General features: G+C 49.2%; 1 protein-coding gene across 4 annotated transcripts; it reads right to left on the bottom strand.

Annotated features, from left to right (window-relative positions):
- Positions 1 to 4,188: 4,188 nt before the first annotated feature.
- PROSER2 (proline and serine rich 2) lies at positions 4,189 to 40,388 on the bottom strand. Of its 4 annotated transcripts, none has more exons than XM_029616178.1 (4): positions 40,296 to 40,388; positions 35,239 to 35,452; positions 6,789 to 7,032; positions 4,189 to 6,011 (listed from the first exon to the last, which is right to left on the bottom strand). In XM_029616178.1, the coding sequence occupies exons 2-4, from the start codon at positions 35,356 to 35,358 to the stop codon at positions 4,645 to 4,647; spliced, it is 1,731 nt and encodes a 576-aa protein (XP_029472038.1). In that variant the 5' UTR covers positions 35,359 to 35,452; positions 40,296 to 40,388; the 3' UTR covers positions 4,189 to 4,644. The 4 variants fall into 4 exon arrangements, with proteins under 4 accessions (XP_029472038.1, XP_029472040.1, XP_029472039.1 ...); XM_029616180.1 differs by lacking the exon at positions 40,296 to 40,388 and adding an exon at positions 38,743 to 38,881; XM_029616179.1 differs by lacking the exon at positions 40,296 to 40,388 and adding an exon at positions 38,474 to 38,570.
- Positions 40,389 to 63,559: the final 23,171 nt, after the last annotated feature.

Here is a 63,559-nt window from a genome sequence, read left to right on the forward strand (position 1 = left end):
ACCAGCTCCATGAATGAATCGTTTAGAGGAAGCTGATGCATTGGCGTATTGCAGCAATATATTAACTAAACTTCGCGAGAGTTTTCAGCAGCTCCCTAGCATTGCCATAACCCCCCGGGGGCCATAGGCAAGCTCTGCTCTTAGCATCCTCTTTTATAATAGGAGTAGCTCAGAGCCAGCGCCCCCTGGTGGGCATGGTGGTCACTCATCCAAGCTCGCCCATTAAACCTGTCGGAACGTGGTCCTGGGGCACAACACAAAGGCTAACCACATTGCTCCTGGCCACATCAAAGGGATGGATGGCAGCGCAGGCTACTGTGGGGTGACAGTTGTAGGACTGATACTGATGAAAGATTTTCAAATCAAGCCTCTAGCCAGACCCTCACTACAGATTCCCTGCACGAGAGCAGCCAGTGCAACTTGAAAAGGGATGCGAGATATTGACAAAGCTGGAAAGTGAACGGCCTGCGCTACAGCCAAATAAAGAAAGCCACATGAATTTCCAGCAGAAAATTTATTAAGTCAATCATACAGGAGATCCCTTCTTAAATACAGTAGATAGAGCTTAAGGAGACAGACAGACAGACAAAAGCACAGATTGCAATACAAGTGTAAACAGCTTGAAGAGCATTTTTCCTTCAAACGAGCATAAAAGGGACACATTTCCATCTCTCTGTACAGAACAGAAGGTAATGCAGAGGAAAATAAATAAATGCAGTCCTTAGCCAGCACTGGCCAGAGCTTTAAGCCTTATTACATGCACGGATTTGCTCAGTCAGACTTTACAAATAGTTAAAAACAAAAAAATCACCTCTACAAACAAATGGAGGTTACCATCACCCATACAGAAAAAAAAAAGAACACCCAACCTTGCAATCAATGAAAACTATTGCTGAGCCTCATTGATCACTGACCAGAGCTGAAACCGAGGAAGAGTCGCTACGTCACTGTTCTTCATGGCACTGCAGACTGGAGGGGATAGGCAGCCTGGGAAACAGGAGGGCACTGGCACCCGAGAGGCTCTGGGCAATGGCTTAGCAGGAACTGTGGCTTTTTTCTTTTTAATCTGTGGCCTGCTCTAAGCAGCTTGACAAAACCAGGAGCTTCTCCCATGACCCAATGAAGTTGGTTCATTTCAGAGAGGGTGGTCACTCAATCACAACCCTTTCACATTTTGGTAATTATCCTTTAGAGTTTAATACAAAGGCACAAAAAGGACTTACTTGGGTTGGCCATTGAGACAAGAAACCCAAACACCAGAGATGCCCAATCCCCCCCCCCCAAAAAAGTACAACTGAGGCTTAAGGTGATAACAATAAAGATGCGAAACTGGTGCTTTTACTTGGCCAGTAGAGAATGGGTTTGGGATCCCAAGATGGCTTTCACCTATTTCAAGCTATAGTGCGACACTAAAGGGCATAAGATTTAGTGCTTGCAGTATCACCAGCTGCAGGCCCCACGCCTCACGTCAACGCTCGGCAGCTCCACCACCAACAGGTAGATTCAGTTTAGATAAAAAGCAGGATTTGTTTGTGTCTCAGGGCTATTTTACTAGAGGTGCACTACAGGCAGAAAAACGTCACCCTCCGATGAGGTTGCCTTAGACTAAACAGATTTTTTTTTCTACACTTTTTCCACAAACCTCATGGGAACTTATTTGTAGTAACTGGGCAGAGCCGGACATGAACAAAAGGCTTTTGGCTGATGACGATCAACATCTGCCAACTCTGAATGCTCGCAGATTCTAGGGACTTTAATTGGAGATAAACGTGCGGATATTAGGAGAAGATCAGCCCGAGCTTTGAGAGCTGCAGCAGGCAGACAGCGTGACAAGGAGGCAGGACCATCCTGGCATCTGCCTGGGACACAGCTAAAGGTAGAGAAGCCTTACTGAAGAGGAGGAGGGAGAAACGAGGCCTTCCAGCACAGAGACGTTAGAGACGGGTGGCACGGAGGCCAGCATCAACCCCTGGCCAGTTTTCAGTTTAGTCCTGACCGGGGACCCTGAGTATCCATAACAGTGTCAACTCCTGCTAGAAGAAGAAACCTGAAACAACATTGGCGGTTTTACACAATCAGAAGAAAGCAAACATGCTCTAAACTTCAATATTTAATTTACATGAATACACAGACAGGTTTATTAGCAGCTATTGGACTGACTTCAAATACAGAATATATCATTTATGGCTTCACAGGCACCAGAGAGAGATACATTACCCTGTACCATAAAACATTTTAGCAACAGAGGATATTCTGAATTAAAAGAAATAGTTCCATGGAAATATATAACACCATGGTTTTATTTTAAAAAAAAAAAAAAAAAAGGTATATCCTACCCTTTCACGTTAAAGAACAGAAAATTATAATGCTTGGCGCTAACACGATTACAAAACATTAAAGGTAAATCAATCATTATGCATCAGATATGAGGAATATTCTATTGCATTTGGTGTTTTGGTTATCGTCCCTGGTTACAATAGCGATGGGGGGGGGGCGGGGGATGTACATTAAAATTTATATGTAATGTGATCATTTTATATTTTGAGATTACTATGGTGCATGGAGAACTGTTCAATAAAAATCTTAATAAAAAAAAAAAAAAGTGGAATGAAATAAAAGCAAAGCCATTCGCTCCCAAAGCACGGGGGCAGTTCTGTGGTCTCTTCTCGTAGGCCACAACCTGCTCCAGAGAGTCTTCAGCACCCACCTTCGATAAAAATCCTGAAATCCTCAGATTAACGGGGGGGGAGGCGGCTTGGAGCTTTTATCTGCGACACGGGTTCGCCCTTTGGTGTCTGAGTTTGGAAACTTGGTCATTTTCACTCTGCTCTTTTCTTAAAGGTGACCTGCAGGCCCGGTCAGCACCTACAGCAGGTAAAGGCAGGTTTCTGACCTCTAAATACGTCTGTAATTACGCAGAGGCCATTGGAAAGAAGAGCAGACGTGTTCAGACCTGTTCCTTTTTACAAGGACGGCTTCAAACACCGCGTCCCCTTTACAAGCAATGCCACATTAGAGGCTTCGGCCTGCTCCAGCCGAGAATGAATGGGCACAAAGGGTTCAGAGGGCGAGATGCCCGTTCTGGATGCAGGCTTCCCGAGGCACGTGGCAGGAAGCTGGGAAAAGCTGCCCTTCGCGCTGTTTTAGCGTGCAAACGTTTTGCACCTAACCTTCTGTTTCAAAGACAGAAATTCTTCTCCCGTCATGCGAACGCACGACAGGGGCTGCACCTCATGCTGGAAAGTGACAGAGAAAAATCTTACAGGGCTTCCGAGAAGAAAAGCCAACTAAACCGCCCCACGCCCAGAACCCATTTTTAGACAAACACGCAAGGTTGTTTCTCTGCATTTCCTGACGAGGTACGGCTGGCCCGGCCCAGCCTGGATGGAATCTAAAACATGCTCGGGGACGGGAACGGAGAGGAGAGGCGGGGTTAAGGGAGGGAGGGGGAACTGGTGTTGGTTTCAGGATGGGGATTTATCTCTTTATCTGATGCTGTAGGCCATTTCCTCGATTCCTTCATCACTCTGCCACCACATTATGAGGCAGGTTATAATGAGGGGACAGCACCGTGCACTTTGACCCACAGCTGCACGCCCGTCCTTTGTACATAAAAACCTCACCGAGGCAGCAAGGAGTTCGCAGCCTTGCAGGGCACTTCCATGCTGATGAAGGCGTTCACTGTTACCCACCCCTGCCCCATGCACACAGAGAGAGGGGGCTGGCTTACCTCCTTGTTTCCTACTGCTGGAAATTTAACTCCTAGTGCAAGGTGGAGTAAAAGGTCCCAGCGCAGGTGCCGGTCCACGGGAAGAGGCTGGGCGTCCGGTGCCAGGACTCGTACTTGACATTTCGTGTGTACAAAAAGGCCTGTTTTCCACACCTAAAATCTGATGCATGCCACACCACGGGCCTGCGTCGTGGAGCGCGACACCGAAACGTGCTTGTGCGTCGGGAAGGCGCGCCCTGGACCTCAGCGCCCAGCTTTAACGCTCGGCTTTCTCCTTCGGCCTGCGCAGCAGCAGGGGTCGGAGCAGGGAGTGGCGACAGGCCAGGGACCTTTCCTCCCGTGCACCCAGAGGAATTCGGTCGTCTGTCACTGCTGAGAGAGAATATCAGGGGACGGGGGGCTGGAGGTGAGGCAGGGAGGGAAAGCGAAGCGGAGTTTACAATTCTGGGCTTGGATGCTGAGTATTGGGCAATACATTGTTGTTTTTTTTTTCTTGGCTACGGTACAAAACGCACACAGCCATATTCTCCCCCTCGTTTTAGAATAAAAGCAAATAGGAGGAAGCAGCAGCCTGATTTGACAACTACAGATAAAAAAAAAAACCAAACAGAACATAAACAGACAAAATAAAGGGTACAGCGCACTTCATTAATCCAACCGGTCTTCACCAAAGCAAAGGCCACCCCCAAAATGTTTTGCTACAGTCTGCTTCTCTAGTTGCAACCTACCAAAAGTGCAGTCCCGTCCTCGTGTCGGAGAATCGAGGACGACGTCAGTTCTGCTGGTACCTGAGGTCCGAGTGTTCAGGGCCAGGCGGCACAGCTCAGTCACCCTGGACTCCTCCCGAAGGTCCTACCCTACACCCATAACAAAAAAAGTCTGCTCCTCTGCCACCCCTGCGCGTGGGGCTTTTATCAGGCCGTCTCCTTCAGCAGCCCCAGTTTGCGTAGTGCGTCCTTCCTGGACTCCTCGGAGGAGTCGCGTCCCGAGAACTGCACGGTGATGCTTTGCGGTCTGAACCCCGAAGGCCTGGGCATGGACGACGTCCTCCTCACGTCGTGCGTGAAGCTTGGCAGCCTGGGCTCGTACACGCCCTGGGACGCGCTCGGCTGCGCGGGCTTCACAGCCGCAGGCACTGGGTCCGCTTTGAAGGTTATTGTTTTGCTCAGAGGAACAAAAGGGCTAGCACCACTTTTTAAGATAGAGTTGATGTTATCGTACCCATTGCAATATCTTTCATGAGATTCTGCCATCGTGTGCTGCAGTTTGTAACCATCCACAGCATGTGGGGTAGGCAATGCAGCCACGTGGGCAGGGGCAGGCACTGCCACGTGGGCAGGCAATGCAGCCAGGGCAGGGGTGGGCACGGCCACGTGGGCAGGGGAGGGCACAGCCACGTGCGCAGGCAATGCAGCCAGGGCAGGGGAGGGCACGGCCACGTGGGCAGGCAATGCAGCAGGGGCGGGCACGGCCACGTGGGCAGGCAGGGCAGCCAAGGCAGGGGCGGGCATGGCCACGTGGGCAGGCAGAGCAGGGGTGGGCGTGGCCACGTGGGCAGGGGAGGGTGTGGCCACGTGGGCAGGCAGAGCAGGGGCGGGCGTGGCCATGTGGGCAGGGGTGGGCGTGGCCACGTGGGCAGGCAATGCAGCTGGGTCAGGTACAGCAAAAGACGTTTCAACTTGAACCGGTGTTTCTTTCAGCAGGCCCAGTTTTGTCAGGGCCTCATATCTTGCTTGCGCAGAAGCTAAATCTCTACTGGAGGAACCTCTCCCATGACTCAGGAGCTCGCTCCGATGGCCCGGCTCTTCTAGCTCTTCAGCGAGCGAAGCTGCTCCGTTTAAATTAGCCAGCACCTGCGCCTTGCGCTCCTGCACGTTGACGGCTGCTTTGGAGATGGTCTTGTTATACTCCTTGCCTCCCTTGTTGATGTTGATGTTGCTTGGAAATCGCGTCAGCTTGCTGGAGGCCAGGGGCGGGTAACTGAAGACGTCCTCGCCATCTTGCATCGGGGAAGTTGCGGCGTTCCTTTTGCTTTCAAGGACCCTGCCTTCCTGTGGAGAGGTGGGGGAAAGGCTTGCGTTCTCCGCTTGCTTCTCGCAGATCTTTTGGGCAACGATCACCGGTGTGGGGACAGCTCCATGAAGCTTGGGGCGCTCTGCTGCGAAATCTGGAGGAGGCAACCTGCTGCTGTCTGCCGAGGTCATGGGAAGGGCTACAGGAATGCAATCAGGAACTGCACTTTCCATTGGCTCGGGCTTAGGGTCAGTAATTTTCCAAGGTGCTAAAGAGACAAAAGAGGAAAAAACAAGCAATAGTAAGATTTTTATTCCTGGATGGTGAAGCCTTTAAGGCAGCGGTCAGTTGCCCTTTACTGAGCACCCAGCGTGCCCTGAACTGAAACCTATAAAAAGCACCACCAGGTTTGCAGCCCAGTGGCAGGCTCACTAGTGGCAGGCTCACTAGTGGCAGGCTCAATAGTGGCAGGCTCAATAGTGGCAGGCTCAATAGTGGCAGGCGATAGCAAGAGACGAGGCCTCAGCAGGAGAGCTCAGCAAGTTTCTTTTCTTCCATCTTGGCAAGGCTCGCTGCGCCTCGGCGATTGGGTGTTCTGCAAACCTTTCCTTCTAATTCAATCCGAGGGCTGCCAGGCTCCTGAGCCCCTGGGAAGTCTCAGACCTGCACACACGGGGCTTGTTTAGCTGACCCGGACATGGCATTGCTATGAGGCTCTCCCTAAAACAAACCAGCTGGCAGAAGACCTGAAGCCCATACATCCCAAAACCTTACAGCATTTGGAGCATTTTGGTAAATGGCAACCCTGTACCCGGTATCTGGTACTACCCTTTTAATCAGTTTTACACAGAAAAAAAACAGTTTTTTGTTGTTAATATCAGAATCATGTTTAATATAAAAAAATATAAAACATGCCAATGAGTTCATGGCAATGCTTCGCTGTAATTAACCCTTAAAAATGATTCTGCATTCGGTTGCTTGGCGTGCCTCCCCCAGTAGCAGATGAACCCCGCCATGCTGACACAGGAGCCGCTCTCCTCCCTACCTGGCACGTCCTGCTCCTCGGCTTCTCCAGTCTCGGGTTCTGCCTGCACCAGGTCGATGATCTCCTCGGGCTCCGAGTGGCTGGAAGGGCTCTCCTGCATCAGCCTCGGGGAACCGGAGTCGCAGCTGGCATCGGAGACATCTTCTGGCTCATCCAAGTCATCGCGCAGAGAGTCGATGGTTTCCTCAAAAAAGCGGAGAGCGTTTTTTTCCTCCCGGGTTAGGTATCTGAGGGTCTCATCATTCTACAAAGAAAAGGAAAATGAGACACAAAAAAAAAGAGTGTTACAGCAAAAGGCAGAAGAGGAAACGAAAGCAGAAACAGCAGCGCGCCAGTGCACATTCCTCGACCCACACCTGGCAGAGGTCTAACATGGCCGGGAGCCCTAGGAGCCTCTCCTGCTTGCTGATCTCGCTCTCTCTCGGCTGGGAGAAGTTAAATCTGTTTGACAGCGCAGGGAGAGGCTGCACAATTCCAACGGTGGGTGGGGAAGTCTTACACAAGAGGATTCCAGCAAAGTACGCGCTTTGCCACTCACCTGAACTAGGATAACAAATACGAGCACGCTTACGAGGGGGCATGCATGTGCTTTTGGGGTATTCGGATGCAAAGGGAAAATCTGCTCAGTTACAAGATGCTGAAGGGGGAAAAAAAAAAAAAGTCTTCCATCGTATGAAACTTGCTTTCATTTTCATTCCCTCTAAAGTGCCCAAACAGAGGGAAATAATTGTAGCTTTATGCAGTAAGTTGTGTGTTTGATTCACACTGCCACACTGGGTGTGAGCGGCTTGCACAAATCGGTTACAACATAAGAGGTGTCATGCGAGGTCAGATGGCAAGAAGATTTCATTCCTGAATTATTTAGTCAGAGATATGTTTAGGGACTGAGAGACTGCGGCGAGAGGAGGCAGCTTTCCCGGCTTCCCAACCTCCGTCTCACACATACAACATGCGTACTGATCACATCTCTTCTGGAATAAGTCACAAATACTTCTCAAAGACTTAATGTGAGCTGAAAGAGGCCATTAAAGCCAAAAGGACATCTTTCAAAAAATGGATGAGCCCTGAAAAGCAGTTGAGCAGGCTAAGGGAGAATCGGAAAAGAAGTTTGCCATAGAGGTAAAAAAATCAAAGAAATAAGAACCTGAGAGAGACAGTCAGATGGCCCACTAAATGACTAAGGGATATCAGGGGTGGTCAGGGAGGACTAGGAAATAGCAGAAAATCTAAATGAATTATTTACCTCTGGACTTTACTGAGGAGGATGTCAGAGTCCTCTCACAGCAGAAACATTTTTTGTCAGTGATGACTCTGAGAAGCTACGTGGAATCGCCGTGAAACTGGAGGACGTAGTAACTCAGATTGACTGACTAAAGAACAACAAATCACTGGTGCCAGATGGCATTCAGCCCACAGTTCTGAAGGAACTAAACAATGACACTGCAGACCTGCTTCTGGTAATCTGCAATCTCTCTGCAGACACATACGTTTGATCTCTACAAGATGGCCCTAGGTCCCTACCTTGGATAACAGCTAGGAGGAACATAGCATTGCCCAAGACGCCCCCCCTTGAGGTTTGCCTAGGTGGTAGATTCCTTTTCTGGTAAGGGAGGGTGAGAGCCTGGAAGGAGTCAGGGCGGGGTGTTTTTGATTTCAGTGAGGGAGGAGAGGTTTTCGTGTGCTCTCAACATTAGGCCCCGATTTAGCACAGCAAAGAGACACAGCCCTGCCAGGGCTTTCCACTAAAGGCTGGAAGGAAGGAGGAGCAGAGAGAAGGGTTTCATATGTTTTGCTACGTAGATATTCTTGGGACCGCTCAGACCTGCGTTTTCTGGAAATCAGAAATCCCCTCTCGGAAGTGCAGGAGGAATCTGCCTACCTCTCCCACCCAGCTAAGAGGGGTTTGCAGAGACCACCACCAGAGTCCTGTTTTGATTTAACTTGTACCCTGCCTTGCCCAGGACTGGAAGATAAGATCTGCTCCCAGAGTTGACCTTTCCCCCAGAAAGGTCCCACGATAATTGAATTTGGCAGAAGATGCAGGATCACAGACCGGCTGGAATTGGGGACATGCGAGGTGGGCACCAGCTAGGCCACCCCCGGCCACGTTGGGGGTACTCTTCCAAGATGGAGAGAACCCATATCCCAATCCCTTACACAGGAGAAGAACTGAAATGTCCCTGTGCAAGATAGATCTTGTTTTCTCTCTCAGCACTGTTATTGCATTATATGCTTTATGGTTGTAGGGTATGGTATTGTAAAGTTAAATTAGATACTTCAAAATATTATTTATATGTTAAATACTAATTGATGGTCCATGGTCTGTACAGCCTTTGTTCTGTCAATCCTGTTAATTGTAATTTTTGCTAATTAATTACTACTAAGAATGTCAATTGTAAAGCCTGTTGCTAAGTTACTGTTAAATGTAAACCGCGGTGATGTATTTCTTTACGTACTGCGGTATATAAAAATCCTTAAATAAATAAATAAACCTCCTGTACCATGATGTTTCTACCAAACCTTACTTTTTCTTTGAATCGTGATTGCATTATTACAATTCCCAGTAAAACACTATTTGAACCCCCAGCCTGGGAGTCACAATGGGTCTGTTCAGGTGCCTGCACCCAAGAGCTATGGTAACACAAATACTAACACACTAACACACACAACGAAGGATAGCCTGCACCCCCACAGAAAGCACCCATCCCCTGGGATCAGAAGAGCTGGGGGAAAGGCAGAGCAGCAAGCCGTGTTGTATAAATTCTCTGATGTGCCCTGGGAAACGGTGACATGCCTGGAAAATGGGCGGAGTATCCTTTAAAACAGCCAGAGGTCCAGAAGATTGTAGGGTGGCCAATGTTACATCTTTTAAAAAAGGCTCCAGGGGCAAATCGGAAAACTATAGACCAGTAAGCCTGACATCTGTACTGGGCAAAATGGATGAAGGTATTCTTAAAAGCAAAATTACTGAGCACACACATAGACCTGATTTATGGGGGAGAGTCAACATGGTTTTGAAAGGGAAGTCTGCATTCAGCAGTTTACTAGATTTTTTTTTAGGGTGTAAATAAACATGCGGATAAAGGTGAACCGGTAGATGCAGTGCATTTGGATTTTCAGAAGGCGTTTGACAAAGTCCCTCATGAGAGGCTCCTCAGAACTCCGCACAATAAAGCTCTGGAATTTGTTGCCAGAGGATGTGGTTAGTGCAGTTAGTGTAGCTGGGTTCAAAAAAGGTTTGGATAAGTTCTTGGAGGAGAAGTCCATTAACCTATATTAATTAAGTTTACTTAGGGAATAGCCACTGCTATTAATTGCATCAGTAGCATGGGATCTTCTTAGTGTTTGGGTCCTTGCCAGGTTCTTATGGCCTGGATTGGCCACTGTTGGAAACAGGATGCTGGGCTTGATGGACCCTTGGTCTGAACCAGCATGGCAATTTCTTATGTTCTTATGAAGGTTAGGGGGTTGGAGGCAGTGTCCTATTGTGGACCTGTAACTGAATAAGACTGGAAACAGAGGCTAGGACTCAATGGTCAGTTTTCTGAATGGGAAGAGGTCATTAGTGCAGTGCTCCAGGGGTCTGCACTGGGACCTGTGCTATTTAGCATATTCATAAATGATCTGGAGAAAGGAATGACGAGTGAGGTGACCAGATTTGCAGATGGTACAGCATTGTTTTGGACTCCCTGGAGATCGCGTGATGCAGTGAAGGGTGAGGATGCCTCGTCCCCCTTCTCCGTTCCCCACCTCCCGCCGGAGCCCATACATCGCTAACTAAGGGATTCCCTTATTAGATTTTCTCATCTCTAAGTCCCCTGACTCGCTGATAGGCGCAGACGGCCTGAAATCTCGGCATGGCTGCGCGGCTGATGAAGCAAGAGAAGGAAAAAAAAGACATAGGGCAAGGCCTCCGGAGCCACCGTCGGAAGAAGACCCGGGCCCCTCTGACTCCCCCCCGCCTGCTGCGGCCCTCGCGGATATCAAGGCCAGACCTGCAAATCATCTCCACAAAAACATACAGAACCGTCCGCCTCCATGGCAGGGCTCGAGGCGCGTGTTGAGGAGGTGGAGCGGCGGGTTTCGGAGGTACAAGATGGCCACCGCGATCACGAGGCTGAGCTTAAGGCTCTTAAAGTAACCCTGGCCAAACGTGCCCACCAAATAGATGACCTGGAAATCGGGCCACGCCGCGCTAACCTCCGTTTCGTCGGTTTGCCGGAGACACTGGGAGAAAGAGATTTGGCGACATTTTTGGAGACCTGGCTCACCCGCGAACTAGAACTGCCTGCAGTGCATGGCCCACGGAGGGTTGAGCACACGCACCGTTTCGGGCCTAGAAGAGAGGATTCAACCCGGCCCAGAGTGGCGATAGCCAAACCTTAGAACTTTATGCATAAAAGCGATATTCTGCGGGCAGGTAAGTCCCTTCTTTATGAGAATCAAAAGGGCCTTATTTTTCAGGACTTCTCGGCCTGCCTCAGTGCCCAACGTAAGAGCATGGGGCCCCCTTTTGTGCGCAGCTGCGTGCCCTGGGTTTGAAAGCCCTGATCATCCACCCGGCTCGCCTACGTGTCACCACGCAGCAAGGTAGCCGCTGGCTTGCCACGCCGGATGAAGCAAAAAAAATCCTTGAGTTTGGAGGAAGCACAGCATGGAGCCCGGAGCAGAAAGAATATTTCTTGAGCATTTGGGGCCCGAGCGACGCGCTCAGCAATGCTCCGGCGGCCTGGGGCAGCCTTGTTCGATTTCTTTCTTGGCCAAACCGTTGATTAAAACTCCTTGAGTCTGAAAGTATCCGGTTGCTGAGACCCCGGGATTTAGTGGGAACTTTGCGTTCTGAATTGAGGTCATTAACAGTTGACGTTTCGGCTTTATTTTTATGACGAGTTACATGCATATGAGTTGCATACTTGGAGTTAACTTTTCTGTTTTGTACTGTTTGCTTTTCCTGGGGATGGGAATGCAATCCCTCATTGTGGGTTTCATTGTGGGTTCGGATGGGAGAAGGGGGTGGGAATGGAATGCACACTGGTGATCTCCATCTTTTGAGGGGTTAGACACACTGATGGGCATTGGGATAGCGGGGCAGTGGGGAGGGGACTGGGATGTTCAGAGGGGAAGGCACCTGATCTCATGCTTTGACTCGACTACTTGTTCTGGCTGTGGGGTAAAAAGTTGGATGTGGGGGGGTCTTAGCTGGGGAGACTCCCATTATGCAAAATATTCTACTTTTTTTTCATAGAAAATGTATGTGGTGTTAACTCTCCTATCAAAAGCTCTAAAATGTTAACGACTCTGCGGAGAAAATCGGCGGATTTAGTCTTTTTACAAGAAACTCACTTAAGTGATTTGGAACATACCAAATTGCGTAGAGGCTGGGTGGGTGCGGTACACTTCGCCTCTGCCACTACCAGATCGGCAGGGGTAGTGATCTTAATAGTGAAACATATTCCTCTTAAGATTCAAACTGAAATTAAGGACCTCCGACGCAGATACCTAATTTTAGTAACTGAATTCCACCATTGCACGTATGTTTTTTGTAATCTATATGCTCCCAACAACCCCGGTTTGGAAATCCATAATCACCTACTTCCTTATGTGGACCATGCGATTGTCGTGGGAGGGGATCATGCCCCGTTGTGGATCTCACTAACTGGTCCTCACTCTCTACCGCAGGCATTCATTTGGAAATTCCCATATTATCTGGTTGATGATATCTCTGTGGAAAATGGAAGGAGTATCTGCACCTTAATAAGGAGCATTTGATTGACCCTATTCTTTTCTGGTACACAGCGAAGGCAGTTTTGAGAGAGGACATTATTGCCTACACGGTGCGTCGAAGGAAAATGTTAGACAAACAACTATTGTCCCCGAGTGCTCAATTACAATTGGCAAAGGGCGCTTTGTCGAAAGCCCATACCCGCTTTAACAAAGATCGTTTTCTCACTTTGCAAAGTTCTATTAACACCCTGTTACATCAACCGGCGAAAAAAAAGTTTAATTTATTATCAATGTAAGCTATTTCAATTTGGCAATAAATCCGGCAGCCTGATGTCTAATTTAATACAAACACAACGGGGCTCAAGTTACACACCCACTATGCGAAACCCTTCTGGACGAGTGGCATTTGATACCCCTACCATCCTGAAAATATTTCGCAACTATTATGCAGACCTTTATCGGTCTGAATCTTGGGATCCCATGGCCTGTACCCAATTCCTCTCGTCACTTAATTTGCCTCACTTAACCCCTACGCAGCTACACTGCTTAAACCAACCCATTTTGGAGGACAAAGTTAGGCAAACCATTCGGCAGGCAAAGAGCTTTAAGACCCCAGGCCCTGATGGATACACAGCAGAATGTTATAAGCCACTGACGGATTTATTAGTTTCTCCCCTCACTCACACCTTTCATGCCCTCCTCTGCATTGGTTCCTATCCTCCTCATACTAATATGGCGCACATCACTCTCATACCCAAACCCGGGAAAGACCACTGTCTCCCACGGCCTATTGACCCATTTCCTTATTAAATCAAGATAAAAAATTCTTGGCTACGATCCTAGCGGATCGATTGGCGTCCATACTCCCCTCCTTAATCGACCCCTGTCTGGTAGGCTTTGTGAGGAAAAGATATGGCCTTACTAACATTAGGAAGGTACGGACGGCCATAGCACTTTCTACACAAGCAAGGGAGCCGTACCTAGTAGTAAGATTTGATGCTGAAAAAGCGTTTGATAGAGACGAGTGGGGCTATCTCTTCCATATTCTCCATCATATGGGGTGTGAGGGGCTATTTATGGCTGCTGTTCGGTTATTATATCAATCTCCGACTGCTGTGATTATAGCCAATGGGTCACGGTCTGAGAATTTCCCCGTTAGTAAGGGTACTAGACAGGCTGCCCACTGTCTCCCCTAATGTTTCTTCTTAAGCTTGAACCTCTTTTGCGTATGATCCAGCAGGCTCCAGCGGTGCGGGGAGTCCGTTTTGCTTCAGAAACATTTAAGTACGCTGCATTCGCTGATGATATACTGGTGTTTCTAACCCACCCCATGGCTTCCCTCCCAGCTCTCTTACATATATTCATCGACTTTGGATTCTTTTCTGGCCTTAAACTCAACACAGATAAGTCAGAGGCCTTGGCATTCCCTCACACAGTACGGGACAACTGGGAGGGTCCCTTTCCTCTCCTGTGGGGCGCAGGGGAAGTTAAGATATTTGGGGGTCTGGCTTTCAACCCGACTGTCTCAACTTTATTCCTTAATCATAATTCGATTGCTTACTGATACCCAAGAACGACTGAAGACCTGGCAATCCCTCCCCTTGTACTTAGGAGGTAGAATTAACCTGTTTAAAATGCTGCTTCTCCCTCGGTGGCTTTATCTATTTCAGAACGTACCTTTGATTTTAAAGCGCAGAGATCTGTCGCTACGGGCTTTTATTTGGCACAGTGAGAGAGCTTGGATCTCTTTTAGCCACTTGAAGGTACAGTGGAAGAGGGGGGGCCTGGGGATCCCAGACATGGGGCTTTATAATTTGGCCAGTAATTTAAGACTGGTCCGTGATTGGGTGTTAGGGGGACACCGCTTACGTGAACTCCTGCTGCCCCTCTGGATTTGCGCTACGTGATTCAGGCTACCAGAAGGGAACTGCCTTTTTCAGACCCACTGACTGCCTTATTAGCTCCAGTTCGACACGCCTGGCTGATGCTAACCGCGCCTTCGCTGGTAATGCAGAGGAGGAGTTTATGCCGGGGTTACAATCGGCAGCTTTCCAAAGATGGGGGTAGTCAGGGTATTGTACAACTGGGCCACGTATTGGATGGTGCTGGCATGAATTACAGGCGATGGCCTACAGGCTTTTCCATACCTACAGATTCGCCATTATGTGACTTCCTCACCCCGACCTCCTCTGCAACCCGCTGCGTTTCAAGTATTGGAAAATTTCTTATTGCTAAATAAACGACAAAACCCCCTTGCTCTCCTGTTACTATAAAGAGCTGCGGCTTCAGGGAAGGGAGGACCCCAGTCCGATGCTAAACGCTGGAACGCTGACGGAGTATTTACAGTGTCAGCCACCAGGATACCTTCCAGTTTTCACTTATTACCCACAGGGTCGCCCAATATGTATTTTCGTGAAATGCAATACAAAACTTCTTATGGTGGGCGTTCATTTCCACCTCGCTAGCCTTCTGCTTTCATTTGGTCTCCGCGTCGATGTGCGGGCAGTGTGGGCACGCGGAGGGCTCGCTCTCTCATTTGTTTTGGGCCTGCAGTTATATTGAACAGTTCTGGCGCAAGATCGTGCGATATCTGCCGGCCCTCCCAGATATTAACATGACACCCACACCTCAACTGCGGTTATTTGACAGTATCCTGTTTTCATTAGTACGAGGGATGGGTTTGCGCATCGTTGTTAGGAAAGCGCGTTCTTGCTGCACTGGAGGGACTCGGCTCCGCCCACCTTCTGGGCTTGGTGCCACCATCTTCATAGGATGATGCAGCTGGACTGTTTGGCATCCAAAACCTCCCCTGCTCAGCGCCGGACGTTTACACAGATCTGGGACCCTTACGTTCAGTCCTTGCCACATAGATCCAGGAGTTTGATTCATTGATGGGCTGCATCAGGATTCTTTCCTAAGTCACCGAGCGCCTCTCTACGCTACTGTTTTGATTAAGGTGGCTTTCATCTCTGTCTTCTAAATGGGGGGTGGGGAGACGCCCTGAAGGGGGAATAAATGGCTTGGCTAAGTAGTTAATCAAAATTAATAAATGTTTTGAGTTGTTAAAACAGCAGTGGATTGCGAGGAACTGCAGAAGGAATTTGTGAGATTAGGAGACCGGACTTCTAAATGGCAGATGCGGTTTAATGTGGACAAGCACAGAGTAACACAGGGAGGGAACAAGAATCCCAATTACAGGTGCACAATGCAGGGCTCCATGTCAGGAGCCCCCACCCAGGAAAAGGACCTCCGAGTCCTTGTGGGTAATACCTTGAAAGAAAGGCAAATACAATGTCAGGAATTATTTGGGAAGGAACAGAGGACAAACTGAGAATCCCATAGTGCCCGTGTCTAGATCCATGGTGTGACCTCACCTGGAGCATTGTGTGCAGTTCTGGTCACCCCAGCGGACATGGAAAAGGTACAGAGAAGGGTGACAAACATGATGAAGGGGATGGACAAGCTCCTTATGGAGAAAGGAGGAACAGATTAGGGCTCTTTACCTTGGAAAAGAGATGATTGAGATTTATAAAACCATGAGTGGGCTGGAACAGGTAAATAGGGAACGGTAATTTACCCTCTCAAGCAACACTAGGACTAGGGGACACCTCATGAAACCAGCACCGGCAGATTTAAAACAAATCAGAGGAAGTATTTTGTCACTCGGCGCCCAATCAAGCTATGGAATCTGCTGCCGGAGGACGTGGTCGAGGCGAGTGACACAGTGGGGTACAAAAGGGGGATGGGCAGGGTCCTGAAGGAAAAGTCCATAACCAGTTATCAGCCAGGTGGACCTGGAGAAACCCAGTGCTTATCCCCTGAGAGTGAGATACAAGAAACGGATCAACTATTGGGGAGTTGCCGGGCACTCGTGACCCGGGCAGGAGGCTGGGCTCACTGGACCATGGTCTGAAGCAGCAGCGCATTTCTTATGTTTAAAATAAGATGACACTTTACTTTCGCCATCAGAGTCGTTATTTCCATAGGGCACAAGGTGCTAATTAGGCTTCTGTTACAGCTTTAAGGCCTATGACATTAAAAAAAACAGACACTAGGATTTAGAAAAAGCAGAACGATTGGGCATGAAATTCATTACGAGGATGCAGGGCCTATCTTGTGAGATGACTCTGACTGAGTTTATCTCCTAAGACGGATCGAATCCACCTGCATTACAAAGGCCTCCACAGGAAAGCTGCAGGATGTCTTCCCGGAGGACAACACAACAGGTTAATCAGAGAAACGCGTAGACAGCTTTTTGAAAAATCCTTATCTTCTCTTAAGCTTTTCAGCTCATTTTGGGCAATATTTTTACCTTAGAAAGTTGTGCTATGGAAACAAAAAGCAGGAGCACCTGAGTTATAAAGAGCCTGAGACTTCCTGATGCACTGAAGGTAATCACTGAGCTTGGAGCTGGAGCTGAAGGAAGCAGAGAGGAACATCAGACCCAGAGAGAAAGAGCCCATAAGTATCACAGCTGATGGAAAAAGGACAAATGGGTAATCTGAACAGCCAGCAGGCAGGCAGGCCACAGATCGGTCACTCCCAGAGAAAGGGTAAAAAGGTCAGGGTGACTGGATCCCAGTCCTGACTCCAGCTGAGCAGGAGGAAACTGCTGGGTCAAAATGTAACATAAGATACTCCATACTGGGTCAGACCAGGGGTCCATCAAGCCCAGCATCCTGTTTCCAACAGTGGCCAATCCAAGTCACAAGTACCTGGCAATTACCCAAACACTAAGATCATCCCATGCTACTGATGCCAGCAACAAACAGTGGCTATGCCCTATTGATTAATTACAGCTTATGGACTTCTCCAGGAACTTATCCAAACCTTTTTTAAACCCAGCTACACTAACTGCTCTAACCACATCCTCTGGCAACAAATTCCAGAGCTTTATTGTGCGTTGAGTGAAAACTCATTTTCTTTGAGGTAATCCTTATCCCTGTATTCATAGACAGGCCGATACAGTACAGTGCGCGCCGCAATTGGATGTGCGTTTGACGTACAGATGCATATTGATGGCCCTATTAGGTATTCCCGCGTGATTCAGAAAGGAAAATGTGCAGCCAAACCGCACATTTTACCTTCAGAAATTAGCGCCTACCCAAAAGGTAGGCTCTAATTTCTCCAGGCAGCGGGAAAGTGCACAGAAAAGCAGTAAAAACTGCTTTTCTGTGCACCCTCCGACTTAATATCATGGCGATAGTAAGTCGGAGGTCTCGAAAGTTAGAAAAAGTTAAAAAAAATAAATTTGAAGTTGGCCCGCGGGTCGGAAGACGGACGCTCAATTTTGCTGGCGTCTGGTTTCCGAACCCGTGGCTGTCAGCGGGCTCGAGAACAGACGCCGGCAAAATTGAGCATCGGCTGTCAAACCCGCTGACAGCCGCCGCTCCTGTCCAAAAAGAGGCGCTAGTGTCCCTAGCGCCTCTTTTCATCGCCGACCCTAATTTGAATACTGAATCATGCGCACAGGAGAGCGGGCATTTTCCCGCTCTCCCGCGACTTTTACTGTATCGGCCCGAGAGTAAGGACAAACACATATTCTTGATTCAGAACATGGAGTAGGTTCTGACACAAAGCAACACCAAAATATCGCATTTTCTGCTTTCAGAAGAATAAAATAAACTTTTCAACAAAGCTGTTTCCTCCAGAACATTTGCGCTCTCCCTAGAAGTCAAACTAGGAATCCAGTGAGGCTGGAAACGCTGTCTCCTCCCTTACTCGGAGAGGCCAAAGAGAAAACTGATAGAGCCCAATGCACAGACCTCGTGCCACAGAGATCAGGGTTTCCGAGAGAAGTCTTGGTCTCACTTTTTGGTGCATTTATCGACACCGGATCAAAGATGCGGTACACGGACCTCTGGAACCACTCAGTCCCATTTTCTGAAAAGCTCATGCACGTTTCCCCGATTGCTGTTCTGTTGATCCAATAAAAAAAGAAGGTGTTGCTGCTACTACTTATTTTATATCACTACTGAATGTACGTAGCTCTGAACAGTGATGGTTAAGCATTCAGTATGACAAGTCCCTGCCCAAAGAGCTTACAATCTAAGTGGACACCTGTGGCAATGAGAGATAAAGTGACTCACCCAAGGTCACAAAGAGTGTCAGCAGGGGGGGGGTGGGATTTGAACCCTGGCTTCCCTGGTCCTCATACCACTGCTCTAACCATTAGGGCCACTCTTCCTCCTACAAAGAATTCAATGGTCTCCAGGACCAAGATGGTTACGAGAAAGCTCTCGCCACCCATAGCAGGAAGCGAATAAATCAAAAAATGCACACAACACCACAAAGGGAATGGATGCACCAGCACAATCTTTAAACGGCAGGTTTTCAAAACAGCACTAGGACCAGGGGACACTCCATGAAATTAGCAACCGGCAGATTCAAAACAAGCCTAGGAAGTACTTTTTCCATTCAGAGCACCATCAAGCTGCGGATTCTGCAGGTCGTGCAACTGACATGGCAGGGGTCAAAAGAGGACTGGACGAGTTCCGGAAAGAAAAGTCCATAAACAGTGATTGGCCAGGTAGATCTGGGAAAGCCAGTGCCTATCCCTGGAAGGGAGATACCAGAAATGGATCAATTATCGGAGATCTCACCCGGTGGTATTGGTGACCCGGACTGGTCACTGCTGGAGGCAGGATCTTAACATTCCAGAAGAATTTTATGATATGGCGCGCGCGCCAATTCTAAGGAACCTGAGCCATAAATAACATGCATTAGAAAAAAAAAGAATCACTGTGCAGTTCTTCCTTGCCCTGGAGAAGGCAAGTATTTACAGTCCACGGCTATTTGGAATGGCAGAATGCCAGGCCAGCTCCGTCAAGTTGTGTGCTGGCAGGAGATGAGCCGCACCGAATGAGATGACCTCATTACGTACATAACAGAGGTGGCATTCCTGCCTAGAAACCACTGGAGGCAAACCTGGCCAGCGAAATGGGAACGGAGACAACAGACGGCTCAATGCCAAATCAACGTGCACAGAGCACGCCAGGGAAAAGCAAAAGGTAGAGCGAGGACACGTGTCCTCCACAAATGCTGATGCGTTACTCACCCAGAAAGGAGCTCGCTTTCTATTCAGAACATCTGCCACCCCCAGTAAGAGCACTTAACCTTGCTGTCAGGGTCGTGGAGGAAGGGGATAAGCAGCGGCACTACCGTCCTTCCAAACGGCTCCAAGACGGTCACACGAGGATGATGCCGCATGTCCGAGACTAGCTTCAACTCTTACCCCCCTACCTCAGCGTGGACAACTGCTCAGCAATGAGCTCCAGCGCGATAAGCAGCTTCACAAGCAAGAAACCAGACCTGGCAAATACTGGTCCCTGACAAACTGAAGGTGCTATTAGCGAATGGCATAGAATATAACACAGGAAATAGCAGATAATATAAATCCGCTTAAAACTAAAGTCGTGAAAGAGACAAAAAAATCCAAAATCCTTGGTATAATAACGAGCAGAGGCAAATTAAAACTGCTCCGAGGAAAAAAGAAAGATTATGGCAAAAAGCCCATTCACCGTTAGCCCTAAGCAATCATCGTGTCTAGTTAGTCTACTATAGAAAAAAAAATTAATAACCCAAAAAAACAATATTATGATTCAAAACTCCAGAGATTTTCCAACAATCCCAAAGTAACTAAACTCACTAGTGATCCTTGGAAGACTGAAGTGATGAAACACCTCATCATTCTCCAAATGCTCACTTAACTGTTTGTTAACCACTTTCTCAATCAATTTAGCTAACAATGGTAAATTTGAAATTGGTCTGTAATTTTTTTTAATTTGTTGGGTCTAAGTCTGGCTGTTTGAGAATTGGCTTTACTATTGCATTTTTTTTTTTTTTTTACATCAATGGCATGTTTCCTTCGTTAAGGGAATAATTAAAAGTATCTACCAAAAAGGGATCGATTATCTCAGCACATTGCTTAAGGGTAATTGTATTAATCGTGTCTGGCGGATGACTAGCCGGATTTAATTTCTGTATCAGACTTTCGATTTCCATCTTCGTGGCATTGTCGAATATCTCGTTTGGGCATATTAACTGACTGTTTAGGAATGTGATCTAGCGTCTCATTGAGATTATCTACTTTATTTTTGAAAAATAATGCTATTATATTCTTCCCTACATGGCTTTCGCAAATTATATAGTACTGAAACTTGCTGCTATCCCTGTCAGATACGGTCCTTAGGGGGTTTGACAGAGGTCAAAGTTTCATCCTAGTATTGTTAGACCTTTCAGCCGCTTTTGATACGGTGGATCACAATATCCTTCTTAATAGATTGCAAGATACTGGATTAACCGACATTACACTAAAATGGTTTAAATCATTTTTAGAGAATAGAACATTTACTGTGAAGATCAAAGATAGAATCTCTGAAAAGATAAAATTATCAACAGGAGTCCCACAGGGTTCAGCCTTATCGGTTACCCTTTTTAATATTTATTTACTCCCGTTGTGCCATTTGCTCTCTGGTTTGGAGTTTAACGTATTTTATTTACGCTGATGATATTCAGCTTTTATTTCCAATCAAAAGCAATATAGAAGTTACCTTCAAGTGAATAGATATGTACTTAAAAATCATTGGTCAGCTACTTGCACAGATGAAACTGATTTTAAACATAGATAAGTCGGTTTTTATGATTTTAGATAGGAAAAATGTTAATTCAGAGAAGAATGTGATCACCATTGATAATAAAACTTGTTATAAGCAGTGGATGGTGCAAGAAACTTAGGCCTTTTTTTAGATCATGAACTAAATTTTAAAGCACATATATCAAAAAAAGTAAAAGAAGGATTTTGTAAATTAAGGATGCTTAAACGCTTGAAAGCCTTACTTTCATTTGACAACTTTAGACATGTCCTTCAAGTTATGTTATTCACTGGACTTGATTATTGCAACTCTACTATGCTAGGCCTCCCAAAAACCTCATTACGCCCCTTGCAAGTACTTCAAAACGTTGCAGTCCGGATCTTATCCAGTACGAGAAAGAAGGAGCATATCACTCCGGTTTTGAAGAACCTCCATTGGCTACCAGTCGAATATCGAATAAATTACAACCTATTGTGTATTGTTCACAAGATCACAAATGGTGAAAGGACAGACTGGCTAAATTCAACTATAAAATTACATATTCCGCAGCGCGACCTAAGATCTGCCAACAAAGGCCTCCTTTCAGTTCCCAGGGTAAGATCGGCAAACCTCAGCGAGGTAAGAGATGGTGCTAGTTCCCAGGGTAAGATCGGCACACCTCAGCGGGGTAAGAGATGGTGCTAGTTCCCAGGGTAAGATCGGCACACCTCAGCGAGGTAAGAGATGGTGCTAGTTCCCAGGGTAAGATCGGCACACCTCAGCGGGGTAAGAGATGGTGCTAGTTCCCAGGGTAAGATCGGCACACCTCAGCGAGGTAAGAGATGGGGCTAGTTCCCAGGGTAAGATCGGCACACCTCAGCGAGGTAAGAGATGGGGCTAGTTCCCAGGTTAAGATCGGCACACCTCAGCGGGGTAAGAGATGGTGCTAGTTCCCAGGGTAAGATCGGCACACCTCAGCGAGGTAAGAGATGGTGCTAGTTCCCAGGGTAAGATCGGCACACCTCAGCGAGGTAAGAGGTGGTGCTAGTTCCCAGGGTAAGATCGGCACACCTCAGCGGGGTAAGAGATGGTGCTAGTTCCCAGGGTAAGATCGGCACACCTCAGCGGGGTAAGAGATGGTGCTATTTCAGTAGCAGGTCCAAAACTTTGGAACAGTCTTCAACCTGATTTAAGATTACAACATAATTTAAAGAGGTTCAAAAAAAGACCTGAAAACGTGGGGTTTCCAGCAAGCATACGGCCCTAATTCCCAAGAGGACAGCTAATAGTCACATTAAACGCTAAATTTTGATAAAAATTAAATTAATGAAAAATTAATGTCGTATTTTTCGCTCTTAGTCTTAATAATTGAAGTTTTAGTGTTATGAATATCAACTAGAGTTTATACTACACCATTTATTTAATGCAAATTTTCCCCTTGTTATTCACACCCTCATTTATTCATTTGTTAACTTGTTTTATTTGTTCAATGTAAAGCGCCATGCATGGCGTATGTTTGTGTTACACTGTAAACCGATGTGATATCCTGGATGAATGTCGGTATATAAAAATTTGAAATAAATAAATAAATAAATACTGGATTTTATTGTACTTTCTTTCCTTAAATTTATTTGATGATTACATAATAAAAAAGAAACAAACCGTAGAGATAGAAACTTGTTTTCTGTGCCACGGAACATTAAAAAATTTGCATAAATTAAATAAATAAATAAACAAACAAACAAACTTGGGGGGCTGACGCAAGAGGGGGAGGAAGTTGACAAGATCGAAGGGCCTGCCAGGGAAGAAATGAATGCAAATAAAACCTGATCAGACAACGCCTCAAAAGCCTCTTCGCTGCTAGGGAGCCCAACTGACACAGGCAGCAGTGAATGGTACACACAGCCGCACCTCTGCCCTCGAAATCACCAGCGGACGCTCCTCAAAGCTGGCAGAATAATCCTGATCAGGCACGCGGTGGAACCTCCACATAGAACCTAGGAGTCATTATGGACAACCAACTGAACTACAAAAGTTTCATCAACACCACTACCAAGGACTGCTTTTTCAAACTTCAAGTTTTAAAACGTCTGAGACCCCTCCTCTACTTCCAGGATTTCCGAACAGTTCTCCAATCCATTATATTTTCAAAGATAGACTATTGCAACTCTCTCCTCCTCGGCCTCCCAGCTAACTCCATTAAACCATTACAGATGCTTCAAAACTCTTCAGCAAGGATTTTGACAAAGACCAACAAAAGAGACCACATAACACCCATCTTGCGGAACCTGCACTGGCTCCCAATCAAATACAGAATCTCTTATAAAGTCCTAATGATCGTCCATAAAGCCATCCACAGTATCGCCCCCCCCTTGATCTCAAGTTCCCATTTCGCCAGCACGTGCCCTCCAGACCAGTGAGATCAGTGTACAGGGTCACCCTGCAGGCCCACCCGATTAAATCCACTTTAAGGAAAAGAGCCTTCTCCACTTCAGGACCGATGCAATGGAACTCCCTCCCTCCAGAGGTCAGACTAGAACAATGCCCAAACACTTTCAAGAAAAGATTAAAGACATGGCTGTTCTGCGAAGCCTTCACCCAAGTCGAATGACCATACAAGTTCATATTCAGGCAGCGTTGTTAGCATGAATCTTCATCAGCTGTAATACTCCAACCAAGTTATCTAAATGTTTCTTCCACAGTTATTGATTCCAAGTTTCGTTCCCTGTTCAATGTAATGCAGACTTGTGCAAAATTTATTGTTTGAATGTAAACCGAGGTGATTTGTAACTTGTTACATGAATATCGGTATATAAAAAAATGCCAAATAAATAAATAGAAAAAAAACAACCCGACCCCTTCCCGGGGGCTGCAGACCCGGAGTATCCAGCTGTAACTGCACGGACACCTAATCCTGTTCTGCAAAGCTGAAAGTTCATTGTAAACATAGCTTGGAAGTTCAAACACTCAAAAACGTTATTTAAAAAAAACAAAAGTTTGCACTAGGGTAGAAGACGGTACGGAGGAAAGCAGAAGTCACGAGGGAAGAACGTGAAGGAGTTTGTAGCAGCCACACAGACTAAGCCGCACGGAACAGGGAGTCCTACGTGTGTCGATACAGCTATGACCTAGCATTTCTATAGTGCTACACGACATAGGTAGCGCTATACAAACACACAAAAAAAAAGACAGTCCCTGCTCTATAGAGCTTACTTCTAATCATTCTGCACTGCTGTAATATTTATTTATTTACTCTAATGTACTGTCAGGGCCCTGCATCTGGATCACAGGATGACTGAACTCCGTTTCCTTGCCCACCTGTTTGGCACTGGCCCCTGCTCCACCACCGTTTGTTGCCTCCCGCCCCCCATTACAGCCTGAAAACGCGGTCTCTCACCCATCGGACACTGGCAGGGCCCAGCAGGCGTCAACGCTCAGCTCGCACAACAGGCGTTACCAGTGCAAACCAGTCAGGCGTTCGTACAAGGGAGCGAGAGAGCGCGCGTCCAGACCGGGTTGCACACGAGGGATGTCGACCCGCATCACTGCGATGCCTTGGCTAGATGGGAACCCCCCTCCCCGGCCCTCCATAGCTGTGAGGGCAACTTCATGGCACCACAGCCCCGGCAGAGGCAAGTCCTGATTCAGCTGGAAGGCCAAACGCCCCCCCTGCACCCCCAGCCACCTCAGGAGTCCAGTGCTGAAGCACCTCCAGAAGCAGAGCCCGACTGCTTACAGGAAGCAACGGTCTGCGTCCCCCCGGGAAAATCCTCTCTTCGGTGCAACCCCACCAAATCAGTGCTTCCACCGTCACTCGCACATGTGCACCGAGGCCACCCCCCCCCCCCCCCCCCGGGAAAATCCTCTCTCCAGTGCAACCCCACCCAATCAGTGCTTCCACCGTCACTCGCACGCGTGCACCGAGGCCATCTCTGTACCACGCAGTCGCGCTGCACTCCAGGGCCCCTCCGGCACATCCTTCACGTTTGCAGGCAGACGCCGAACCGCGATTATCCCTTGTACAGGTCCTTGGTGAGACCTCACCTGGAGTATTGTGTTCAGTTCTGGAGACCGTATCTCCGAAGAGACAGAGACAAGATGGAGGCGGTCCAGAGAAGGGCGACCAAAAAGGTGGAAGGTCTTCATCAAATGACTTATGAGGAGAGATTGAAGAATCTAAATATGTACACCCTGGAGGAAAGGAGGAGCAGAGGTGATATGATACAGACTTTCAGATACTTGAAAGGTTTTAATGATCCAAAGACAACGACAAACCTTTTCCATAGGAAAAAAATCAGCAGAACCAGGGGTCACGATTTGAAGCTCCAGGGAGGAAGATTCAGAACCAATGTCAGGAAGTATTTCTTCACGGAGAGGGTGGTGGATGCCTGGAATGCCCTTCCGGAGGAAGTGGTGAAGACCAGAACTGTGAAGGACTTCAAAGGGGCGTGGGATAAACACTGTGGATCCATAAAATCAAGAGGCCATCAATAAAGAGTGGGTGATTCACCAGAATGATGGCTACTGCCTGGAGACAATACCCTTATTCAATAAACATACACATGGTTACTGTGACTCCAACATCACTCTAAGCTACAACAGCAAGAGGAAATGTGGAAAAAAGGATTCGCACTCACAAAGTGGGGAGTAGCTGGCTTGTTACGGCGGTTACTACCCCAAACCAAATAAGCCTGATACTTCACTTTCAATGCATATCCAGCATAGTTCTCTGCTTCAACAGCATGGGAGGAAAAAAAAACCTGATACTTCACACATCCAGCATAGCTCCCTGCTTCAACGGCAGGGGAGAAGAAAAACTGATACTTCACGCATATCCAGCATAGCTCTCTGCTTCAACGACAGGGGAGAAGAAAAACTGATACTTCACGCATTTCCAGCATAGCTCTCTGCTTCAACGGCAGGGGAGAAGAAAAACTGATACTTCACGCATTTCCAGCATAGCTCCCTGCTTCAACGGCAGGGGAGAAGAAAAACTGATACTTCACGCATTTCCAGCATAGCTCCCTGCTTCAACGGCAGGGGAGAAGAAAAACTGATACTTCACGCATATCCAGCATAGCTCCCTGCTTCAACGGCAGGGGAGAAGAAAACCTGATACTTCACGCATATCCAGCATAGCTCTCTGCTTCAACGGCAGGGGAGAAGAAAAAACTGATACTTCACGCATATCCAGCATAGCTCTCTGCTTCAACGGCAGGGGAGAAGAAAAACTGATACTTCACGCATATCCAGCATAGCTCTCTGCTTCAACGACAGGGGAGAAGAAAAACTGATACTTCACGCATATCCAGCATAGCTCTCTGCTTCAACGACAGGGGAGAAGAAAAACTGATACTTCACGCATTTCCAGCATAGCTCCCTGCTTCAACGGCAGGGGAGAAGAAAAACTGATACTTCACGCATATCCAGCATAGCTCTCTGCTTCAACGGCAGGGGAGAAGAAAAACTGATACTTCACGCATATCCAGCATAGCTCTCTGCTTCAACGGCAGGGGAGAAGAAAAAACTGATACTTCACGCATATCCAGCATAGCTCCCTGCTTCAACGGCAGGGGAGAAGAAAAACTGATACTTCACGCATATCCAGCATAGCTCTCTGCTTCAACGGCAGGGGAGAAGAAAAACTGATACTTCACGCATATCCAGCATAGCTCTCTGCTTCAACAGCAGGGGAGAAGAAAAAAGGATTCGCACTCACAAAGCGGGGAGTAGCTGGCTTGTTACGGCGGTTACTACCCCAAACCAAATAAGCCTGATACTTCACTTTCAATGCATATCCTGCTTCAACGGCAGGGGAGAAGAAAAACAACCAATAAGGGCTGAATAACACAGTCTGGGTAAAACAAATAAGCATGGGTGTAGCTTGCTTATTGCGGCGGCTACTACCCCTAACTAATCAAGCTAGATATTTCACTTGGATGCAGCTCCATCACTGCTCTCTACATTAAAGGTGGGGGTGGAAGGGAAATAGAACCAAGAGCTAAGAGAAACAGATAAGTATGAGAGAAAAAATGTGTGAGGCTTGCTGGGCAGACTGGATGGGCCGTTTGGTCTTCTTCTGCCGTCATTTCTATGTTTCTATGAGTCTGCGGTAAGGAGTCCTTTCAAATCAGTTTAAAAAGGGCTCAAGGGCTGCTCCAAACTGCAATCAAACAACCTATAAGCACAAACTGAACTGCAAAATTAAACAGAATATACTAAATCCATAAATAAAACCAATATAAAGAAAGAGCCCAGCAGATCAGTCCTACAGAGCTAACCGGCCACCAGTACTGATAAGTCCAGATACCGCAGGTCACAACTACTGCCAAAGCACAACTTGGAAGCCACTTTTCAGAAGATCAACATCTACCAGACTCTGCAACAGAGTGAAATTCAGACACAATGCAAGTCTCTCCACCTCCCCCCCAGACTGTCAATGCCCCCCCCCCCCCTGTGCTCGCTGGCATCTCCAGGACACTTCCAGCCTCAGGATTCACCCAAGCTCAGCCGCCTAAGTCCGCTGGAGGGGCCGATCTTTGCTGCTCCCCGTCCCATGCACCAGGCGTGCAGTCCTCAGAAAGGATTGCAGGAGTCATTCCTGCCTGCGCATTCGGGACACGACAACACGCGCAGGAGAAAGAAGCCAGCGGAGATGGCACCAGGGAACCCACCGCCCGCTGCCGGCACGCCGAGTGGTGAAAAATACATTAGCAGAGGGGGTTTCCACATCTCACACATCCTTTTACTGAGCAGATATAAATCCCACATTCTGGATCCCTGGTGCTAGAAAGCTGGCATTGAATTAGTGACTCATTCCAGACTGGACGCTAGTGCCAGCGGGCCTGGGCCACATCCCCATGGCTCGGCTGCAGTGCAGCGGGCCCGGCCGGCAGGACTGTGGTGCACACAGGGGGCAGGAGGGCACAAAGTGACCCCTGCTGGCACAGGGGCAATGCTGCAGAGCTCAGCCCGAAAGGGAAACTCCCCTTTCAGCACTCGGCCAGCAAGGAAGGAGTCACCCGGGGGGAATCGTGCGGAGGAAGGAGAAAGGAAAAGCAGCAAGGCCGGCGCGGAGAAACCAGAGGCTTGTTCTCAAGACACGAGGTCGGGCCGAAGACGCAGAGGAGGCCGAATCCTGCTCTGGAAAGTCATTGGGAAACCAGCTATGCCGGGACGGTGCATCCCTAAACCAAGGCAGCATCTCTTCATCTCTTCTCCGTGCCCCTAGGACTGCGGTACTCCTAAACCCAGTCCCCCAAACAGCCCAATTCACTACCGCAAAACAGGTAAAATGGAAAAAGGAACATTCCCTCAGTCAGATGTGAGGAGAGGGAGGGAGAGAGAGAGGGAAAGAGAGAGAGAGGGAGAGAGAAGACGCTGGAGCAGCCAAGATCCCCTCCTGCATCCTCCATGGTCACAGCAGTCTCAGGTCCAGAAGAGTAAAACAGCCCAATTCACTACTGCAAAACAGATAAAATGGAAAAAGGAACATTCCCTCAGTCAGACGTGAGGAGAGGGAGGGAGAGAGAGAGGGAGAGAGAGGGAAAGAGAGAGAGAGGGAGAGAGAGAGGAGGGGGGGAGAGAGAGAGAAAGAGAGAGGGAGAGAGAGAGGGAGAGAAGGAAAGAGAGAGAGGGGGGGAGAGAGAGGAGGGAGAGAGAGAGAGAGAGAGAGGGGGGGAGAGAGAGGGAGAGGAGAGAGAGAGGGACGCTGGAGCAGCCAAGCTCCCCTCCCGCCTCCTGCATCCTCCATGGTCTCAGCAGTCTCAGGTCCAGAAGAGTAAAACACACAATCAATTCCAATTTCCAACACGTGAAGGGCACAGGTCAAATCTCTCCCTGCCCCCTAATGTCAGATTTTATACCAGGGGATGGAGGAACCCGAGCACCTCTGACGTCCCAGCCGCCCCTTCCACGGTTACCTCTGCTCGGAGGAGTTTTAAGGCCCCGAGAGTCAGACAGGTTTGCACATTAGCAGGGTAGGAATGCACTTCAGTATCGGGGCTGGGCAACGCTGGCTCTCAAATAAAGTGTGGGCGAGTCTCATCCCTGGCGCTGTGCCAGGCATCCTTGTGGAGTTCAAAGGGCGTCCAACAGGTCAGGGAAGCTTAGAAGGGCTTCGTCGATCTGCCAGGTAGCATGCGTGAATGCTGGGGCCTGGGTTAGTGTCCTGATCTCAGGTTGCATCTCTCCACACTTGATGAGCTGCCTCTGCATCCACACTTGGGCAGATATTTGCAGAAGCAAAATTTTCTTTGGCGATATCTGGTTTCCTGGTACCAGGGCAGTCGCTGAACAAAACAGCACCCGGGGCAAGGGTTTGATTTGGCATCCACCCCACTCCCCCCCTCCCTTTCTCTTCTGCACTCACAAGAGCAGCGAGGTACTCTGCCCCCCCCCCCCCCCCCCAGGTTGCTATCCTGCTTGCTCACCCCCCTGCCTGGTACTAAACGTTTTACCCATCAGGATGGTGGCGATCCAGATGTCACTTTCCTGCTGCAACCTCTGGAAAGGGTTCTGAGGCGCCCCCCGCATCATCACCTGCAGAGTCTTAATAAAAGCCATCTCACTATAAACACGGGTCAGATTCTGCCTGCCAGACCTCTCACAGCCCGATAACACCTAACGTGGGCACGGGGTGCAGGTGGACAGCAGGCCCCACCCTTGGATAGGTGCTAGCACAAACCGAGCTGCATTAGGAGGATGCAATTCAGAGCAGCCCTGCCCTGCAGAAGGGGGGGCAACACAGCCGATTTGAGATCAGGTCTTTCACTTCCTAAATCAGCCGGGGTTGATGCTGGCGGGGCAGGGGGAAGAGAGAGTTCCCAGCTCCGATGGTTGTAAGGTTCTCAGGTTTAGGGGGGGTTATATAGAAGCTGAATAATACACGTCACATCTGTACAGCTCAAGCGATGGCGATGTGGCCAATGTCCCAAGGCGATAAAACCAGCCTCCTCGCTTCCTGCAGGATGCACCCGGCTCATCTGCCATTTGGTGCAGAAGCAGAGAGCCAGGATTTCACCGCATGTTCAGACACCAAACCTTCCAAGCCAGCCGACAGGGCTCCTCCTCTCATGTCGCAGCTTGTTGTAATAATGCCTAGGTACAAGCACCGAGCTGAAAACCCAAAGCCACTTCTTCCTATCAGAGCAGCTCTCGCACGCTCCAGGCCACTGGTCAGCAGGACACTACGCTCACTCAGCCTTTGCACCATGGCTTGGTAAGTGCGTAGCCCACTCGGGCCGCAGCAGATAACACTCTTACCACCTTTGCAAAGCACAGAGATTGCAGCTTCTCGCCTGCCAATGACTAGAACACACCAGGTGAGAGTCTGGTAGGCAAGCCACGCCCTGCTAAAGTTAACCTCTTCTTTTTTCGGCAGCAGGCTCAGAGGCGCAGCTGCCAAGATCTTGGGGAAACGCTCTACGGTGTTCCTGAAGATCTCCCGCATGTCGGAGGAGCAGGGTGGCCGCCCTGCCAGGGACTAGCCCCCCCGGCCACGTGGGGCACAGGAAGCCCTTGCCCTCTGGAATGCGAATTCCTAAACGATGACCTCCTGCGCGTGACATTCCTCCTGGATTATTAATTCACGGTGTCCGCGGCTGCACCCGGCTCACCTGCTGAGGTGTGGCCGAGTCCTGAGGACCGTGTGGTCGGACGCCCCGTGGAGGAGGAGATGACAGCTGACGGGCGTCCTCACTGCTCTGGTACTGAAGCTGTGGACTCTAACGTGTAACTTAGCTCTCGATCAACGTCCTGCCGCGCCCCACAAGCGAGAGCTAAACATAAAAAGAGTTTGACAAGAGGAAGAGCGGCTGGTTGTGCTCTGCTTCCCGCGGGGGCCATCCCGCACTCCTTTCTCCTCCACAGGACCGTGCATCTCCGTTTATCCCGCAGAAGCGAAGCTCCCTCTGGTTTTACCCGGATTATACCGACAAGCTCGATCTGTCAGATCCAAGAAACAAAACCAAAATTTAGATCGCGCCGCGTCCTGGACCGCTGAAAGCCCCCGAAGCACAACAGCGACCGGGCAAACTGGCAGAAGCAGCGTCTCTCAGTGCTTTCCTGGCTCTGTTGTGTCCCAGATACCTGCTCCTTCCTTCAGACCCGGACGAGAGACATTAAACTCCCTTTAAAGCTCCAAGCCTGGCCCGGAGCCCAGCCTGGCCAGCTTCTCACAGGGCTGCCAGTCCTGCCTCCCACTGCCTTACGCATCCTCTCTTCACCAGCTGCCCTTTACCACCTTTCCTAAAGGACTTTTCTTCATGCTTAAAACCCATGCCCTAATGGGCCACACCTGTCTCCATGGCTACTGGTCCCTTAGAACTACATTACCCAAACAGCTCCTGGCTTCAGTGGCATCACCTCCTTTTTTTTTTTTTTTGCAGCACCCTCTGCTGCACTGGAGGACTAATTACACCTTATGCCTGGTCTGCTTCCAGCTGGACAGAGCCCTCTCTCATAGCCCCCCCAAGAGCCTTCTTCTATATCCCAGCATGAGAGCTGCAAGGAGTGGAAGAAATGCACTCACTTTCTATCCCCACCACCTCCCCCAAGCAAGTTCCTGTGTGTGGGAGGCAGGAGTACACGGCAAGGGCCTTGCATCCCTGGAGAGTAACTTCTGCGAGAACTGTTGAATCCTTGTGACCTGAACCAAGGTCTTCTCATTTCTCAGAGGTCATTAAGACGGCCAGAACCGGATCAGATTTGTCTGCACCAACGGTGTCCTCTGAAAGCCGATATCCAACCACAAACACAGACACACACACCCCAGCAGTGAGGCCGGGGATAGCACCCGAGGGAAGGCAGAAGGAATTATTCCACAACTGCACTCCAAACTCACTACCTTCCCGTTTAAACAGCGGGAAGTGGCAGCACAAGCAAACATCTCCCCTGCTAATCCGATATTGCAAAACCAGGCTACAGGCAACTATTTATAGTAATCTAATCAAACTTAATTGGATCGCCTTTCCTGGCTATCCGTTTTAGAGGAGGGAGCTGTATTCAGATGCTGTTGAAAAGGGCAATCTTAGGACAGCTGAAGGGCCAGCCTGCATTTATTCAAATGGTTTTAAAACCCATGCCGACTCTTGCTATTAAGTAATATCTTAAATCCTGGTCTGGCATCAGCACCACACACACTAATGTTTTCATGTTCTGTACCATATTCAGATCTCATCCTTTAATCGACCATTTATTACACGTTTATGGCGCATCCTGTCTATTCCAGATTTCCGATGGCTGGTATGGGCTTTTGTACCCACACATTTGCATTACTGTAACTCTTTCTATGACAAAATATTTAATGCACGTGTTGCAACGGGGCCGGAGGAGAAAAAAGTGCAAAGCCATCTGGGAAAGAGCCCTAAGTTTTATGCAACAAATCTATTTATTTAGAATCTGGTTCTCTGAAAGATGAAGTTTCCTGGTTTACCTCTTCACAATGTTTGCTCTCTTTTCCACCAGTTAGTGGGTTACGATCGAATACAAGAAGGTCAAAAGCTAAGGAATAAGATGCCTTTAGGGGGATTGCAGTGCGTCACATTATCTACACTTTGAAAAGATGTTGGAAGCTCAAGCTTTCAATCTGCAGTAGGATGGGGTTTTTTTTAAATTTAAAGAAGGATGCATGTTTAATTATAGTGTTATATTGCACTGTGTGATATTTATCATCTTACTGTGAATGTGACTTGTAATTCGCAATGGATATGTTTAGAGCTGCAGAAGATAAATAAATAATCGCAACTGAGGCGGCAGACAAACGTTACAGTACACTGAACGTGCCTCGGGCAATCTACGTGTGCTCTAAAGAAATAAACCTCTCACACCGAGATCACTTCAGCTATTCTCTCTCTTAAGAACAGAAGAAGTTCCCATACTGAATCAGACCGAGGGACTACCAAGCCCGGCATCCTGTTGGCCAATCCAGGTTACAAGAACCCAAACATTAAATAGATCCCGTGCTACTGATGCCGGCAACAGGCAGTGGCTGTTCCTTAAGTCAACTTGACTAACAACTTTGGGGCCGATGCAAAAAAAAAAAAAAAAAAAAGCACAGAAAACAGTTGCTGAAGGGGGCCGTCATGCTATGATTGGGGGGGGTCACGTTAGTGAGGAGGCGCTAGGGTTGCCTGTGCGACCCTAGCGTCTCCTTGCTAACGCGACCCCGCGGTTACCGGCGCTCTCCGGTTATGAACACCGACGCTGATAAACTGGGCATCAGTTTTCGTAACGGCAGTCCGCCGGTTATGAAAACCGACGCCGAGCACGTCGTCGGTCTTCTTAATACGGCCGGCTGAGGTTGGGTTTTTTTTTTTCTTTAAACTTTTAAAAGAAATACAGAAAAGCAGTTTTTTCTGCTTTTCCGTACTTCTTTTCAATGCGCTCTGCTATAATAGCTGAGCGATAAATGTGCGTTTGAGACGCACATGTATTTTTTTTGCATTTGAAGTGAATGAGTAATAGCCCCATTCACTCCGCGTCGGTCGCTCGTTAAATAGGTGCTAATCCCATACTTACATTAGGGGTGGATTAGCGCCTATTTAACCTGAATCTGATTGAGCGCACTGTATTGCATCGGCCCCAATGTATGAACTTCTCCTCCAGAAACTTGTCCAAACCTTTTTTAAACCCAGCTACGCTAACTGCAATAACCACATCCTCTGGTAATGAATTCCAGAAATTAATTGTGCGTTGAGTGAAAAAGAATTTTTTCTGATTAGTTGCTACTTGCTAACTTCATGGAGTGCCCCCTAGTCCTTCTATTATTTGAAAGAGTAAATAACCGAGTCACATCTACTCGTTCAAGACCTCTCATGATCTTAAAGACCTCTATCATATCCCCCCTCAGCCGTCTCTTCTCCAAGCTGAACAGCCCTAACCTCTTCAGCCTTTCCTCATAGGGGAGCTGTTCCATCCCTTTTATCATTTTGGTTGCCCTTCTCTGTATCTTCTCCATCACAATTATATCTTTTTTGAGTTGTGACGACCAGAATTGTACACAGTATTCAAGGTGCGGTCTCACCATGGAGCGATATAGAGGCATTATGACATTTTCCGTTTTATTCACCATTCCCTTCCTAATAATTCCTAACATTCTGTTTGCTTTTTTGACTGCCGCAGCACACTGAACCGACGATTTCAATGTATTATCCACTATGACGCCTCGATCTTTTTCCTGGGTGGTAGCTCCTAACATCGTGTAACTACAGCAAGGGTTATTTTTCCCTATATGCAACACCTTGCACTTGTCCACATTAAATTTCATCTGCCATTTGGATGCCCAATCTTCCAGTCTCGCAAAGTCCTCCTATAATGAATCACAATCCACTTGCAATTTAACTATTCTGAATAATTTTGTTTCATCTACAAATCTGATTACCTCACTCGTCGTATTCCTTGTTCTATCTAGAGAAGTGCGCAAACTTGAAAATATAAAGAGGAGAGAGGGTGGCAGCAAGCAAATGATGCAGAAACCTGGGCGTCCCAAACTCATGATCTCTCCAGCACGACTAATCATATCGTGAAGTACAAGCTGCCCCCTCTGCTCTCAGCTTCCACAGCAAACAGTGGCCGCAGGAGAACGGGATGCTTGTGTGTCGGCTGTGGTGAACAGCAGCGTCCGATGCAGAGACGACTTAAGACACGGTCAGCCCAAGTGTCGCACAGGAAGTTAAGCAATGAGGGATCCAAGAGGACAAAACCCAGCTCCCTAATCACCCGAGAGCTATCCACCCATGAAGGCTCATCTCACATCAACTGCGCGAGTTACTGCCTTTTCTTGAGCACTCTAAGTGCTACTAACAGAATCATGGGGATGAAAAATGCCTTTATGTGAGAGACACCCCAGCCAGACACATGTGCGTGTGTGCATAAATACATCTATAGCTCACTAGCCGAAGGTATGCGGAAGTGTGGCGCACCACTAAATGTAAGGACGCACAAAGTAAATTATATACCATCTGCATATCCCAAAGGAATGTTCCCATGCTACATCTTCCCGACTCCGAACCTTATGGATCCCACAGCACTGCGCAGCCTCTCCGGCCAGCTACTTGCCCACAGATCCCATCTGTCCCAGGAGAAAAATCACAGTGTAACGCTATCCTTGGACCCAAGCCCGGTCGGAAGGAAGGGGACAGTCAAACACTCACATGAAAAGACCATCTCAACGCCAGACTGCTGTCTCGGCTGTCAAAGTCACTCGGGCGGCCGCTGGGTGAGAATCCCGGGTCCATTTCTGGGAAGTCAAATCTCAGCACATTCCTCGGCATTCCCAAACCGTAGCTTGCCGTGACGTGTTAAAGAATGAAAAACTTCTTTATATGTCAGTCCAGGACTGTTGAATCATTTCTGGTAGAGAGCAAACTACAAAAAAAAACAACAACTTTAGAATCCATGGCCAAGTTTGGATTTAAAAAAATAAAAAATAAATAAATAATGTGATGTTTTACAGAATAAATCAGCAGTATTCCCCCTCCCCCATGAAACAACAAAAACAAGCGTGCATTTTATGTAGCGCGGTGCCTCCAGTCCATGTGCTGGGAAGACCCTAACTTAGCTGGGACTGTGTTTGCTGAAGGGTTTGAGAAATAGATGCTATCTTTTTGTTTTAGTTCAAAGATTTGTATTGGTTTATTAACAAATACAAGAAGAAGAGAAAGATAGCATCAATGCTTGGAAACATTCAAGGTAAATAAACGGAAAAGAAAAAAAACCCATGTGATTTATATCAAACTATGGTTTATAGTCTCTTTTTATAAACCTATTTTTCTCTTTAAATTTTTTTTTATTCTATTATGTTATGGCTTTTTAATTGTGGATATTGTATTTTTATGCTTCTTTAATGAATTTATTGACATAATTAATGATTTTTTTTTTAATTATACACAGATTTGATATTGTGAAAGTCAGTTTATTAAAAAGAAATCGCAACTGCCAATCTTAAATAAGAGAGACACATTTAGTATCTTATGTTATTTCAGCAAAGTCACTACAGCACAGTGGAAGTCCAGCGTTGCCGCAGCTGCTCAAGTGCCAGGCACACAGCACTGGGAACGGTTATTGCTGTGATTTTAGTGACCGGTTATAAAGCGCATTTATTGTAGTTACTGGATTACATCTATCCTACCCCTCTTTGAGGCTGGAAAGGAAATGCAGGCATTCATATATAAGCTGCAAACCTCAGACCTCTTGATACTGTCTCTGCAATTTCCGCCAGCTCACTTCACTACGCTTTGCTAAAAATAGGTTGTGTTTGGAGCAATTAATTTCGCTGAGAAATTAAGGCTAAGAGTCCCCCAGATCCTAGCTCCCACCTTCTTGCCCACCCCCCCGCCCCCCAATACTGGTCATATCTCTTAATCCCTGGAGCGCCCCCTAGGCCCTGTGCTGTCTGAATAGAAATAGTGCCGGCCCATCACATCAAATGATACCCAATAAACTAAAACTAACAAGGATAAATATATATCCCACTCTCCATACCGGGAACTTTTGTTGATTTTCAGATGCCCTGAGATTGTCGTGTATTAGCTGGTAGGGAGGGAGGATTTGAGCACAAACTGTTTCCTCTCTCTCACACACACACACACACACACACACGTACGCTCTCTCACACACACACACACACGTACGCTCTCTCACACACACACGTACGCTTTCTCTCACACACACACACGTACGCTTTCTCTCACACACACACGTACGCTTTCTCTCACACAGACACACACACGTACGCGCTCTCACACACACACACACATGTACGCTCTCACACACACACGTACGCTTTCTCTCACACAGACACACACACGTACGCGCTCTCACACACACACACACACGTACGCTCTCACACACACACATGTATGCTCTCTCACACACACATGTATGCTCTCTCACACACACATGTATGCTCTCTCACACACACATGTACGCTCTCTCACACACACTTCTTCCCCTTTGGAAACACATAAGCAGCAGCAGCCACTTTCTTCGGGCCACAGGGGGCAGCACTGGTGCCTCCTCTTCCCTCTCCTTTCTTTCGGGCTGTGTGGGATGAAACTGCTCCCCCTCCTTCCAGCTGCTCAGGCCTACTCCTGATTCTGTCGGCCACAGCAATGAGTCTCCTCCCTGCTAGCGCAGGCCCATCCATCACCACTTTCTCTTTCGGGCCCGCAGCAGGAAGGAGGACAGGCCCTCACTGCCCCGCCCCCACAACCGTGGCACTCTAGGTGGCTGCCTAGTGCTTCCACCAGCCCAGAATCTTCCCTAAAAGAGCTTGCAAAAGTTACCCGAGGCAAAGGGGGATAAAGTGAATTGCCCAAGGTCTGAACCCTGGGCTTCCGGTTCCCAGTGTGACTGGGACACTCTTCCTTTCCAGGGAAGGAGAACCGCTGCCTCAGATACCCACTTAGAATGTAAGCTCTTAGGGGCAGGGACTTATCACCACTGTACAGCCTCGCATAGGTCCAGCAGCAGTGTAAGTAGTTATCTGTGAAAAATAATTCCAGGCTCTGAGATGCTTAAAGTAGAAAGCAAGACGGAAAGCCTCACAGATTTTGGGACCTGGAAGGGTGGGGAGGGGGTTTTTGCAGGCACATTCATCCCACTTCGCTGAGGAGTTTGTGATCACACCTGGGCTGTTGCTACAGGCACTCCTAGGCCGCTTCCAGATTTCAGGGCATTAACGTGGACCCTTGGAAACAAACAAAAAAAACCCCCTTCCCTTCTCTGCTGGCAGCAGCTACTTATACAGTCCTGCTTTGGTTAGAAGGGAGGGGGGCCGGGGGCCGGCTGACGTCACGGACGAACCCGCGGCTCACGAGAATGGGAGAGAAACAGCGGAGTCACCGTAACCTCCGGAGCCCCGCTCGGGACAGCACAGGTGCGGGTCCTGAACCAAGGAAACCTTGAGAATGCGAGAAACCGAACACAATAACCGGAAAGAAACCAAAAACCTGCTGAGAAGGCCTGACCGGGTCCCGCAGGGGAGGAAGAGCAAGGCCCGAGCCTTCGTCGCCGCAGCAGCTCGAGGGCATCCACGTGCAGGACGGGGACCTCAAACCTCCTCTCGCTTCCCAGCCACGCCAGAACTTTTTGTTTTTCTAAGTCAAACTGAGCCAAGTAAACCCAAAAGCTGTGCCTGTGCCCCCCCCCCCCTGCAGCAAAACTCTTCCTGTGCCGCCGTTCCCCGACTGGTTTTACTGGACCTTCCAGCAGGCCTTCAAATTCCTGAGCCAAGGGATGAGCTAAGAAAACACAACAGAGGTTTCCATTGCACCGTCGGACCCGCAGCCTCAATAACACACACCCCACCCCTCCCCCCCCCCAAAAAAAACCCAAAAACCGCAGCGACGTTTCTAAGAAAATCTGCGGTGAACGAGGGCGATTTACCAGCGTTCACGTGCAGGAAGGTCGGGAAATCAAAACCTTTCACTCAGGACCCTGCGTCCTCCCAACCATCTCCGGCTGCCTGAAGCAGGAAAGGCCACCAGACCCGATCCCGCACACCAGATTGCAACCCCCCCCCCCCCCAAGTACAGTCTCCAACCTTTCCCACCCTACCTGCCAGCCCAGCTCCTCCCCCTCCCTATCAGCACTGATAAGCTGCAACACCTGCCTGTGCCTGTACCTGGCATCCCGTGCGCCAGCCCCCGTCTTACCTCGCTGCAACCGATTCTCAGGGCCGATCTATAACCATCGGTTATTGATAGGTTACTGGGAGAGGGGGGGAGGGGGTTATTGGAAAAGCCAACGACCACGTCTCCAGGAGCATCCCCCCCCATCCAGGGTTAGCATCATTTTCATGTCATTCTGTTTGCCTGGCCTCAGCTCCAGCTATCTTAAAATAAATATTTATCAGGGTAAGAGTAACAAAGGGACCAGCCAGAGATGTGCACAAGGAAGTGAAAAACCATCCCTTCCTGCATCGGGTTTCTAGCGCTTTTCAACTTTGACCTCTCCCCCATCGACCCCACCCCCACTGACACTCCTTGTGATCTCAGGCAAGTCCCTTTACCTGCCATGGCCTTAGATTGATAAGTAAGCTCTCTGGGGCTGGGACTTACCATACATGAAAAGACAATGTAAACCAATCCCGAACTAAAACACTGGAAACATGATCTACAAATAGAATTTATTGTGCCTCCGGACGGACAGATTGATGGATTGAACCAGACCCTACCTGCTTGAGCTGAAAAGTGCTACAAGTGAGGGCTGGGGTGCAGGTCACTGCTCTTTAAATCTGCCATGCTAAGGTCTGTATCTACCCCTCCAGGCTCTCCACTACCTATGCATTCACCTTTCAGGTCTGCCTGGCCACAATTAGCTCTCCAATGAATCTGGCTCGATTACTGATTTGGGCAAACGAGGGTTATTGATTTGCTTTTCCTTTTGTCTGGATGGATTGTCCTATCTGCCTTCTCGGAGAACTGGAAGTTTGCATCACTCAGTTTGCCAAACCAACATTCAGAGAGTCTTTAAAAAGTACATCAGACTTTAAAATCCCGGTTCCCCTGGGCACACAGAGTGATTGCCTTTCACCTCATTAAGCCCCTTTCAGTACATCAGCCCTAGATGCCCCCAGCCCCTGCTTCAGGTCCTATGTCCTGTCACAGGCACAGGCAGGACTCGCCCTGGGAATTCACAGCCTGTGCTGCAGAGGAAAGGAAAGTCGTACAAACCACAGACCTGCCTTTTACAACCACCCCTGTAACCTGGGCACACCGAGGCAAGAAAAGGGCTGCAGGGTCACCAGGAGAGCTTTCGCTGCTAATGCCCAATCCACTCCCAGCCCTCGTTAAGGGCAAGCCAGCGGCACATTCACCAGGTACCCCATACGGGGGCATCTTCCAAGCCAAGAACCCCCAAACTACTTCTACACCTGCAACCCCCCCCCCTGCTCCAGATCTGATTCTCCGGGGGTTTAAGGAGAGCTTTGCACTGGACTAACTCCCAGCAGCTCTGCTCCCTTCCTCAGGCCAGGAGGGGTTTCCGGGTCTCCGGTACAGTCGCGTTGTACCGAGGGACACCCGGGGGAGGGGATCTGGCTCCCAGCACGCCCGGTGCCTCCTGGCCAACAAGGGACTCTCTCGCGCTACTTCCCAAGGGAAGGGTGGGGGGGAGACTCCCGCCCCGCCTGCAGCCGGTCCCTGCCCCGAAGGGCTGAAGGGAGCCCGAGAGCGAGGGAAGGATGTCGCCGAGAGCCGTCACTCACCTGCGGCCGGATGCCCCGTCCCGGTCCCGGTGTGAGAGTGAGAAAGAGAGGGAGAGCGAGCACCAGCAGAGCGGGGAGGGGCGTCCGTGAGCCCCGCCCCCGGCTGACGGAGCCGGGGCTTCATGTGCTCTTTAATCAGCGTTTGGGCACGTTTGCACCTCCCCCTTCCCAATAATCCTCCAAGCATCATTAGAATGCACCCACAACACGTCCCTGCCCCGGAGGGCTTACGATGTACGTGGGTACCGGAGGCAAGGGGAGACAGAGTGACACGGAGCAGTGCAGGAAGCAGGATCTGAACTCTGCTTGCCCTGGTTCACTAGACCAGTCCTTGTGATCAGACACAGGGACACTGCTCTGGGACTTGTGATCAGGCACAGGGACACAGGGACACTGCTCTGGGGCTTGTGATCAGACACAGGGCACAGGGACTCTGCTCTGGGGCTTGTGATCAGACACAGGGCACAGGGACTCTGCTCTGGGACTTGTGATCAGGCACAGGACACAGGGACACTGCTCTGGGACTTGTGACCAGGGACACTGCTCTGGGACTTGTGATCAGGCACAGGACACAGGGACACTGCTCTGGGGCTTGTGATCAGACACAGGGCACAGGGACTCTGCTCTGGGACTTGTGATCAGGCACAGGACACAGGGACACTGCTCTGGGACTTGTGACCAGGGACACAGGGACACTGCTCTGGGACTTGTGATCAGGCACAGGACACAGGGACACTGCTCTGGGGCTTGTGATCAGGCACAGGGACACCAGGACAGCACTTTTGGCTTGTGATCAGGCAGAGGGATACTAGTCCTAGGACAGCACTCCAAGGCTTGTGATTGGACACTGGGACACTGCTCTGGGACTTGTGATCAGGCACAGGACACAGGGACACTGCTCTGGGACTTGTGACCAGGCACAGGGACACTGCTCTGGGGCTTGTGATCAGGCACAGGGACACTAGGACAGCACTCCAAGGCTTGTGATCAGGCACAGGGACACTGCTCTGGGGCTTGTGATCAGACACAGGGCACAGGGACTCTGCTCTGAGACTTGTGATCAGGGACACAGGGACACTGCTCTGGGGCTTGTGATCAGACACAGGGCACAGGGTCACTGCTCTGGGACTTGTGATCAGGCACAGGGATACTGCTCTGGGGCTTGTGATCAGGCACAGGGACACTGCTCTGGGACTTGTGATCAGGCACAGGGACATTAGTCCTAGGACAGCACTCCGAGGCTTGTGATCGGACACGGGCACTGAAACAGTGCTCTGGGGCTTGTGATCAGCAGCAGGGGCTGGGTCTGGAGGAGAGGTCTGGCTCTGCAGGGCCTCCTCTGCGGTGCTAGGGGACTGGCTGGACCTAATCCTTCAATCTCATGCATTGGAGTAAGGGGAGACCCGCCAAAATGCAGAGAGCACCCTCCAGAACTCTCCAATATCCCCATCCAGCAGTGCTGGAAAGTGCAGCACCCTTACCTGGCCGCGCCCCACCCTCCAGCCCGAGGTGCTCACCCTGGAAATATGCGCGCAGAGCCTGACCCAGGGCTGGAAACGTGCAGCACACATTTTCTGCATTGCAGTGCCCTGAATTACCAGGTTTTCCTTTCCTGCTTTTCTTCTGTCCACCTCCTAAAATCTTCCGGACTTCAGTCCGTGTCCGGGAGGGATTAACCCAGCTGCCTCTTCTCCTCCACTCCTGTCCTTCAGAACTTGACAGCTTGATATCGGGGCAGGGCCATCCTTGGGGGGCGGAAGGGAGAGTGGACCCCCCCAACACTATCATTTCCTGCCAGCCTGGATGGAGGTGGGACCCCCATGCATGTCAGCGTGATGTCCCCTCCCCTGGGCCCTGCACCAGCGGATGCTCTGCCGAAGTCCAAGCCGTCCGGGATTTAGGTCGGACGACAAGCAGGTCCTTTCCCCATCGGGTCCGGAAAGGGGATTTTAGGAATCACTGCACCTGTCACAAGATTGCCTTCGGTACTGGCATTTTCTGGCAAGAAGATAAGGCAGGAGGTTAGGCACGTTGGGGGTGTGCTGCCTGCCCCCCAGAATCACGTTCCCCCCACAGCTGGAATCGCCTAAAACGGGCCAGAAGGTTGCAATCCTGTTTGAACAGAAACGCTGCCAATGTAAGACCCAGATCTCTATACTTCGGAGTAAAATGCTTGTGAGATATTTGTGCTTTCAGGGGTGTAATAATATCCGAATATAATATTATTTCTTTTATTCTTCTTCTTTTGTCTTAGGTTGCATTTATATATATCCTGATTTATTATGTACCTCGCCTCGGGTTATCTGGAAAGGTGAGAACCAAATGCAAATAAATACATACATCCATCCATCCATCCATGGCAATAAGAGCCGAGGGCAGTCAGTCGCCCAGCCACTCTGCCCCGTCTCTCGGTGAAGCCTTCCGCTTGCCTTCTCACTCTCTCCTGCTCTCCAATATCCCCAGTCAGCAGTGCTGGAAAGCGCAGCTCCCTTACCTGGCCGCTCCCCACCCTCCAGCCCGAGGTGCTCACCCTGGAAATATGCGAGCAGAGCCTGACCCAGGGCTGGAAACGTGCAGCACACATTTTCTGCATTGCAGTGCCCTGATGCCAAGGCATGTCAGCACCTGAAGGCAGGCTCGGCTCCACCTCTGCCGCCGTAATGTCACAGTAAACCCAGGCCCTGCCCTGCCGGGTTTGTCCCTGATCGACAAACATCGTACTTACCAGCGCAAAAAGCATTTCTGCATGCTTATCTTAAAATCTAGCAAGCACCGCCGAGGACATCCAGTTTTTATTTTCAAAACAGAGTGAACCAAACACATCGAAGCTGCCTGGAAGCAGGGATCGGAGCCTGGCGTGGAGCGGGCACGTGCCCTGCTCATTATTTTTGTACGTCTTGGCGAAGGCATCTCCTTCCTCAGCTGAGGTTTGGGATCCCCATCCTCAGCTCTTCCTGGGTAGAGAACGGGAGGGCCATGCGGGCACTGCACCAGGTTTCTGAAAGTCAGCCAGCCACTCCCTGGATGGGAACATGAAAGCAAGATGGGCTGTGCGCTGGGAGGTATTTCTATCCCTCCTACATAGCTAAAGGGCAGCTTTTTATTTTAGAAATAAATCATTTTTAACTTTGAGGGGGCAAGTTTCAAAATACCCACAGAGCTCGCGGGCAAACTCGTTTTGGAAGGGAAATTCCTTACAAGGGGGCTCGGCCTCGGTCTTCATTACTCGGCGGTCTGCTGAGTTGTTTTTTTTTTACTTTAAAAAAGAAGTACAGAAAAGCAGTTTTTTCTGCTTTTCCGTACTTCCTTTACCTGCGCTCAGCTATTAACGCGCATCTGAGACGCACATTTATCTTTTTGCATGCGGAGTGAATGAGTAATAGCCTCATTCACATGTATTTGCATGTGTGATGAGCGCTATTACATTCACTTCACGTCCGGAGTGCGGGTTATACAGTGCTCTCAGCTGACTGCACTGTGTTGCATCGGCCCCAAAGGCATTTCCCAACCAGCAAATGTGCTCAAAAGATCCTGACTGGACTGTGATGCTTTGGGATAGAATCGCTCCTCCCCCATCCTAGCACTGAAAGTCATCCCATAATGCCCGGGGTCCAGTCCTCTCTTTGTTTATCACAGTTCCATAGGCGCATAGCTATTCAGTACACATCAGAGCCAGACCAAGGGCCCAGCCGCAGTGTTTGTGAAACCTAAGTTGGATTTCCAGACCTGCTCCGGGCTGGCCTGACCTATGGTGCAAGCTGTGCATTTGCCCAGGGTGGTACCAATACAGCAAGAATCGTCTCTGGCTCTCATCGAGGGAGACAAGGCCACTGTGTAGCTCGTGAGCCTCCGGGTTGGGTCCAGGCCCAGGCCCCAGCATCGGGATCTGGCCTTCATTGGATGCCCGACGGATCAAGCAAATTTTTGTTTTTTTTAGTTTAATTTGGGGGGGGGTGTCTCAGCCAAGGCCCCGGCCTCAGCCCTTGCCGCTACCGAGATCCCGGCATCGTTCTCAGGCCTAGGCCATGGCCTCTGCTTTGGACCTTGGCCTATGCCCTAGGCGAGGCCCCACCTTCGGGTCTAGGCCGTGGTGTCAGCATCATGCTTGGGCATAGGCCACGGCCCCTGCTTTGGGCCTTGAGCTATGCCCTAGGCGAGGCCCCATCTTCGGGTCTAGGCCGTGGTGTCAGCATCGTGCTTGGGCATAGGCCACGGCCCCTGCTTTGGGCCTTGAGCTATGCCCTAGGTGAGGCCCCGGCTTCGGGCCTAGAACTAGGCTGGAATCTGTTTAAAACAAAATGATCGAATAAGGTTTGTTTCAGTTGGGGGGGGCCCCTAAATGACACAAATTAGCTGCATTCGTCACGTTTTGCAGTTTAGTTTTAAACGAATGCCTATCCCTACTGGTTTGGATGGGAGCAGACATATAATGGGCAAAAGCCTGAGCAGCAGGAAGTGAAGGGCCATGGTAGCTCAGCCATTTTGGGGCTGGTTCTGATTGAGCTGGAAGTGCAGGAAACTGCTGTACAAAAATACCTACACAAGTCTTTGAAATAAATAACTGAAGTCACATACCTCAGAGCATTCGTTTTATGTTACGAACAGGTTAATGGGAGGAATTTAAAAGCATGTTTATACTCTCTGTGTGCTGTGCACTATTTCACAAGATAACGTGGAAAACCCTCCTACGTGCTCTGTTTAAATAAATGTTTTGTGTTCTGTCTCTGTTTCCTAAATGCTGCCAGCAGCATCTCTGCTCTTCACTTGCACTCCTGAGAGCAGCGGCACCTGCAAGAGTCAGATCAGCCCGTGTCCAGTGAATCTTGGTGCTTCTTGCTTTAGGTTACCCCAGATAAAGTTAGATCATAATCATAATAAGATGAGCAGGCACCCGGCAAACGAGACCTCTTACAATGTGGTGTTTACTGAGTTTTTATGTTTGCAGTGGCATGAGGGAGTTTGTATTACTGAGCGCTATAAAATCTGCTTTTGGAGGGGAAGTGACGGATTAGCCTGCTTAACTTGCGGCCTTCGTTTTTGGATCATGTGTTATTTTGAGCATTCATGTTCGGTTTCTGAAAGCTTTCCGGAGCAGATGATAAAGCAGAAGCACCGTCCGCTCAGACCAATGTGATAGGGAGGATCTGATTGGGCATTGTTGACCGTAATGTCACTGCATGAGCCAATCGGGCTGCATTCTAAGTGAGGCCATTGTAGCAAGTTTGCATGGCGATTCTTCTGAGGTAGGGTGCAAGGCAGCCTACCTCAGAAAATCCAATCCCAGAAAACCAATCCCAGAAAACACTGAAGTTGGAGTTTAAGCAGGTCTCTGAAGCAAAAGTTCCTGTGTAGACGTGAGATCTTCAGGTTGCCGCTCCACAACTTTACTGTTCCATTTGCTGATTACAAAGTCTTTCTTTTTTTTTTTTTTTTGTAACCCATTGAGTTACTGGGCAGAATTAAATGCACCAGGAAGTAGAATGATCCTGGCAGGAAGTGACATCATTAAGCAATGACGTCCTGCTGCCTGATGGCATCTCCCTGTGTGCTGCTGTGACTCCGTTCATCAACACCTTAACTGGCTCATAAAGAAGAGGAGGCAGGCCGGGTTTTGGACTCCTATTCGTACTTGGATAGTTATATTTATTCATTGCTATTACATAGAGGTGTGGATTGGCAGGGGGTTGTGGGTGATGTATCAACCTTTTCTCTTCCACTTCCTCCAGTCCCTCAGACTCATTCTTCCCCCCACTCCAGGGATGACCCCCAACACTCGTGCCTCCCATCCTCAAGCCAACCCTAGCAGTCTTCTCCTTCCCTGACCCCAGTGCTCTCTCCCCTCTTCCTCCTCAGGCCTGATCCCTCCCCTCCACCTTTGCAGCTACTGCCCTGGCCGATTTAGCTATCGTCATTACTACTTCCTCTGGCCAGAATGGGCCAGTGCTCCGACTTTTCCCAGCCACATAGGCCAATGCCTGTAGTCATCTTCTGGACTGCATGACCGACTCAGGCTTGCATGGATCAGTTCCCTCCCGTCAGTCACGGGGGCCAATGCCAGCACCCAGAGATTTCCTGGGTGTCTCCGGAAACCCGGCAGAAAAGTGCTGGAGTCTCTGGGTGAAACCCAGTGGGTTCCAAGCTGCGCTTATGTTTCACAGTTTTGCACATTGATGAAGTACCAGCATGCTTTGAAACAGAAACAGAAAAAGCAGAGCCAGGCCGTCACTGGCGTTTAAGGAAACCAGGAAGGAGGAAGGCCATTACAGACATTGGACATCAGCCACACAACCAGGCTGTGTAACCCTTGATCCAGGTCTCTCAGTGCCGTGACTGGGCTGGAGGAAACGGATGTCAGTGATGAATGAAGGCTATGAGCAGTGTAAGCCTCAGGAGGGGTCCAGAGCAGCAAGAGGAAAGGACTGGCTCAGCCTGAAGCTAATGTCATCAAGACAAGTCATCGGCTCTTCCTCTAGGTTTGTCCAAGAGTGCACTGTAAGACTGTGAGACCGAGGTACACCTCACTGCCAGGCCACCTCCCAGCTGCCAGCCGGAGAAGCTTGAGGACGTGTGGGATATTGCTCCTTATCCAAGCCGGTTCTTCCCGGTTCTCTACCATGCTGGATAGAAGAGCTCTGAGATCTCACCCAGGCTTTATCTCCAATCCCAGTTGCCTTGTGGTCCATGCAAACTCCTTTATCTGTTGTGCAGCTACTGTTGGATCTCTTTCCTAGACTAACACTTCCTGGCACTTCAGTACAATCATGGGGTCAGCACATTGCACTCCACCTCATAATGCCCAGCGAGCTGGTGTGGTGGAGGTGTTTATTGCAGCTGATGTATTGGTGTCCCAGTTCGCTCTGCGATTCTGCTGCCATCTCCTTGCTTTCTGTGGCTTATTCAAGCAGATAACGCTGCCGAGAATATTATAGCACAGGGTGAAGGGGGCCGATCCTCTTGCTCTCTCTCTATGACCCTAGGGAGATCAGTGTTGTTGCTATCCTGATGATACTAGAAGTTCTACCCACCATGCACGTTTAAGGGTGATTATAAGCCAGAACACTCTGGGGAGGCAGGAAGCACCCACTTACTTGGGGTTTGCCATCCCTCCTCTCTGCTGTCAGGGAGTTTCTAGGCTTGGCAATCAGGGGCCTTCCCTGGAGTGAACATTCATGCTTTAGAGAGGCAAGACCCATGGAGTCCAGATCCTGGAGAAGAACCAGGGGGAAGCATAAGGCAGGAACACTGCAACTTGATAGAAACTGGACTGAAAGACATAAGAACATAAGAAATTGCCATACTGGGTCAGACCAAGGGTTCATCAAGCCCAGCATCCTGTTTCCAACAGAGGCCAAAAACCAGGCCACAAGAACCTGGCAATTACCCAAACACTAAGAAGAACCCATGCTACTGATGCAATTAATAGCAGTGGCTATTCCCTAAGTATAATTGATTAATAGCCATTAATGGACTTCTCCTCCAAGAACTTATCCAAACCTTTTTTGAACCCAGCTACACTAACTGCACTAACTACCTTCTCTGGCAACAAATTCCAGAGCTTTATTGTGCGTTGAGTGAAAAAGAATTTTCTCCGATTAGTCTTAAATGTGCTACTTGCTAACTTCATGGAATGCCCCCTAGTCCTTCTATTATTCGAAATTGTAAATAACCGAGTCACATCTACTCGTTCAAGACCTCTCATGATCTTAAACACCTCTATCATATCCCCCCTCAGTCGTCTCTTCTCCAAGCTGAACAGCCCTAACCTCTTCAGCCTCTTCAGCTTTTTTGAAGGAGTTAATAAACATGTGGATAAAGGTGAACCGGTAGATATAGTATACTTGGATTTTCAGAAGGCGTTTGACAAAGTTCCTCATGAGAGGCTTCTAGGAAAAGTAAAAAGTCATGGGATAGGTGGCGATGTCCTTTCGTGGATTGCAAACTGGCTAAAAGACAGGAAACAGAGAGTAGGATTAAATGAGCAATTTTCTCAGTGGAAGGGAGTGGACAGTGGAGTGCCTCAGGGATCTGTATTGGGACCCTTACTGTTCAATATATTTATAAATGATCTGGAAAGAAATACGACGAGTGAGATAATCAAATTTGCAGATGACACAAAATTGTGCAGAGTAGTTAAATCACAAGCAGATTGTGATAAATTGCAGGAAGACCTTGTGAGACTGGAAAATTGGGCATCCAAATGGCAGATGAAATTTAATGTGGATAAGTGCAAGGTGATGCATATAGGGAAAAATAACCCATGCTATAATTACACGATGTTGGGTTCCATATTAGGTGCTACAACCCAAGAAAGAGATCTAGGTGTCATAGTGGATAACACATTGAAATCGTCGGTTCAGTGTGCTGCGGCAGTCAAAAAAGCAAACAGAATGTTGGGAATTATTAGAAAAGGAATGATGAATAAAACGGAAAATGTCATAATGCCTCTGTATCGCTCCATGGTGAGACCGCACCTTGAATACTGTGTACAATTCTGGTCGCCACATCTCAAAAAAGATATAATTGCGATGGAGAAGGTACAGAGAAGGGCTACCAAAATGATAAGGGGATGGAACAACTCCCCTATGAGGAAAGACTAAAGAGGTTAGGACTTTTCAGCTTGGAGAAGAGACGACTGAGGGGGGATATGATAGAGGTGTTTAAAATCATGAGAGGTCTAGAACGGGTAGATGTGAATCGGTTATTTACTCTTTCGGATAGTAGAAGGACTAGGGGACACTCCATGAAGTTAGCATGGGGCACATTTAAAACTAATCGGAGAAAGTTCTTTTTTACTCAACGCACAATTAAACTCTGGAATTTGTTGCCAGAGAATGTGGTTCGTGCAGTTAGTATAGCTGTGTTTAAAAAAGGATTGGATAAGTTCTTGGAGGAGAAGTCCATTACCTGCTATTAAGTTCACTTAGAGAATAGCCACTGCCATTAGCAATGGTTACATGGAATAGACTTAGTTTTTGGGTACTTGCCAGGTTCTTATGGCCTGGATTGGCCACTGTTGGAAACAGGATGCTGGGCTTGATGGACCCTTGGTCTGACCCAGTATGGCATTTTCTTATGTTCTTATGTTCTTTCCTCATAGGGGAGCTGTTCCATTCCCCTTTATCATTTTGGTTGCCCTTCTCTGTACCTTCTCCATCGCAACTATATCTTTTTTGAGATGCGGCGACCAGAATTGTACACAGTATTCAAGGTGTGGTCTCACCATGGAGTGATATAGAGGCACTATGACATTTTCCGTTCTATTAACCATTCCCTTCCTAATAATTCCTAACATTCTGTTTGCTTTTTTGACTGCTGCAGCACACTGAGCCGACGATTTTAAAGTATTATCCACTATGATGCCTAGATCTTTTTCCTGGGTGGTAGCTCCTAACATGGAACCTAACATCGTGTAACTACAGCAAGGGTTATTTTTCCCTATATGCATCATCTTGCACTTGTCCACATTAAATTTCATCTGCCATTTGGATGCCCAATCTTCCAGTCTTGCAAAGTCCTCCTGTAATGTATCACAGTCTGCCTGTGATTTAACTACTCTGAATAATTTTGTATCATCCGCAAATTTGATAACCTCACTCGTCGTATTCCTTTCCAGATCATTTATATATATATTGAAAAGCACCGGACAGGAAAGTTTATCAAGCAAGAACATTATTCCAGGAAAGAATACAGAAATCAGGAGTCACATGGATAGCACTTCCGCAGGGCGGCCACCAAGAAGGGTGTTGGGCCAGTGAAGGTGTACCACGCTGGAGCTGTTTATGCACAGCCCTCAGTTTGGGATATACCTACTGCTGGTCCAACGGGGAGCCATTAGGAGCTGTGTCTGACACTCCCTGGCAAACCAGGAGCCTCCTCTGCAGGTCTGTGGCAGGTGCATAGTCTAGCCCAGTGGTTCTCAACCTTTTTTTCTGATGGGATACACCTGATAGCTGGTTCTCGCATGCGTGACACACTGAACACATGACAGTCACAAGGCAAAATGTAAATGTACACTTTGCATCCACAGGAACCTCACCCCCGACCCTCAGCAATGGGTATAAAGCAAAACTAGGACATTCCCCGTACAACTCACCATACAAAAAAGATATTCTGGTGTTATCTCAATAACAGCAACACAGACTCCCTCTACTACAGGCGCAATAGCCCTACTTATAAAAAGACAGCAGTTCACCACCAATGCATGTCCTATTGAGAAAAAACAACAAATAAGCAGCCCAATCCAGTAAAGTCCGTGGGAGAGCGGACTAACGCCCGCTCTCCCGGCGCGCGCACCGGCCCCTCGCCGGTGCGCGCGATCCAGTATTTAAATTAGGCGACGCGGTGCAAACGAGGAAAAGGAGGCGCTAGGGACACTAGCGCGTCCCTAGCGCTTCCTTTTGGCCTGGAGCGGCGGCTGTCAGCGGGTTTGACAGCCGACGCTCAATTTTGCCGGCGTCGGTTCTCGAGCCCGCTGACAGCCACGGGCTCGGAAACCGGACGCCGGCAAAATTGAGCGTCCGGTTTTCGGCCCGACAGCCGCGGGCCGAATTCAAAATTTTTTTTTTTTTTTACTTTTTTATACTTTTGGGGACCTCCGACTTAATATCGCTATGATATTAAGTCGGAGGGTGCACAGAAAAGCAGTTTTTACTGCTTTTCTGTGCACTTCCCTGGCGCCGGAAGAAATTAGCGCCGACCTTTGGGCGGCGCTAATTTCTTAGAGTAAAATGTGCGGCTTGGCTGCACATTTTACTTACTGGATCGCTCGGGAATACCTAATAGGGCCATCAACATGCATTTGCATGTTGAGGGCGCTATTAGGTGCCGCGGGTGGGCCGTGTGTTTTCCTCCCCTTACTGAATAAGGGGTAAGGGAAAACACGCGTCCAGAGCAGGGTGACAGTGCGCTCCGACGGAGCACACTTTACTGGATCGACCTGAAGGTGAGGTATTTTATGTGCCCACATGCAAGTTAAATACCTCACCTCAGTCATACACACAAGATTGACCTTCACCAAGTACAGAAAGACCACAAATTACAAATATGGAGACAGAAACTGGAATGGAAACCCAAAAATAGCCACTCTGCATGCAGAGCAAACCTGGAGAAATGGGAAGAGAAATATAGCACCTAACATAGTCCCAGAATCTGCACTAATGTACACAAACTAATCCGCACACAGTTACACCTGGATTATGGAATACACTCAAACAGTAACAACCCTAACTATGAAAAGGCAACACTACAAATATTAAATCAGGCCCTAAAAACCAATACACCTCTTATTAGGAAAGCAGAACAAGCCAGGCTGCTATAGTGCCCCAAACAGAAATAATTGTAAAACTATACTAATAAAATGTTACAAAACAGCTGCTGAACAGAATAATATCCAACAATTAAAAACTCATACAAATTATTAAAACATGTCCAAATATCAATAAAATATTTCAAAACAGCAGACATCTCATAATACCCAATAATTAAAATGGCAGTCAATCAAGAAAAGTAAATTTAAAAAGCCACCTTTACTTACCCTCTCCAGCAACTCTCCTACTCCTTTCCCTTGTAGACCAAAAGCATACACACACACCAATCACCTCCCTGATCAATCTTTCTCTCTCTCTCTCACACACACACTCCAATCACCTCCCTGATCAGTCTCTCTCACTTACACACAGGCTCTCAGTCACTCACATACCCTCTTTTCTTACAGCCATGCCAACCGGAAATATGTTCCATCTCTCTCTCATACACACAGACAGAAGCAGCCTCCCTCTCTCATATACACACACACACACACAGAAGTGCCCTCCCTCGCTCACATACACACACGCGCGCACCCTCCCCCCTCATATACACACCACACACACACAAGCACCCTCCCCCTCCTACATGCACCTACCCTCACACACACACCAATCACCTCCCTGATCAGTCTCTCTCACATACACACACATATAGAAGTGTCCTCCCTTGCTCACATACACACGCGCGCACCCTCCCCCCTCATATACACACCATACACACAAGCACCCTCCCCCTCCTACATGCACCTCCCCTCACACACAAGAACCCTCCCCCTTTCACATACACACCACACACACACACACAGAAGCACCTTCCTTGTCTTACATACATACACACACAGACACAGAAGCACCCTCCTGATGTCAAATACACATACACACACACACACACACCCCGGCCCCCAGCTGAACAGCTCCGATTTTCTGCCCTGCCGACCTGGTCTCTGGCGGCGGCCAGCGGCTCTGGTCTTCATCCCCGCCGGCTGGGGGTAACACGCAACACACCTGCTGGTGCTTGGCGCCACACCGGTTCAGCATCGATGGTTTACAAACCCCAGTGACCCTGACAGCTGTCTCCTTAAGGATCTTCCTTCATGCTCCCCTGCTTTCTCTCCCCCTTCACCCTCTGCTTTCCCCCCAGCCCCTGGGCCTCTGCAGGCCGGCTGCTGTCTCACTTCACCTGGGAGGTCTGAAGCACGGGAGAAGCTGGGAAGAAATATTTCCCTGTCACACACCTGGAGTCGCACTCCGACAGCCCTGCCAGTCTGACGTGGGATTCTAATTCTTCGCTTGCCGTGCTGGCATCACTACGCGAGTCGCACCTGGGCAGAGCAGCTGAGTCTGTGCTTGGTGTTAACAGGTCCCCGGGGGCCCGGTGGCTAAGAAAACCGGCACGAGGGGCATGAATGGTTTTCTAAAAATAATAATATCTACGTGAAAGAGGCAGGAGGCCAGCTGAGCCCAACAGGAGCGAGCAGAGCAAACCCCTAAGGGATGCTGAGGGAGGGAAGAGGAAGAGCTGGCCCCCTGTGCCAGAAGCTGCTGCTTCCATTAGGCTGCCTCCTGGATTAACACCAAAATCCTGCCAGCGTGAAGTGAGGGACGGGTGCAGTACCACAGCCAACGCCATCAAAGTGCTGGAGCCACTGCCGCCGGTGGTTAAACTGAGGGGGAGGGGGTGAATGAACAGAGGGCCGCCTAGGGCAGCAGACACGCTTGCACCGGCCCGGCCAGAAGCCCTCTCTCTTCTCCTCTGCGTGGAGCAGCGCCCGGGCTCTCCCCAGCGCGGTGCTGCCCTCCCCTTCCCACCATTTGCTGAAAGGGCAGCTGCAGCCGGATTCGATTCACTAAAATCTGATCCTAGAAACGGAGGCTTAGGGTGGCACAGAAGTGGCAGAACCAGAGTGGGTGGGGAGGACCCTCGGGGGCGCACTGCGAGCGGAAGGAAAGACCTCCAAGACCGACAGGAGCGTAGGGGGGGATGCTGTGCTCCTGCTTACAATAAGGAGAATTAAGCTGACGATTTAATGCGCAAAACGATAAAGGAATGCTGCGAGGCAATGCTGAGAAACGTCAGCTCTGGCCGGAGGCGGGCGGTGCTGTGGCCAGAGTCCTCGCCAGCGGCCTTGCCCCGTGTCCCGGGCATTCAACCCAGGGCCGACGCGTCCGCATTACTGCACGAAAACTAGACGGATTGCACCTGCTGAAACATAGGGACGGCAGAAACCGAGCAAAAGCAGTGAAAGGCAGATCAAACAACTGTAATGGAGGGACAGAGAGAGTGTGCAAACTGGGATAAAGCAGCTTACGTGCCGCACACTGCAAATACAACATGGGTCGCCAGCTAAAAGCAGGAGGATGAAACCTACTCTGCAATCCTATACTTTGTGAGGCTGCTCTTAAACCTTAACCCCTGGTTATCCCGCTCACAGCCTTATCGATTTGAACTGTTTTCTTAATATAGGAAATTCTCTAAATCTATTTTGCCCTGTATGTTGGTCTCTACTTAGCGGGGGCTGTCTCCTCTGTGTTTTTGTACAGTGCCGTGTACGGCAAAGTAGCACATTACAACTGGCAGGAGGGTAACTAATCCTTATAATACATACATACAGCAAGCACATTAATCCCAAACGGAGGACAACCTCTGTGATAGAGATCAGAAAGATCAAATCATACTGAAGACAATCATGGTTAAGAGTAAAGCTTGAGAAAGTTCCCATCGCTGAGCGTTCATTGATTACGGGCAATGCCCAATAGCAGAGCAAAACTCTGAGGATATTCTCAAGTGGGAGATCCTTCATAAGAGTTCTCCAGTTGTAGGGGCGTTTTATGTGCCCACAGAAACTTGGGGTAACCTGCATGGAGCGGCAGTTACTACCCTTAACAGAAACATGGGGGTAACCTGCACGGAGCGGCAGTTACTACCCTTAACAGAAACATGGGGGTAACCTGCATGGAGCGGCAGTTACTACCCTTAACAGAAACATGGGGGTAACCTGCATGGAGTAGCAGTTACTACCCTTAACAGAAACATGGGGGTAACCTGCATGGAGCGGCAGTTACTACCCTTAACAGAAACATGGGGGTAACCTGCATGGAGTAGCAGTTACTACCCTTAACAGAAACATGGGGGTAACCTGCATGGAGAGGCAGTTACTACCCTTAACAGAAACATGGGGGTAACCTGCATGGAGCGGCAGTTACTACCCTTAACAGAAACATGGGGGTAACCTGCACGGAGCGGCAGTTACTACCCTTAACAGAAACATGGGGGGAAACCTGCACGGAGCAGCAGTTACTACCCTTAACAGAAACATGGGGGTAACCTGCATGGAGCAGCAGTCACTACCCTTAACAGAAGCATTGGGGTAACCTGCATGGAGCGGCAGTTACTACCCTTAACAGAAACATGGGGGTAAACTGCATGGAGCGGCAGTCACTACCCTTAACAGAAACATGGGGGTAAACTGCATGGAGCAGTAGTTACTACCCTTAACAGAAGCATTGGGGTAACCTGCACGGAGCGGCAGTTACTGCCCTTAACAGAAGGCATAGGGGTAACCTGCACGGAGCAGCAGTTACTACCCTTAACAGAAGGCATGGGGGTAACCTGCACGGAGCACCAGTCACTACCCTTAACAGAAGGCATGGGGATAACCTGCATGGAGCGGCAGTTACAACTCTTAACAGAAACATAGGGGTAACCTGCACGGAGCAACAGTTACTACCCTTAACAGAAACATGGGGGTAACCTGCACGGAGCGACAGTTACTATCCTTAACAGAAACATGGGGGTAACCTGCACGGAGCGACAGTTACTACTCTTAACATAAACATGGGGGTAACCTGCACGGAGCGACAGTTACTACCCTTAACAGAAACATGGGGGTAACCTGCACGGAGCGGCAGTTACAACTCTTAACAGAAACATGGGGGTAACCTGCACGGAGCGACAGTTACTACCCTTAACAGAAACATGGGGGTAACCTGCACGGAGCGACAGTTACTACCCTTAACAGAAACATGGGGGTAACCTGCACGGAGCGACAGTTACTACTCTTAACAGAAACATGGGGGTAACCTGCACGGAGCGACAGTTACTACCCTTAACAGAAACATGGGGGTAACCTGCATGGAGCAGTAGTTACTACCCTTAACAGAAACATGGGGGTAACCTGCATGGAGCGGCAGTTACTACCCTAAACAGAAACATGGGGGTAACCTGCAGGGAGCAGTAGTTACTACCCTTAACAGAAACATGGGGGTAACCTGCACGGAGCTACAGTTACTACTCTTAACAGAAACATGGGGGTAACCTGCAGGGAGCGGCAGTTACTACCCTTAACAGAAACATGGGGGTAACCTGCAGGGAGCAGTAGTTACTACCCTTAACAGAAGGCATGGGGTAACCTGCACGGAGCGACAGTTACTACCCTTAACAGAAACATGGGGGTAGCCTGCAGGGAGCGGCAGTTACTACCCTTAACAGAAGGCATGGGGTAACCTGCAGGGAGCAGTAGTTACTACCCTTAACAGAAACATGGGGGTAACCTGCAGGGAGCAGTAGTTACTACCCTTAACAGAAGGCATGGGGTAACCTGCACGGAGCGACAGTTACTACCCTTAACAGAAACATGGGGGTAACCTGCATGGAGCGGCAGTTACTACCCTTAACAGAAGGCATGGGGTAACCTGCAGGGAGCAGTAGTTACTACCCTTAACAGAAACATGGGGGTAACCTGCAGGGAGCAGTAGTTACTACCCTTAACAGAAGGCATGGGGTAACCTGCACGGAGCGACAGTTACTACCCTTAACAGAAACATGGGGGTAACCTGCACGGAGCGGCAGTTACTACCCTTAACAGAAGGCATGGTGTAACCTGCAGGGAGCAGTAGTTACTACCCTTAACAGAAACATGGGGGTAACCTGCACGGAGCGACAGTTACTACTCTTAACAGAAACATGGGGGTAACCTGCAGGGAGCGGCAGTTACTACCCTTAACAGAAACATGGGGGTAACCTGCACGGAGCGACAGTTACTACTCTTAACAGAAACATGGGGGTAACCTGCATGGAGCGACAGTTACTACCCTTAACAGAAACATGGGGGTAACCTGCATGGAGCAGTAGTTACTACCCTTAACAGAAGGCATGGGGGTAACCTGCACGGAGCTACAGTTACTACTCTTAACAGAAACATGGGGGAAACCTGCAGGGAGCAGTAGTTACTACCCTTAACAGAAACATGGGGGTAACCTGCAGGGAGCAGTAGTTACTACCCTTAACAGAAGGCATGGGGTAACCTGCACGGAGCGACAGTTACTACCCTTAACAGAAACATGGGGGTAGCCTGCAGGGAGCGGCAGTTACTACCCTTAACAGAAGGCATGGGGTAACCTGCAGGGAGCAGTAGTTACTACCCTTAACAGAAACATGGGGGTAACCTGCAGGGAGCAGTAGTTACTACCCTTAACAGAAGGCATGGGGTAACCTGCACGGAGCGACAGTTACTACCCTTAACAGAAACATGGGGGTAACCTGCACGGAGCGGCAGTTACTACCCTTAACAGAAGGCATGGTGTAACCTGCAGGGAGCAGTAGTTACTACCCTTAACAGAAAGATGGGGGTAACCTGCACGGAGCGACAGTTAGTACTCTTAACAGAAACATGGGGGTAACCTGCAGGGAGCGGCAGTTACTACCCTTAACAGAAGGCATGGGGTAACCTGCAGGGAGCAGTAGTTACTACCCTTAACAGAAGGCATGGGGTAACCTGCAGGGAGCAGTAGTTACTACCCTTAACAGAAACATGTGGGTAACCTGCAGGGAGCAGTAGTTACTACTCTTAACAGAAACATGGGGGTAACCTGCAGGGAGCAGTAGTTACTACCCTTAACAGAAGGCATGGGGGTAACCTGCAGGGAGCGGCAGTTACTACCCTTAACAGAAGGCATGGGGGTAACCTGCAGGGAGCGGTAGTTACTACCCTTAACAAAAGGCACGGGGGTAACCTGCAGGGAGCAGTAGTTACTGCCCTTAACAGAAGGCATGGGGTAACCTGCAGGGAGCAGTAGTTACTACCCTTAACAGAAACATGGGATAACCTGCAGGGAGCAGTAGTTACTACCCTTAACAGAAACATGGGGGTAACCTGCAGGGAGCAGTAGTTACTACCCTTAACAGAAACATGGGGGTAACCTGCAGGGAGCAGTAATTACTAATATAATTACTGCTCCCTGTCATTTGAAATGACAGGCACCAGGAAGTGTAAAAAACAAAATTTTTAAATACCTGTCGGAGGGCCGCGTGGGTCCAGGCAGCCGGCGGGCGGCGGGATCCGGGGGGCGGGTGGTCGCGTGTTAAATCTAGGCCGCGGGCGGGTGGGCGCCTGTTCCAGGCGGCGGCGGGTGGACGCGCGTTAGTTTCAGACGGCCGGCGGCGGGAGCCGGGGGGCGGGTGGTCGCGTGTTAAATCTAGGCCGGGTCGCACAGACGCGCATTCATCCAGGCGGAGGAGCCGGCGACGAAAGCAGCCGGCTCCTCCGCCTGGATGAATGCGCATCTGTGCGACCCGGCCTAGATTTAACACGCGACCACCCGCCCCCGGCTCCCGCAGCCGCCGCCTGGACCCACGCGGCCCTCCGACAGGTATTTAAAATTTTTATTTTTTTTTCTGACAGGTTTTATGTGTCCCATATCATTACATTTTCTCGATCATCTCTGTATCGCTTTTTTTTTTATTGTGTTTTATTGTTTTTGAGTATCTTAAACAGTGTCGATGGATTTGTTACTAGACTCACAGTCCTAACACCTACTAGGGGGAGGCGGTAAACTAACACGTTAAGGCCGCGGCAAAACAGCGGGTTACTAAGGAGATAATATCAGCGCCCGTTACAGTATCGGAGGGGAATAGCTAATTCCTTCATTATACAGCTAATTCGTTCATTTACATGCCGGGTGTGGGAAGGGTTACGCGTCTATTTTATGAAGCGTTAAGGACGTGTGAAACTGGAGACTGTATCGCTGGATCGCCTTATTCGTCTGTATTGTGCGCTCCCAGCACGTTACAGACGGGGAATCTTTAACCGCACGTTACTGTATCGACCTGTGTGTTACTAGTTCCACAGCTCCATCATGTCCTACAAGCCAGCCTGCCCCGTACATTCAGGAGCTCGCCTTGTGCAGGCACGCCGCAGAACTGTGCACCTCACAGCCATCAGGAAACTGCCCCGGTCCTCCTAACGTTTAGGAAATCAGTGAAGACCTGGGTTTTCCAAGCAGCATTCAGCACTAGCCTATCTCCAAGTCATTAAAAGCAAACACAGACCTCTAACATATCACACTATTAGCCTACCAATGATCCGAAATAAATCCCTGCCCTGAACTACCTTCCCCTTGAGTTGTTCACCCTGCCAGTGCAGCAGCGCCCCCTGGCGCGTGGGTGTGTGACAGCCCTGACACCGCCCCTCGGTATTTTGCACGCTGCATCTGAACTCTGGCTGTGTCCGGTTACGGGTTTATTCTAAGTCGCTCTGAACTCCCTTTGCTGGAAAAGCGGGTCCTAGACAAACGAGGATGAATCTACTTTTGGGGGAGGTGGAACCGAGTGCCTTCTGCTGTTCTCCGGTCGGGGCTCCCTGGACCGGGTCTTGGGCTGTGATCCTGGAGACGGAGCGCAGGCCTTGCGCGTTCTGAGATTTGCTGCCTCACAGCGCCACCTACAGCTCGCACGTATTATTGTGAGCAGCTCGCTTCGGAGGGACCCTGCTTCTGCAGAGCACTCCCGGGATTAAGGCTCGATGACGGGTTATAGCACCGTCCGTCCTGCTGGCTGCACAGATTTTCAGGATAAAAATGAAATGTATTATTGTGAGCAGGTGCTGCAAGCTTCTCTCGGAACTCGCTTCGGAGGGACCCTGCTTCTGCAGAGCACTCCCGGGCTGGAGCAGTGGGGATTAAGGCTCGATGACGGGTTATAGCACCGTCCGTCCTGCTGGCTGCACAGATTTTCAGGATAAAAATGAAATGTATTATTGTGAGCAGGTGCTGCAAGCTTCTCTCGGAACTCGCTTCGGAGGGACCCTGCTTCTGCAGAGCACTCCCGGGCTGGAGCAGTGGGGATTAAGGCTCGATGATAGGTCCTACTGGCTGCACAGATTTTCAGGATCCCTGCACGTAACGTGCCTGAGCTAAACCCGCATCCGTTGCAGAGACCCAGTGCACCTAATTCAATGGGAGCAGGGTGTGGGGGGTCACCGGGTCAGGTGCGCGAAGCCCTGGAGTTGATGGCGGAGCGATGCAGGGGCTCAGGTGGTGCGCGCCCGGGTGTAGTAGGACCTTGCTGACCATTTTGATTGTGCTAAGGGGGTCAACCACCGTTTTTTTTTCATTCTGAGCCGGACACCACGAGAAGCGCGGCTCTCCCTTCCTGAAATGAAATCCACAGTAACGGCCTGGGAACAGGTACTTTCTGAATCCTGCCTTGTTGCAGCACTACAGCACCGGGTTGCACTTCCTCAGCACAGGCTCCCAGGACATCATTATTATTATTATTATTATTTTTATCTCCTGCTGCCCTCTGCCTGCAGCCGCCCTCTGGGCATGGGCAGGGGAGTTGTCTCTGTCTGCATAGCAGAACCAAAGCACTCCTCACTGCTGTGAGCACGCAGGCTTCTTCGCATTTCCCCAATGCTAAACGTCAAGAAGGATGTGATCTCAACCCAGTCCCCGAGGTGCACCCAGCGGTCGTCTTTTCAGGAAAGCCACAATGAATATGCATGAGACAAGATCTGCATGCACGGCCTCCACTGTAGGCAAAGCCATCTCATGTATATTCGCTGTAGATATCCTGAAAACCCGGCCTGTTTGTGGCACCCGAGGAAGGTGTTGGCTGCCCCTGCCCTCAAACAGCAGGAGCTCTCGCCCTGGTTCATATCCGCAGCGAATGTATGTGCACGAGACAGATCCGCAGGCACTGCCTCCGCTGTATGCAAATGCACCTCATGCATATTCATTGTGGATATCCTGAAAACCTGACTGGCAGGGTGTGGGCTGCAGAAACAATCTGAGCTGCGTTGGATTACATTAGAAGAAAAGGGTAACCCTTTCTTCAAAGTGTCCCTTGTCAGCAGTATTCCTAAGTGAGGAAGGCCGGATTCCCAGCAGCACCGCTCGCTCCTCTCCTCACCCCTGGCTTTCCCCCACCTCTGCGAGGAATAGGCACGCGATGGATCTGCCTGCACATTCGTTGTGGAGATCCGGAAGAGCAGAGCGGGTTCTGGCTCTCCGGAGTTCTTTGGTCTAGCACCAGGCTGGGATTCCATCCAGGCCCCCGCTCCCCGCCAGCGCCCTCAGAGTTTGGCTCCTGAATATCGGAAAATAAAACGCTGAAAGCGAGTCCGTGGGGCCGAGTACATTGAATCTAGTGCCAGCTAACGTGCGGTCAAGCCTGGCTACGGAGAACAAAGATGCGGGCTTCTCTTAGGGGTTTCTGATCTTTAATCCCCAGGCCCCAGGGTTTGCTTCTCCACCTAATCCCAAACCAAACAGCCAGCGGCTCTCCTCTTCTGGAGGAGGGGGAGCGGCAGAGGCCCTCGCAGCGTTTCAACCCACCCACCCCCACCGTCCGTCCGCTGGAACCATAAATGCACCTGGTCCAGGCACACATCCTATCCTCGTAGAACACTTGGGGGTGGTTCCCTGTATGTACCAGGATCAGTCCAGACAGCTGGGTTATGCCTCCCCTCCAGCAGACGGAGTCAGAGAGAAAACTGAAAGCACCCCCCAGATATACTGGTGCGCCACCTGCCGTCCTTCAGTATTTCCTCTGACTCCAGCAGATGAGAGACATAACCTGCGGTTTGTCCTGACTAAATTTTCTTTCAGGTCTTTTCTTCTCTTTTTTCTGACCAAACTGTCAAAACTGTCTAGATCAACTGGGGTTTCCCTAGTTTAAAAGAAAAAAAAAAAGGATGTTTTGATTAATTGTTCTTGATCCTTATTAATTTAACAGCAGTGCTCTAAGGGGTTTCAGGCAGGCGTGGAGAGTTTCGCTCTCCCCGTTTACCCGGATCCTTGGTACTACAGGAACGAAAATTATCAGGTAAGAAACATAATTTTCCTATATTCAAAAGCCAATTAGACGGATGGCTAAGCTGCTATTTTAAAAAATCTTAACCTGCTATATCCTAGCTGGTTAAACAGTTAACTGGGTAGAAAATAGCCAGTTAAGTTGGGGGCAATAGGCATTCCCAGGAGGGGAGTTAGCCGGTTAATCTAACCCAGCTTACTCCGATAGGTGTATCCGGCTAGTAAAGTTAGCTAGATACACCTATCCGGCTAACTTTAAGGTATCTGGGTATAGCCACACCACTGAATATCCCAGTTAAGGTGGATCCGGCTAACTAAGAGGCTGAATGCGGTCCCCTTCGTGTCTGCCTGTGCCGTGAGATTGTCCGGTGAAGAGCCCTGCACTCATCCCCAGGGCTGACCATAAGATTCAGGCCAGAAAATGGCAAAAAGCAGCCACAAAATCCGTGTGCCTGGCAGCGGTTTCAAATCATTCATCTTTTGCCCGAGCATTCCATTTCCTGCAAATTCAGGAAGATTAAAAAAAAAAATCCACAGAAAAAATCATGGCTCTGAGGTACTTTTGTCCAAAAGAGCAAACTTTAATGAAAGAATAAACAAATAATCGGGCCGATACAGTAAAAAATGCGGGAGAGCGGGCGAGTGCGCGCGATACAGTAAATAAATTATTTTAAATTAGGCCCGGCAGTAAAAGGAGGCTCTAGGGACACTAGCGCGTCCCTAGAGCCTCTTTTCGGACAGGAGCGGTGCCTGTCAGCGGGTTTGACAGCCGACGCTCAATTTTGCCGGCATCGGTTCTCGAGCCCGCTGACAGCCACGGGTTCGGACACCAGATGCCGGCAAAATTGAGCGTCCGGTTTTCAAGCTGCGGGCCTATTTCAGATTTTTATTTTTTTTTTTTACTTTTTTAAACTTTCAGGACCTCCGACTTAATATCGCCATGATATTAAGTCGGAGGGTGCACAGAAAAGCAGTTTTTACTGCTTTCCTGTGCACTTTCCCGGTGTCCGGGAATGTGCGGCTTGGCTGCACATTTTACTTACTGAATCGCGCAGAAATACCTAATAGGGCCATCAACATGCATTTGCATGTTGCGGGCGCTGTTAGGTTTGGGGGGGGGGGTTGGACGCGCTATTACCCCTTACTGTATAAGGGGTAAAACTAGCGTGTTGAAAACACGCGTCCAAATGCCGGCTAACAGACTGTATCGGCCTGAATGAAAATAACCAGACGTGAGAATGGAGCATCACCCCTCCGTTATTATATATTTCACTTGAAACGGCCCCCGCCTGCACATTTAATACATAAAATGGCCAGCAGTGTCTGAATTCTGGATTTCTCCCCTCCTTTTCTGCCTCACAGCCTTCCACCCCCTCCTGTCTGACTTTCTGCTCTATCAGCATTTTCGGTTTTGGTCTCCGTTCCCACGTGTAAGGCCACAGGCCTCGCGTGGCCGTGGCAGCCAGTCAGGGAGTATGGTGGAGAGAAGAAAGATTTACAGAGCTCCGGCTGGTGACAGCCGATCTCCGGCAGGTGCAGCCCAGGAGTTGTTTTTTTTTTAATTTGTAAAGCTCAGCTCTAGAAGATGCTGAAGGACTCTCGGAGAACGCTGGCATGCAGATGTGAATACCGGAGCCGCTATACTGCAGCTGCACCCAAGGCTCAAAAAAATCAATAAAAACTGTAATTTGCATGCCGGAGAAGGAAGCCTCCATATTCGTCTGCAGACTACACCTTAAGCACTCATAATTTACTCTTATTAATCACCGATAGCTCCGTGCCCACGGTCATCGGCAATCATAATAAAAAACTCACTGTGTTTACATAAACACTTCTAAACGCCCACGCCTTTCCTTTCCCAGTTAAGCT

The sequence above is a fragment of the Rhinatrema bivittatum genome, chromosome 9 (assembly GCF_901001135.1).
Source record: "Rhinatrema bivittatum chromosome 9, aRhiBiv1.1, whole genome shotgun sequence".
Classification (NCBI taxonomy): Eukaryota; Metazoa; Chordata; class Amphibia; order Gymnophiona; family Rhinatrematidae; genus Rhinatrema; species Rhinatrema bivittatum.

What these genes read in the sequence shown, in the direction of transcription:
- PROSER2 (XM_029616177.1), bottom strand. Translation starts at nt 7,369, where the DNA reads ATGCCCCCTCGTAAGCGTGCTCGTATTTGTTATCCTAGTTCAGGTGAG. An exon ending in CCATGTTAGACCTCTGCCAG is followed by an intron (nt 7,033 to 7,144) that starts GTGTGGGTCGAG and finishes TTTTCTTTGTAG; the next exon opens with AATGATGAGACCCTCAGATA. An exon ending in CGAGGAGCAGGACGTGCCAG is followed by an intron (nt 6,012 to 6,788) that starts GTAGGGAGGAGA and finishes TTGTCTCTTTAG; the next exon opens with CACCTTGGAAAATTACTGAC.